This window comes from Diadema setosum, chromosome 5 (assembly GCF_964275005.1).
Source record: "Diadema setosum chromosome 5, eeDiaSeto1, whole genome shotgun sequence".
NCBI lineage: Eukaryota > Metazoa > Echinodermata > Echinoidea > Diadematoida > Diadematidae > Diadema > Diadema setosum.
The window spans coordinates 3701082-3773170 of record NC_092689.1 but is presented as its reverse complement, the minus strand read 5'-3'; the positions used below and the strand labels follow the sequence as shown (position 1 = coordinate 3773170).

The window sequence follows — 72089 nt, the reverse complement described above, 5'->3', positions numbered from 1 at the left end:
CTGAAATTCTGTGTAGAAGTTTCAAAGCTCCCATGTAGTGCTATCATATAAAGCAAACAGAATCAAAATTGGCTCATAAATGACAGAGAAGTAGCAAATTGAACATTTTGATCACACACGGACGCACACACATACACACACACGGACACACACACACACACACACACACGGACACACACACACGGACACACACATACGGAGCCCGTTTCATAGTCCCCTGCTCGAACTCGTTCGGCGGTGACAAAAATCAAAGCTTTCAAATTCAAATTCAAATTCAAATTCAAATTTATTTCACATGCTAAAAAGAAAACATCACGTTCACAATCAAACAGAAGAGAAAAATATACAATCAACATAGCACGTGAGGGATCAGTAAAGGCTGTATGAAGCCTATCGAGGCCGATTCCCTTACAAACAATAAATAGTACGCAATTTCCATCAAATATACATCAAGGAACAAAAACAACAAAGAAACATCACAGAAAAAAAAAAGTGGCAAAATTATTACAATAATTACTCAATTGCACTTTGTATTAATAACATTTTATATTTACGTTTAAAAGATGACAGTGTTGGACTCTCTTTAATAAAAGTTGGCAACTCATTCCAGCATTTTGCTCCAGTGTATCTAATTGTAGTCTTAGAGAACTTATATCTGTAAAAAGGTAAACATATCTCGTTGGCATATCTAGTGTTGTAGGCATGGATTGCACTATTTGGGGTAAACGAATTATGGAACGTGACAGGTAAGACACCTTTAAAGTATGAAAACATAAATGTAGCCACTTGTAATTGCACAATTTGATCAATTTTCAAAATTTTCAATTTCTTAAACAGTACTGCAGTGTGTGCAAACGGATCTACATTACAGAGTATTCTTATTGCACGCTTTTGTAACATCAAAACACGATTCAATAAATATAAAGAACTATGACCCCATATTATTGCACAATACGTTAAATGTGGGGAAATCATTGTATGATACATGGTTAATAAGATTTTTAAAGGAAATATATGTTTCAGATAATTTATGACACCAACAATTCTACTTATTTTGATACAAATATCATCAAAATGACCTTTCCATGTTAATCCATCATCAATTGTAACACCAAGAAATTTTACTCTGTTGACCTGCTTGATTTTGACATTACCTATAAATATTTTTAAAACATCTTCATCTATTACCTTATTTTTTGTCTTAAATACCATGTAACATGTTTTATCAAAATTTATAACCAAACGATTTGCAGTAAACCAAGAATACACTTTCTGCATTTCTGAATTTATCATATTATTAACCACATGCACATCCCGGCCTGAAAAAAATAGGTTTGTATCATCTGCAAATAATATGGAATATAAATTAGGGCTTACAAACTGCAAGTCATTAACAAAAAGCAAAAACAGAAGAGGACCCAGTACAGAACCTTGTGGAACGCCTGTATTCACATAACACAATTCTGATTTTGTATTATTCACAACTGTATATTGTATACGATTTGATAAATAACTTTTAAACCAGTTCAAAACATTTCCTCTTATTCCATAATATTCTAATTTCATAATAAGTATTCTATGATCTATACAATCAAATGCTTTTGTTAAATCTAAGAATATTCCGACCAAAAATTCATGATTTTCAAATGCATAAATGATATCAATCGAGCATAAACTAATTTTTCAAACAATTTAGTAAAAACTGACAACAATGATATTGGCCTATAATTTTGTAGCTGGTGTTTGTCCCCCTTCTTATAAACTGGAATTACTTTTGCTACTCTAAGTTGTCGTGGGAATATCCCACTTTCCAAAGATGAATTTAATATTGCACACAGGGGTTCCATTATAAAACATATTGATTTCTTGAATACATTGACGTGAATATCGTCATCACCAGGACTCTTATTTACTTTCAAATCATTGACAATAGTTAACATTTCAGATATAGTAATAGGCTTAAAAAACATAGATTGGCTATGAGAATTGCGCAGGTAAGTATAAACAGAAGCAGATGCATTGGACACTTCTGATACAATATTTCTACCTATTGCACAAAAATACTCATTAAAATGTGTTGCTACAGACTCTGCAGAATCGATACACTGATCATTGACTTGCAATGATTCAATATGGTTATTCTGCCTTTGTTTATTCATTACATCATTAATAAGAGACCATGTTTTCTTTAAATTCCCACGCACACAACTAAATTTCCTGTAATAATACTCACGCTTCCTTTTACGTATTTCCTTATTAACTAAATTCCTATACTGTTTAAATTTCTGTTCATTGGTGGCAGTACGATTCCTGAGATACTTACGATATAATAAATACTTCTTTTTACACATTTTTCTAAGCGTGCTATTAAACCATGGTTTGTCATTCCTTCTCACTCTGTGCACACATCTTTGTAGCTTGATTGGAACAACAACAAAAAAGAACGATGCTTTTCAGATGCGTGTATTTTGCATGCTCGCTTTCAACAAACTACCAGTATATGTTCAATATTCACATACTTTCATCATTTTCAAACTCGAAATTTGCAAACTCAATATCTAATTCATGCTTTTCTCTTTAAAGATAGTAACATAAATACAAAACTTCTGCCGTACCTCTCTTTGTCATAGAACGTATATATTGATGTGAGCTTATTGTCAGAAAGCAGTGAGTAGTGTTAATGCTATGTTTCGTATGCCGTCTTTGGTATGTAGTTTTGTTCAAACGTGACCCTTTGTATGTTTGTTTCAATTTGTTCCTTATTTTGTTTATCATACTCTCTTTTATCTTGAAAGCTAAATTACTCTTTTTGACTCAACGGTTTATGCTTATGACACTTCCAAGTTTAAGCGTGTTTCAGTTAGGTTGCTGCAACAATAATTTTGTGTTTTATGTGTTGCTCATTGTCAATGTTGCTGAAAAAACATTAGTGTGCAATGTGTTTTATGTCACAGGGTTCTGTTGTGAAGCAGGCTTTGAGATCACCCTATGTACAGTGGTGTATTTTTTAAAAGGGATGGCTAGTAACTGATCAGTGAGAATGCTGGGGGATGATTGTTCCAATCCTTGTGGGATTCATTTAAGAGTACATTATGTAACTATTGTTGTGTGAAAATTATTTGCTTCAGAATGGTCTCATATTCAAGTAATGTGCAGTTTAATGTTTCCAGGTCAGCATGCCTGTACAGTGACGGGGCATTAAACTGCACATTACTTGAATATGAGACCGTTCTGGAGCAAATATTTGTCACACAACAATATATATATATATATATATATATATATATATATATATATATATAATGTACTCTTAAATGAATCCCACAAGAATTGGAACAATCATCCCCCAGCATTCCTCCTGATTCCCACTGATCAGTTACTAGCCACCCCCTTTAAGGAAGACTGAATAAATATCAAATAAATAATTGCTTTTGCAACGCCACAAGGACCCAAAATGATGTGAATCTGACTACATGTATCAGTAAAAAAAAACAAAAAAAACAGACAGAAACAAAAAACAAACAAACTAACAAGTGAAGCTGTAACATCAGCGACAGCCTTTTATAGATGAGATATGCATATTTGTTTTTAAAGGTACCCAGGAGTTCAGAAGAAGTTGGAGGATTCTGGCAGTAAATACGTCTTTGTAAAGGATGAGAGCTGTGCATTTCGATACGACCATGCCAAAAGATACCTCCCGGCTGGATTCAAACACGCCTTCCTCCTTCGGCACCCATTCCTTGTCTTCAACTCCCTGCGAAAGGCTTCAAGAGATTGAGCGCATCCGGTCAGTTGAAGAGCCAGTCGCACAAAGATGAAAGTCTGTTTGACTATCGTTGGTACATTGGCGATTTTTACTTCAAGGACGTCTTCCAGCATCACTACAATCTGTGGAAGTACGTGAAGGAGAACATCGACCCGTCCGTGATGGTGATCGATGCCTCCGACCTACTCAACTATCCCGGTGAGGTCACGTCCAAGTACTGCCAGGCCATGGGTTTCCCCTACTCCGAGTCCATGCTGGAGTGGAAGGCTTCTCAGGAGGTAGTTAAGACATGGAAGTGGCCGTCACCTAACCTGTATCTTAATAAGATATATGTTGGCGCAGCCGTTGGGAGCTCAAGGTTCAACCCAGCCAAACCTGTTCCGCCTAAGGACAAGTTCAAACCTGACGTCATCGAACTTGGAGAAGAAGCAATGCCATACTATGAGGAAATGCATCGCAACAGACTCGAAGTTTCTAATGATTAGAAACCACCAGTCTCTAGCGATACATAAGTCAATCAACTTGGCGTGGCACTCGCACTTCACGTCGTAACAAGTATTTGTCATGGCGAAGGAGAAGTAATTTCATTTTGTGTTAAGGTTTACACGTTACAAATGAAGCAATTCTTGCTACGAGATGGTTTAAAGGGAACACAAGCCCTGTTCTTTAAGCTATTATGTGTTTTGTTTGTCCAATAGAACGTGTTATTTGTCGATAATAGTCTGCAAACGAGGAAGGCCCATATTCATTCATTAGCATTTACAACTAGTTATGTGTAATGTGCATTTTTACACAGTACATTTTATATGAAGCTACCTCGGCATAAATGATCGAGGTTTCTTCATGAGAGTAAAAATGGCATGAGACATCTAAAATCTTAATATTTGCATACTATTTGTATGTCCAAACAGGAGCAGGTCACAATGACTTGCATGCACACACTCTCACATTAAGTCAGTGATAGAGCTTTGTATCCGATTAACTACACACCTTAAAGCCTACCGGCACACTTACGTCAACAGGAATGTATCATCTAACATGTCGCCTTTATAATGTAAGTGCATGGCATATCAGTGTAAATGTAGGGTCTAATAACTGCACACTAATATAAGTTTGTATTTCTGTTAGGACATTATATGTACAGTTATGAAAATAACTGTGTCACGTCTATTTTTATCTCCATAGTTTCTTCGCAACCTGAAATATCGCAAAATAGTTAATATCCACCTAGACGATCAAATGCATTTCATATACCCTTGCTAAGAACCGTGCTAGCTCAGTAGACATTGATCTATACAGGTCCAAGAGTCTGGAACTCCCCTAGTATGGACAACCCATGTCCATTTTAATGCGTGCACTATGCGTGTCTTCACGGAGTAGGTAGTCAGTTCCGCTGCCAGCAGTTCCTTGTGCCACTTTCGTCGTTGCTTTACGCGTGACAGTGTCCTGCTATTGGCTAATCGTCTCTGTGGGCTTTGACCATTGATATATACATTCATCGAGGCTTCTTTGAACTATCTCATCTCTTTCCTCCCTATTTTGTGTCCTCCTTTTTCCAACTTCCTTTTACTTTCTTCCCTTTAATTCCCTCTTTTCTCATTTTCCCGCACTCTTCGTAGTATACTTTACTCCTCACCCTCTCTTTTCCCATTCCCTCTGAGGTACAAGCATAGTACAAGCATAGAAGTGAAAATAAAACCTTTGAATTGAATTGAATTGAATTGAATTGAATTGAATTGAATACTCTTTAACGTGGGTACCTCCATTTTTTTTTTGGGGGGCAAGATATACTATTGTATAGGTAGGTCTGTAAATACCTCTTCTTGTACTTAAAGACATAAGTATATTGTTCTCCTTTACGTCCTTTGTATAATTCGATAAAATACATATCCGATTTCACACATTAATTTGTATATTCTGTTTAAAAGAAAATGAAAATAAAGTGTGAATTTGAATTTTGAATTTGAATAAAAAAGTACCCAATGGAATCCCAGGTAAGTCCAGTTCTGTTCATTGTGATCTCCTGTCAATAACAATGCATACATTACATCCATTTATATCTGTACTTGGAGGAAACGAAATACAGAAAGAAAACCAGCTCAAACCAGTGACACGTTGCTGGTCAGTTAGAATAACTGAGCCTTATCACTGCATAACTCCTTTCGTTCGTTCATTCATTCATTCGTTTCTTTTCATATCAAAATAATGCAAAAAATATCGCAAATTGTACACGATTAGAACAAGAAGGTGAATGTCATGAAGTAAATACAAATACGAATTTATTTATCACTGCATGACTCCTTTCATTCATTCATTAATTAATTCATTCATTCATTGTTTATTTCCATATCCAAATAATGGCAAAATATAATGTCAAAGTATAGCATGAACGATTTGTACAAGAAGATAAATGTCATGAAGTAAAGAGAAATACAAACCAAAGTATAACAAAAGTGTAATACTGTAGATAAGATTATGCAGCTGCACTTACATTATACATATACATCTGCACTCCTGATACAATGTTCGTGAGTTACTAATAACTGTTAGTAGGTAGTCGAATCATAGATAATACATGACGCTCAAATAAAAGCAAATACAAATATAGAATTTCCTCTCCACAGATAGTCTTCATTTAGCAAAATTGCGTCAGTGGTGATTCATTCTTACATAGTTTGAATTCAAACATTACATACACTTCAGAACGGGGTAAGAACACATAAATTCTATTGTTCATAGAGGCCTACACTTTTAGCTTGCTTTATATAAACACATTGAACGATAAACTTTCCATGTATTTTATCGTATTGTATTGTAAACATACACATATTATTTTACTTTCATATACCTTTTGACTAAAATGCGTTCTATTGATGGAAATTGTAACACAGAGACGTCATTGAGATATATACATTATGTATATGTGTGTGTATATATATATATGTGTGTGTGTATATATATATATATATAATATATATATATATATATATAATGTATATATATTTTATATATATATATATATATACATATATATATATATATATATATATATATATATATATATATATATATATATATATATATATATAATGCATAATAGTATATGCATTAGCTTGCCCTATTTCGATGGTAACTGCTTTATCGCTAAATGGGGGTAATCTACAATATCGAAATCGAATTCCATCGCCCCCAAAGCTTTCTAACATGGGAGCAATAACTGGGTTAGGGATTACCTCGCATTCAACCCCCCGGGGTTTTGACAGTAAAATCTGGCTATGAACCTTATTCAGGGAGGCATCAGATCCTCTTCCAAGAGAGCAGGAGCAGATTTCGCATCCCTGAATATTGCAGAATTCAAATAAAGTCATGAACTTTGCAAAGTTCACGAATTTCGAGGGCATGAATCAATCTCTGAATTAACCGGACCACAAAATCATTTACACGCCGACTACTAGTATCATGAATGTAGAAAAACCAAGTAAATCAAGCGGTATCAAAATGGGATCAAGTCAGACTAAGAAAGGCAAGTTGTGGAACTTTGGAGTTCAACGTGTTTTCGCGAAAGCATCGATATTGCTCATTTCGTATGAGACAATGGCATACATACATGTACAAAATGATTCTGATACGAATAATTACATCTCGTTGCTATAACTTTTTCGTAATATTCAATCATCTCTACACACTTTGGCAATTTGGCTTTATACTGCACATAATATAGATAAAATAGAAAGTTCAAATTTCATTTTATGCGCGTGTGTGTCACTGGCACACACGCACACACAAACATACACATCACACACGCCACACACAAACAGAAAAAACAAAATCGTTCACCGAAGCTGCATATAAATTCTTTGTTCTGGAACATGGACTATAGGTTCTCCAGAATGCAGGATGAACATTTGCTGCGCCAGATTATAGGATGAAGTCGAGGGAATCTGTAGACTTTTCATCAAGAAAATGGAATGTATTAATCTCTTTTCGCTATTTCTTAATATCGTGTGGTAGGCCTACATGGCATCACACATGTTTTTACCTTTGTACCTATAACGTAGGAAGGGTGGCACGTGGAATTAACAAAAATCTAATTCAAAGAAAAGAAAATCTTTCAAGTTTTTTTGACCGATTTCCAATTTTCATTTTAAACTCTGGTCCAGCGTTGGGTTGTGTCCTCCCTGTATTCGCTGAATTCACATTAGATGTTTGGGTAACCCCCATTGGATCCAAACGTTGGAGCAATAAATATCTCACAATGGTCTGATAAGTTTTGAATTTTCAAGCACAGCGTGACTCACGACGGATGATCAGGAGGGGAAAAACAACGCAAACAATTTACATGCGTATCAGATTTTACAAATCGAAATCTCTCATGCTGACAATACATAAAAAGGCTTGGGTGATTATAGAGACGACGTTTCTTATCTTCTGTGGGATAAAGCAAAACCAGATATCGCAATTTTCACTCATCATGTCTCTCATAAATTGTTCTCTTTCCAATGTTTTATAATCATCTCTACTACCCCGTAATACACACGCCATCATTATTCTTCAAGGATATGCTGCACTTCAAAGGCTTCACGGCAGATACTGTATAAAGGATGAACATCATCAAGAGAGTATTGATAGTGAGGTTTAAATACGGCGACGATAGTTGAAAGTTTCACCGTATCCAAACGGGTGCTGTTCGTTATTCCGAATGTTCGATATTCCGAAGGTTCGTTATTCCGAAGGTTCGTTAATCCGAAACAAGCAAATTCCCTATACCTAGAGGTTCATTAATCCGAAAATAAAAAAGGGTTCGTTAATCCGAACATTTGTGGCGTTATTCCGAAGGTTCGTTATTCCGAAGATTTGTGACCGTGCACCTCAAAACGAACATAAAGTCGCACACACTGATTTTGCGTGAGGACTGAAAATAAGTGAAATGGGTCAACCTAGCCGAACTTGACTTTTTCATATTTTCTGAAAGAGCGGGTCTTCTTTTACATTATGCTAAAATTTGGTATCGTAAAACGGGTAGGAAAGTGTGTTTTTTAGCAGTTTATCTCGAACATTTTTGGTAGAACAGCGTGATTAGGTGTGTCTTTAGAATCCCTTTTTCATTTCTGAAAAACCTTTTCCACACTCTTCACTTTCAACTCTAATAACTTTTGAAAGGATAGTGCTACTGCTTTGAAAGTTGCCATTAATTATGGACAGAATGTGTTAATGAGGCATGCTTAATTTCAATTTAATCTGATAATTCCTTCATTGTTGTTACTCTGGTGGTTTACATCTGTTTTTGTCCCATTCATCGCACAGCCAGCACGGTTTGGTAAAGATTAAGCGCTTGAATAAACACTGTACTTCCGAGCCTCTTTTCTCAGTTCACACTTTTCCTGAGTTTGTGCTTTCTTTCCAATATTTAGATAGGTTAGGAGGGTCCATTTGATTTGAGTTATACATTATTTTAAAGCTTAAAGTATGCTCTTTCAGAATATTGTCTTAACTAAAAATTCATGTCTGGCGACTTTTTGTTTGTTTTGAGGTGCAGGGTCACATTTGTTCATCCAAAAATGAAATTCGGAAAAACGAACCTACGGAATAACGAATCTTCGGACTGAAGAGCCTTCGGAATAACGAACCTTCGGAATATAACGAGCTGTAACCATCCAAGTAAACTACCAACAATTCTTTGATAGCTCTGCTGATATTGAATCGATTAGCCCTATGTGTTATAACATAGTACAGTCGAATTTAATCGCTCCCAAGGCCTTCTGACAGAGAGAGCAGAACGTGTATGGATCACCTTGAATTCATGAAAATAGTTTTTGACTGCAACTGACCGACCAATTGCCCTAAATTGCCCTGAATTGATCAGTATTTTAGCAGTAGCCATGATAAAAGAAATCATGGGCTTACGTACTCGAGCAGGATTCGAACCTACAACCTCCTGATCTCTGGACAGGCGTCATCTCCATGCACTATAGACCACCGAACTTCCGCCCGACAGCAAGTGTTGGTTCCAATTCTTATAGCATGCAGCGGGTACTGCGTATAATTCATGACATTCTTCCGTCGAGGTTTCATTGCAACTGATAATCGACGTAAATAAGCATTGAATTGATCAGTGTAGTAACCATGATGATAAAAGAAATCATGGGCACACATACTCGGGCAGGATTCGAACCTATTTATGACATGTATATACATGTGTATACATATTATATCTATCTTTTCATTTTTGAAGCGCCATGAGCACTGAAATGTGACCTCCTGATCTCCGGACAGGCGTCAATCTCTAATAGACCACCGCGCGAGCTTTCGCCCGACAGCAAATGTTGGTTCTAATTCTTTTAGTACGCAGTGGGTACCGCGTAGTTATTCAAATTCATCATTTCAGATTTACATCGATGTAGGTCAATTTGTCAATCAGTTGCAATAAAAATATCTCGACGGAATAATTTCGTGAATTTGAATCATTGCGTGTTACCCGCTGCATGCTATCAGGATTAAAACCAACACGTCTAGTGGAGATGACGCCAGTCCGGAGATCAGGAGGTCGTAGGTTCAAATCCTGCTCGAGTACGTACGCCCATGATTTCTTTCTTTCATGGCTACTACTTAAACACTGATCAATTGAGTGTCTATTTACGTCAAAGTAGGACGATTTGTCAATCAGTTGCAAGAATAACATCTCGACGGAAAAATGTTAAGATTTTGACTGTTGTAACGGGTACTATTGTTATGGACTATAGACACAAACGAATCATACAGCCCATGAGCTATAGACACTAAGCCTTATTTGCCTATAAATTAAAAAATATATATATGATATATTATAATAATCGAGCTAGTGGATAATTATATAATATTGGATGGCCTTGAGATTAATACAAGGAAATATTGGACGAGCTATGCACAAATATTGGACGAGTCGAAGACGAGTCCAATATTTTGCTTAGCGAGTCCAATATTTCCTTGTATTAATCGAAAATAGGACATTCAATATCATCATTATTATCCTACAGAGGATTTTAGCAAAGAATGTTTTCACTTTGGCCTACCCTTTCTGTCTCCGACTCCGAGTGCTGTTACTACTGTGTAGTGATCCTGACATGGGGTATGGTACATGTACACTCTTCAGTGCAAGTTAATCCACTTCAGTATCTGATAAAACAGTGATCTATGTATCCAAGGTAGCCGTCATGTTACTGTTAGACCGAGATCTAGCTAATTTAGACCAGAATTAGAAGTATTTGTATCCGAGATCTGAGAAACAATTCACGTCACATCTACCGTAGATCGTGAAAGATCGAATTAGGCTACTAACGCTACTACCACAACTAGTCCTACTGTGCTGTATATAACGTACTTGTACACACGTACGTATGTACAGTGGAGATATGCATATCGCGCATGCAAAATGCAAGCGCAGCGGCGGCGGCCGGCTACATTATATCGCGCGCGGGCTATCTAGCAGTAGCGCTGAGCACGCAGAGCTGCAGATCAATCGTCGCCTTGCGCCTGTATGCACACACACACACACACACACGCACACACAATGCAACTTGTTTTCATCAAACCTAAATTTAACTTCCTGTTATGAAAGTGATATTTTGAAAAATTGTGTGAAAAACAATTTCAACTAATTGATATATGAAATTTGTTTGTATAAACACAGAATTTTAGAAGAAACGATATTCTAGTAATTCGTGATTGACAAATCACAGACGTTTTTACTTCTTATTTCAGGTCATCTCGTATATATCTCAACCAATCACGGTGCAGTTTATAAAAATTTTGGGGAATCCCCCTCTTGCCGTCCAATATTTTAAATATTGGTCACCTCGGCAAAAAATATTGGTCGAGTTCAACAAACTTTTTAAGTGGGTTGGAGGTTATGAGGTGCGTCGACAAAATAACACTTGTATTTGGGCTCTAAAAATCCTCTGTATGGATAATAATATGTTATATTTGGTGTCTAGCTCGTGGGCTGTATGACTCGTGGGTGTGTATGACTCATGTATTTTTCCCCGATGTCTAGCTCGTGGGTCGTATGCTCATGGGTGTCTAGCTCGTGGGATGACCCCATTATGATGAGGGCATTAGCCCGTCTCATCTCGGCAGTAAGTCTTTTTTCCCCAGAGAGAAGTAGTCTGGCATGAGCCTCGTATTTTCAGCCAAAATTATTTCATTCTTTATCGTGGCCCGTCAATAGATGGCGCGATTCTGAGGCTCTGGTATGAGTCGAGAGAAGGGACGGATTCGGCATTCTTAGTACTGCTGGCGGGTGCAAAGCTCACGAATTTCGTGAACACGAGTCTTAACTGGGCCATCAAGGTACATTTCATGGAGAGAGTATTAATTTTGAAATGCTAGTAGGATTATTGTCTTACAGAGGGGTTCAAGTGTGAATTAGGAATTGCCTCGTTACGTCAAGAAACATGACGAGAACATCAGAGTAAATATATACAATACAAATACAATACAATCGGATCATTAAATATAGCGCTCTTACACAGTCAATGACTGGTTTCACAGCACCTTACAACAAAATATGTACATAATTCCTGTCAATGAAGCTTCCAACATTCTGTTTACTAGCTGTTACTCTTGTTATGACTACGCATGGGTGATGACAATCGATTTACTTATGGCAGAGCTTCGCACTACACATCAATCTAGACACTTCATGAAACAGATTTTACACATTAACGTTACATGTCAACTTGGGAAACGGAACATGGTTTTACAAACGTCAAGGGCAGACTGTTGCAAGAAAGGCTGTCATCATCGAGGTGCTCTTCAGAATGATAACCTCACATTGAATTTAAAAGTCATCTTGATGTCATCCTTTTCACATAAAGTAAATTCATACTTCTTGGATTTTGGGTAATTCTCCGGGTAACGTATTTTATGAAACCGACTTTTGTTCTGTTATTTTCGAAGTTATTAATCTGTGATTTCAGTACTTTAATTCTAATTGCAATGAAATACAAAAATCACATTATTATTCTGTCATGGACCCCATGGAAGAACAATTATGTTTTATACAACGAAAGTATACCTTCATTCTCTTCATATCATTTTGTTTATGTCTTTGGTTTATCGGTTTTTTTTTTTTTCAATCACTGTATGTTTTTGCTATTGATATTTTCATGCATGCATAAACATGGCAAATGAAATGAATACTAATGTAAAACAGTCTCAGGTCTGTTGACGTCACCAAATCAGCATGCCTTATGTTTCTTCCCCTGTCCCTCTTCTCTTTTTACATCCTCCTTATCCTTTCTGCGTCCGTCTGTGACTCTCTCTTTTCTTCTTCTTCTTGTTCTTCATCTTCTTCTCCTGCTTAAGATGGCTCTTTATTCAATTGGACCATGAAGATCTCAGCCTGATTGCTTTTCTGAATCTAAGCGGGACTCCTCCTCCTCCGGCTATTGTTGGTAGCATTTGTGTGTGTGTGTGTGTGTGTGTGTGTGTGTGTGTGTGTGTGTGTGTCTGTGTGTCTGTGTGTGTGTGTGTGTGTGCGTGTGTGTGTGTGTGTCCTTTTTTATCATTCTTTATCTAGCAGTCTTTGGGCTTGATTCATTTCGTTCAGATCTTTTTGATTGTTTATCAGATCTATTTTCGGGACTGGTGGTTCCCGGGGCGTTGTCCTCTTTTTGAGCCGTTGATAACGCAATGCAACAATGAGATCATATTTCTGTTTCTTCTTCCTTGTTAATTTCGTATTTGGCACCCAACCCCACCCCCCCCCCCCCCCCCCCTTACTGATTTTGCGGTTCTAGCTGATCCTCAGCCTGGAACACCTCGGGATAATGAGATAAATGGTGGAACGGAGTTGTAGCTAGCCTGGGGCCAGCAGCGCTTGTCTCTTTATAGTGACACCATAGATCTTTGCCCTGAATTTGTTATTCATCACAACGTTAGCGCTTTCTGGGCCAAGACTCCTCCGCTCCTCAGTGAACCTTTGTTACTGTTTTAATTTTGCATTCAACATTTTTGTGTGCATGTAGGCCCTACATTGCGTCTGTGAACCCGAGCGCAAAGATAACTCTAAAATAACTCTATTTCAATGTCTTCTCATTTCACACCATGCAGTCCCAGGACTTCACAATGCAAATTCCATAAGGAACTGATCGGTAAAGGATGAATCAGAAATAATTTTCCGAGCATTTGCTGTGGTAATCACTACAACATTTTCAGTATCATTCATTCATTCATTCATTCAGTTCGTTTATTCATTTCTATATAAGATAAAAACAAATTAACATGCCATGCATACGTACATAAATACAAAACATACAATAATCAATAAGAATGTATACATAATGGACATAACAAATTAACAGAATAACGCACTTAGATATTAAACTGAGAAATAAAACCTTTGGTAAAATTAAATGTGAAATGAAAAAGAGAACTTGGGGAAAAGCTTTAGAAGCCTTGTGAGGAGGAAAGTTCTCTTGAACCTTCAAAAGAGGTGTTTTACTGGCATATGTTATAACAAATCAGATTAATGAGGAAACACATTAAAAACACACACACACACACGAAATACAAAGATATTTGAATACAAATAAGGGAGATCAACTTTTCATGAATAATTAAATAATTCTGTAACAACGACTTTTTTAGGAATTTTTTGAACAATATTAAGGTTTGACATGACCTATAATGTTAATTGGTAATGAGTTCCAGACGACAGGAAAGCTGAATCTGACATATATCTTTGAGTAAAAGTGGAGTTGACTTTAAACAAAATTAATGAAAGTCATGACTTCTGCGGGTCTCATAATGGTGAATATTGCTACTGATATCAAACCCAATAATATTGATATTGATTCCCAGTTTAGACCACCGATGAGAGATCCAACTTACACAACTAGCGGGGAGTGGAACACACGGACTGTTCCATCCAAGTATGAACAGAGGCCATGGAAAGGGCTGTTCCTGTATGCCATAAGCTATTGATCAATGCACGTACTTTGAGACCACACATGGTTATCTTCAATTTGAATTTTAAATGGTAGCGCTGTTAAAGCTTTTACCTCTTCATAATATGACAAGTCTTTCATGCAGTTGATAGTGATGATGATAATAATAATGATTTTATAGAGTGGGCTATTGACAGCGGCGACAGATAACTATAAAACTGAATTTCAATGATAATATTATTATGATAATAAAGCTAATGATAATACAAGAAAGAATAAAATGATTATGAGAACCAATTACCACGCTGTCAATAATAATAATAATAATAATAATAATAATAATAATAATAATAATAATAATAATAATAATAATAATAATAATAATAATAATAATAATAATAATAATAATAATAATAATAATAATAATAAAATAATAGTAATAATAACACAGTGCTTATATAGCGCATATCACTACCGTTAGTGTCTCTATGCGCTTTAAGGGAGAGGGATGAAAATAGAAAGAGGATAGCGTACAATGTATGTACCATAGATGCAAAACCAAACTCATTCATAATACTTTTTAAACAGAAATGTCTTGAGAGCAGTTTTAAACTCTGTAATTTGTACTCAGCCCGCTAAACTGCAAAGGTTGTGTTACTGTTATGCAAAGCAAAACCAGGTGAATGGCATTGGCTTACTTCACGCTGTGCATGAAAGCAGGTTAATCGGCATCCCAGATAAAAACAGAGCAGCGCCACCACGTGGAGACCCGACGAGCTGATAGTCTGCACCTGTTTTTTAGGACTTTGTTCAACCAGCCAATCGTAGTAAAAGTCACATTTTGAGGCAATCTCCTTTCTTTTGTTTCTATTGTAGGATATCCTAGAATAAGCCAAAATATACTTATTATCATTAACCAGACCGCACAAGTTATAGCTTAAAAATGCTAAGGCCTATGTGCTCCCTGACCTTGTTATCTCACGCCTCACCATCTGGGTGACTATTCAAACTTGTAAAACGTGGTAACCAAGTCGTAGACTAAGAAAACAATCCCAGTGCCCCATCATCAAGGTTATCAAATCGATGAATACTAAACGAGTCACAAAACTTCCCGTAACAGGGCAGGTGTATCACCAACCCAGCCCCCTCCAGCATCAACTTGTGGTCCTTAGGTACAGGGAGATGGGAAGAGACCCTCCCTGATCGGTAGCTTCATCTCGCATTACGCCATCTAGATCTCAGGGCAGCTGAACTTATCCTGTTGCGCCCATTGTATACCAAGCGATTTATTGGTGTGGGGCCGAGCGGGGGTGTGTGATCGCCCTCTCCGTACGCTACACGTTTGCAATGTACACAGCTCGCTCGGAGATTGCTGTCCAACGCTGCGCGCCACGAGTGTTTGTTAACAACTGGTTGTGGCCGACATCCGCTACGATTTCTTGTTCGAAAGGATCTATCTGAATCAATCTGAAATACAGAGAGTGTAATGGAGCTCATGTTGGGAAACAAAGTGGATAGTGAACGAGTGGAAGAGGCATACCATTGAGGATATACCGAGATTTTTGCCGTCCTGGACTGGGATACCAGTTTGTTTCTAAGCACACCTCGCGATCGCACCAGGACCAAATCCTGCCGGCGGAGATGCCGGGTTTGATAGCACTGGGTCGCCGCTGGTCGGTTGGCAGCGATGATTTAGTCATTCCGTCAACGATTTTCCTCGTTATTCACGTTGTATGGTATGTCATCTCTTAAAGTTCCTTTCAATGCTTTCGGGAGGTGTAAATTCTATTCAGGAGGTTTAGGTCAGGCTCAGTTGTACTGACATTAATGGAATAAGGTACTTAAATGCATGGGGCCTAGCTAGATAAGATAGGTGAGCTTCTTCCTCTCCAGTGCAGTAGCACAGTAATAATAAGTCATATTAGTGAGTAAATTTATTGTTGGTAGTTTGGTTTACAGGATTAGGAACATTACATCATCAACAGTACATGCCGGTATAAGATATTGCCTATAGCATATAGTCTAGACAGTTTACATGGCATAGCCATAGGAACATAATCCATTATAAACACCAGACCTACCTACTGTTTTCTGTTTGGGGGGGGGGGGGGGTACAAGAGGATATCTCTTCCCCCACTGCTGTTTTACATTAGAAATTTACATTTTCTATTTTTAAATTTTAACATTTCTGTTTCCCAGCTTTTACTCAAAACTATCTTACATTGTGAAAATCTCTAAGGGTATGGTACAAGGGTTGTTGCATTTGATTTTTGTGTCAGTTACTGTCCTCCAGAGATAAATTTGATCTTGTCACAGCTACAGGTTGTTGTTAGCCCGACTAGATGCCGCGCAAAGCACTTCTGCACAGCGACAGGGCTGTGAATAGTTATACGTGTATGCTTATTACAGACAGTGTATGTCTTTGCAGATTTGAATACAATTTAATACCATAGCATTCAGTGTCAAAGTGATCCCTGTTCATTTACAGAATTTGGAAAGTCAAGATTTGACTGAACTGTGTTTCATGCTTTGACAGGATAAATCACAAATCTTCACTGACTTTTTAAAGAGGTACCTGGATGTTGCGGGATATGCTTTGATATTATCACCATCTTCGAATGGCACAGTGGTAGTAGAAATCAATGCGTTCACATGACATTTTCCCTGCTGGATAGAGCTAGAGAGGCAGAGTGTTGGTGTAGCAATTGAGCTAGCCATGCACTTCAATGGATGGTATTTACTCTTGCCACAGAAGCAAACACAAGGCGCACTGCATACAAGTCCACCCACCCTCTAGTCTCAAGGTGCCTTATCAGTGGTGCATGTCCACTGCTCTGTGTGTTTGTGTGTATGTGTGTGTGTGTGTGTGTCCAAGCCCTGTCACAATAGACATTTGCATCACAGTTACTGCCCGCCAACGCACTGTATGTATTTGATTCTGTGAGTGGTGTACCCATCCGAGTCAAAGGAGAATTTGAAAATATACATGCATAGTAGGCCTATTCATTTGTTCATTACCGGTACTAAATTTTGTATTGTATTTAATGGGAAAAATTTGATGTTTTCTCTTCTTGTATGAATGGGTAGATTTCTACTTTTGTATGTTTGATAGCCTTGTAACTGCAAGGAAAAATTGTACAACATCAATGCTGTCTTGTGCATTATTTCTCTTGTATCATGATTTTGTAACAGTTTCTTGGTCTAATTACCTGGAAAATAGGTTCTTGCATAAAATGGAATAGGTGATTGACTAAATAATTGTAGAAGTGATTATGTTGTAATAGCAGAATTGTATGCAGTCAAATATGGGGGTAGCCATTTCATTACTTCCCTAGTGAAATAATAAGTATCATGTCCCTTTCATTACGCTAGAATGTCAATAAAAGACAATTGAAGTTTTGATGCTACGTTTCCCCTTTACCTTACTTGTACAAACTGTATCTCAGTGTCATAAAATAGCAACGTTAAGACGTAAAAATATCACACCGGTTGACCCCCTCATGGTACTACCCTTTCTTTGTGCCATGGAAATGAATTGCTCTGTGAGTCCATTGTCAAACTGATCTTTTACAGTATTGGACACTTTGGAGCACTGTAACCTTTTATGACTATTTGCACTTTTTGTGGTTTTCTTGACATAATAAAAATTTGACAGGTAAATCTGTTGCGGTTTATAAAATCTTTTGATATGACCTGAGTGAAAAATGCTCATGCAGCATATATAAAATACAAACTCTTATTTCTGTTTTCAAAATACACTTCTTGCTATGTGATATGAAGCACAAACAAGTGTTTTACTGGTTGCTGCGCTCCCACCTGTATGATTCTAAGTTGTATACCTGAATGTGCGTCTAAAGGAAAAACTTTTCTTCATTCACTTCTATGATTTGCCACTTGTGATCAGCTTACCATTTGCCATGAAACTCCCTTATCATCAAAGCTAATTATTACAAATTTCTGCAAAGTGCACTGCCAACCTCTCCACCAAAAGTGACAGAATAATCATCTTGTTGATTGTGGTCGCTAACCTGGAAGAAGAAGAAAAAGGAGAAGAAGGTGCTTGGATTCCCTGACTGTGCAGGCTTCTAGGCTTAAACGTGGCATTTACACTTGCAGAGAACTGTCTTTATGGCTTTGTCTGGAGGCTAGGGGTCAAATATTTTTTCTGAGGGGGACATACTGCCTGGGAGCCGGTCATTTACTGTGACCAGATGAAAGGACAGAAACCAGTCAGTGATTATTTTCAAGGGAAAAACTTGTGAGCTAGAAAACCTCTGGCAGTTCAGACAGTGGATTAGTACAGCATCAACACCTACTTACAGTCCTTCTATTCAAGTCCGTAGTTTGAATACCATGCTTCTAGAAGAAAATGTTAAAATGTACTGTACTTTCATTTTGAATCTTTATAAAAATGAAGTTTCATGTTGTGTGCAAAACTTTCATGTAATCCTTTGCAGTATGAAAAAGTTGATGTTGAAGGCAGGCATGAGAGGCCTCTACCCCCCCCCCCCCCCCCCCCCACACACACACACATAAAGTAGAGCTCACAAAGCTTCAGGAAAAACACAAGCTTTCGTAGGATCATACCAACTATGAATATGACCCTCTGGAGGGATGTGGGGAATGCTGGAGTAGGTCCAAGGAGTCAGTGAGGGCACCCTAGAGGCACTTTTTTTTTCTTTAGGCAGTTTGCTCCAAAGAAAAGGGGCCATTGTCAAATGTGTGTCATATGAGTCATCATCTAAAGATTGGGGCATAGGAGGAGGGATGGTAAGGAACTACTGTAGGAGCATCACTTGTAGTCCAGATTCTGGTTGCTGTTTGCAACTCCCACTGCACGTGGGGCTCACTGATTGCGCTATCCCATGTAACACGATATCCCCACAAATCATACCCTCAGCAACGATGATACTTCCGTGTGTGATGTAAATTATAAAAGTACACACCAAGGAGGTACCTCGTTGGTACACACAGGGAGGTGTACTCACCTCCCTGGTATACACTATGAAGGCAGCCCAGGCAGTGGACTACATCACTTTCAGCAGAGAAAGAGGAAAGGGTCTCTCTCTCCTTTCTTCCTCTCTGATTGCTGATACCACCTGTTCGGCTTCACCTCCATTATCCCACCATGATATAGGCCCTATATGTCACAGTATAATACAAATTGGAGGACCAGTTCATATGATTTGGGAATGTGTGCAAGAAAAGAAAAAAAAAAGTGCTCATACAAATTGTGAATTCAAACTTTATGTTGTACATAAAGGTCTGCTGAGTGGGCCTACTTGCCAAGGCATGATACTGGTAGTGGAAGGACAAGTTGAAATTCTGTCTGGTCGAGTTGTTTTGCTGACACCAGACAATGCTGGGCAAAAGCATAATATCAGCTCACTGTCATACTTTCAATTTTGAATTTGTATTTCTTCCCATATATACTTGTGCCACATATAGTAAAAAAAAAAAAAAAAAAAAAAAAAAAAAAAAAAAAAAAAAAAATGTCGTTATCATATGCAGGTATGAAACTTTACATGTTACCCAGGCCTATGTACCACCCCGAAGTACCTACAAATTGTTTTATTTAGTGCGTAATCTTCTAGCATATATATTGAATATTACATGCCATTCCATTTTCAAGTTGACTTTGATATAAAATGTAGGGTGCAGTCAAGTAAGAATTTCAGGGGTTCCATAAATAGTTTGGTTTGGTTTCATTTCTGCATTTTCTAATATTTCAGTACAAAATTAATTCATTGCTGATTATTTTTCAATTTCTTATTAACAAAGACTAAAGTTTTGTGTGCAGTTAAATAGAATAGACCCATTTATTGTCTGGTATTGATATTGATAATTTCGTTTACTGTAAAGCAGCATCATTGTTTCCTAAGAAGACAAAAATCCCTCATTCCATAAATTCCTGTATTCCTTTGATATATCATGGCTTATTTTATTGAAACTTATGCCTGTCATTCTGATTTCAAGGTTGATATTGCTGTTTTAAAGGTACAGTTTACCTTTGGGAGCAGTGATTTTAAAAATTTTCCAGTTAGCAAATTTAATGCATGTATATGTAGGTCAGTTGTATCGCAAAACATCCTATCATATAAAAATTTTGCAATAAAATGTAAAATATAGGGAGATATCACTGAGTTTCTCACTAAACCATTGTAACTGTAGACTGGTTAGTCTAGAATTAGAAACAATTTTATTATAACTATTGTTCACATTTTGAATAATACTTAACATTGGTTATCCTGATTATTTTTTTTTACAATGGTTGTTTCTATGCCTCACTCACATTTTAGAACTATTTTGAAGCACTAAAGCTAGATCTTTGTTTCATCTGCAAATGGTAAATAATGCCTTTAAATTTTTTATTTCAGTCCAATTGATATTGAAATAGCATTTCACTTTAAAGCTTGTAGAGTGTGCTCTGCTTCAATATCCACTTGCCAGAGTAAGCAGGTACTTGTACTTTTTAACAATTTTAATCAGAACTGAAACTGCATAATGTGCACAGAGTAATAAATTTTGACCGGACAATACAAGGCCATTTCTTAGAAGAGTGCAGTTCATGGAATATTCTGTATTGAAAAACTCTTTGTACTCAGGAGTGCCTGATCCATTTTTTTTTTTCTGGTGCTCTCCCGCCTTTTCTTTTCTTTTCATTTTTTAGTGTTTGTCCTGCTTTAGTTGGGTGAATTTTTAAAAGTTACATTGCATAGTATATATACATCACACTCACAGTGATTTATTTACAGTGAATGTACTGTGGGTTTAATAGAGGACATGCTTCATAACTGTCAAAGTGGGAATATTCACAGTGATTGCAAATATCTGTGAATAGTAAAAATCATGAGCAAGCAACTTTTACATCTGCAGACAAAGTGAAATGATTAATCATATTTTGTGATACATTTCCCGTATAAGATTACCGATTACTACCTTAAAGACTGTCAGTACTCAGAAGAGAATGTTAAAAGCATGGCCATATCGTCGCCGGTCACACGAACCGACGAATCCCTCAGGTTTGCGTAAGAATGACAATTCGAGAAAATCACGTTTGAAGTTAACCCTTTTTTGACTTATGGTTACTACACTTTCATGTCTATAATTTCCAATTATTTTTTTAATTACACGCAAGTCAATGCGCACTGATTCGTCGGTTCGGTGACCGCGCGTACTAGTACGCGCGGTCACCGAACTGTCGAATCGCCTGATTGTTTAACACACGCGTCTATGGGGAAAACAAACAATTTTCACAAATGGAATTACATACTTCTACAAAAGTGATAACTACGTAAAAATTACACCGAATTACACACTGAGAATTTCAGAATATGTAGTATGGAATATCTACTATCAAAATGATTGAAAATCTCAAAATCGAAAATTTGATCCAAAATCGAGTGATTCGTCGGTTCGTGTGACCGGCGACGATATGATTCATTCTAAAGCTTGTTCATACTTTGGATTCCATAGGGAATAATGAATGATTTACTGCAATTTTTGACTGCCCAAATTTGGTCCGAAGTTTGCTCAGCTGGATCCCAAACATTGAATGCTTTATAAGCTATTATTTTCACGTACAGATATTTTCGCGAATGAGGTCACAGACATTTGCGCGACGTGTTGTTTTTGCGATTTGCCACCAAGGCTGTCATTTACACGTAAGTGCATCATTTTCCTCACGTATGGCAACATTTTTGCATGTTTTAAATTCGCAGTCCAACAGTGATTCGCAAAATTTGCGAAAATTCAACCCTCATGAAAATAACAGCTTATACAGTATGTAGACCCAACATCTTGATCATGTTTGTGCTTTGCTCATAATAATCATAGCGATAAACAGGAACATGCAGCCAAAGAAGGAGCAGAGGTGACTATTAAACCATTCGATGATGAATGAAGTGTTACTGATTGTATCATAGTGACTCAGGCCTGCCCCAGTTGTGGTTTTCAAATGTACCGCAGTTGGCAGTGAAACAAGACTGATTCAATCGAAGAACCATGCAATGTAATATCTGATGACCGACTTCCTTTAATTGCCCTGGAGCAGTCTTTAAAGGGACTGTACAGTACTGGTTGTGGTGGGGATTCATGTTTTTAACATTCCTAAGTGAGATAATGAGAGACCTCTTATGAAATATGAAAAAGCATACATGTAATTGGATTCAACGTTTATTTGATGAAAATTGGCTTTCAAATGGCTGAGATATCCAAAAAAGTGATAATAATAAAAGGCGACAGGCCACGTCTTTTATTAGGATCTCTTTGTTTCACCTTGTTTTTGGATATCTCAGCCATTTAAAAACAGATTTTCATAAAAGGAACTTTTGATACCCCCTAGAATTGCATGCTCTTTGACGTCTCATAGAGTGGTTTTGTGAATATCTCGCAAAACGTTAAAAGCTATTAAATCCTCACCTCAACCAGAACTGTACACACCCTTAAGCCAGATGAACAATGTACAATGTACCATCAGAATTCTTTATTACATGATTGCTAAAAAGGTACCTGCACACAAGTGTTATTTGAGCCCAATCTGTCAGCATTATTAATTCATCTATAGACTTGCAACCCAGCAATCGGGGTTTTAAAGTGAAGGCCACTTCCGGGTTCTGCTAGATGGTCCACATTTTTATAAAAATGTGCTGCTCATTTCCAACTTACAAACTGTTCCAGTCCCTCTGATCGTGTGTATATAAAGGCCTATGTGGGGAATCTTTAGAGAAAAATTGCCACTTTCTGTTCAAGTTGACCTTAATAAGTTAAGTTCATTCACATAGTTTCTCATGTTTTCATAGAAAATCAGTATAAATGATCACAATCACATAAATGGGCAATGATGACATTTTTTCCCAAGTCTGTATAGGGCCTATATCGTACTACTCTACAATGTATCGTCAGCTGAGAACAAGAAGAGCGCTATCATGTTCTAAGATTTGAGCTTAAATAAAAACGAAACAGTCTGATTGAGTCAATTATCATGAAATAAAAAGTTTATTTCAAAATCAAAAGTGGATAGACTAACTTAATATTAAGCATTGTTCCAAATATTGCATAAGATAGTGCCCTTGTTGTGATTTCTAACATTTTACTGAAAATGAATATAATCTAAGGTTGACGTCATCATGTAGAGGAGATTGAGCTCTGCAATGTAATACCAAAGAGCTACTAAGCTCTTTGGTAATTTAATACCAATTACTCAATACCTCCCAAAATTGCACTAACAGCCTTTTGGCTCTCAGCTGACAGTATCATGTGAGTGTGTTTTTCTTTTTTGTTGCTTTTTTATGGGTATATGCAGCTATGGATCACAAGACTAGACAATATTCTTTGCTTCATGAAAGCTATTACTAATATCTTAAATTCAATTCAAGAAGATCAGTCACACAGTATCTATACCGTTAGCAGCTCGTGTGTTTATAATAAGTCAAGGTGTACATTTTGTGTACATACAGTTAAATATTATCAAGATAGCTGTAAGAAATATTTTCTTTGTATCTGTTGGTCAGTCGTAGAAAATCAAAGCATTACCTTATTTTGTCTTGTATTGACAAAGCAAGTAGTTTTTAGATATCAGTGAACTCTAATTCTGCAATTATGTAGGGGTACGGCCTGTACAATGTACATGTAGGCCTACATGAATAGAGAAAGTGTCTTCTTGTACAGTTTTGGGACAAAATATTGTATTTCTAGATTCTGATTTTTGTCAGTTCTTGATTTTATGCGTTTTGTAGGAGCCTGTTGCTTTCTTGAAAGGGGATATTTTAAAACCAGAAATATTTGCAGCATAACATTTTTGTGAATTGGAGCCGACAGCTTTTTTTACCTTTTGAAATTTTCATGAATTGCCACTGGCATTCAATGCATACTATGGTGTAGGCCTATAGATCAGAAATTTTGTGTGCATTTTAATTTTACGATCTTGACTCCTTGCAAAATTTGCAAAAATTTCATGCTCGCTAGAATTTCTGGTTTTACAGTAAATAGCATTGTTTGATTTGGTGGTCAGTGTGTTAGTGCATGGCAACTGTATTCTATCAGAGTTTCTTTCACCAGTGGTCACCATGCATAATTGACCACTGATTATACATTGTAGCACATTCTACACAACTACATGTACGGTACAGCTTCATGTCTGGACTCATGTGGCATTTGTATAGTGCTGCCACATTACATACAGCTTGGAAGACACTGTCTTCTGTAGTGGGTGACCCCTCCCTGAGGAAAGTGACCATGGACACACAGACAGGGACCCAGACTCCTCCTCGCCAACACCAACTCGGTGGAATGCAGCTGGAGACACGCAAATGTCAGAGGTGCAGAGGCAAATACACAGTGCCTGTCAACCCCCTACTCCCCCCCCCCCCCACCCCCTCCACCACATCCCTCACCCCTCTAAACATCTTACCAAGCAGTAAGGAAGTTTGTTAACCTTTGTGAGGGGTCAATGTTGTAATCTGATTTCTAACTGCTGCAGGAGAAGCTCTTACATGTACCCATTCAAGTGAGAGAGGCGAAGCCATTATCGTGCACCCCAACTTGTATGATGTTCAGCTACCGGTGGTATAATATGTAGGAATCCATGAGACACATCGTGTAGTTGTAGCCCTTTGGCGATGAACTTTGTATTTCATGTGCAGATATTAAGATTTAGTTTAAATATCAGTTGGCAGTTTGTATTCACCAGAGCGGCAATTGTCAAGCACAATAGATTTTATAGAGGTCTTCACAGTTTGACAGTACATGATGATGTTTGATACAAAATTCCACATTTTTTTTTTAAGTTCTTTATCGTTCAGTGATATCTATTAAGATGGCTTCAAATGAAATTCATCAAAGCTATATAAATGAATTTAATCTATTCTGTGTGTGTACACACACTCAAAAGGTTTTGTTGAATGCTTCTCAAAGTTCTTTCTTTCATAAGTGATTTCCTTTTGACAGTCTGTAGTGAGATCTTCGTATGCCCACGTTTTCAGCAGTGGGACAGCAGTGGAAACTAAATGCCAACTAACAAAGTTCTACTTAGTATGTATGGTATGTTGCAGCCCTCTGCAATCACTTGTCTACACATCTCTGAAAAAGTGCCAAGTACATGTATGCATGAGGAAAGTGGCAGGACTAATCAGTAAAGTTAAGTTTTCAGCCATGCTTCTCAATTTCATATGAGACTATAAGGCTGCATTTATCAACTTTCCCATGTTTGAAACATGATTCAGTAGGCCCTACCCGCCACTATCAAAATGCATTTTTGCAAACGCAATTCGGATCACATTTCTCGAGTTGTTGCATTAATCAACTCTGTTGTGATCGATTGGGAGGCCTCATCACTGCATAGCTCTATTGCACAGTTTGACCCGAGGAGCGGAGATGTGTAGTGGGCAGTGGTTAGTGTGGGCAGGTCCACTTTTAATGTGTTTCAGTACGACTTTGTATCTATCAACTCCACAGAAACCCATTTCTGGCTCAAACGAATTTTGAATCACACTTTTCCCATACACATTTCTAACCCCATAATCAAAACAACTTTGCATTCATCAACTGCCAAAAATTCCCTGAAAGTTGTTTGCAAACCGTAATTTTGGCCAGAAGTGAGTTTATAAATGCAACCCTACAACTGCAACTTTTTACGTAGAACGTGTATGTTATCGCATAATTCAGTACTGTGCTGTAGTGTATGTATCTGTCTTCTTTGATATTATTTTGTTTATCAACCCGTTGAGGTCAGACTGATTTTGCTATCACATTTCCCATAAGGGCTTTTTACACTTGCAAATTTTTGCTTAGTCCCGTACCAACGGTGGGGCTGAGGGGGGGCCTTAGCCCCACCGTTGGTACCGGACTTTCCTTAGTCCACTTTCTGTTTACACTTGTTTTTGCGAAAGTGGGCTAGCCCCACCGATAATCCCGTACTATCTGACCTTGCAAATTAGCAGGGTTAGCACCGCCAATTGCGGTGCTAACCCCGGAATTGCGGTGCCAAGCAAGCGAGTGTAAACAGAACGAAAAAATAATCTGAGGCTAAGCGACGGAGACGAAGTCCGACCCCCACTGACCAATCAGAAACGAGGTAATCAAGTGCTGCCGGGACATGCGTGTACTTGTACAGTGCACAGCGTAATCATGAATATTCATGTGGTTTGGAAAGTACGGGGCTGAGAAATATGAGTGTAAAAAGGTCAGTTTTCTCCTTAGCCCAGGACAAGAGCTTAGTACAGGATTTATTGGCGAGTGTAAAAAGCTGAAAAAATTGGTACGGGACTAACGATAGTCCTGGGTCAGAGAAAGTACGGGGTTAAGAAACACAAGTGTAAAAAGGGCTATAGACACCTGCCTGAGTATACTCGGGACTCGTCCTCAATGGATTAACATAACAGTTATCAAGCCCCAAGTAGTACAGAATAAATGTTAATCAAATAAATTACTCTATCCAGGAAGAATAATCATGGTACAGTGTACAATGCAAGTGACAAAGAAATTGATGAGATGTAGTGTGTAGGTTCACTGTCAAAGATAGTGACATATACTCGTTACCAGTCATAGTGGAATGGCAAAGCTGTTTTCAGTGTGTGTAATTCATCAAGGAGTACATGGTGTATGTTAGCTCATCTCAAGCTGTGTAATCATTGGAAGATTAAAATGCCTGTTGTCAAGTACCGTTGTGTGTGCGCAAGCACCCTCCCCCCTCATTTTGAAACAGTAGGCCTAATGGTTTTGTGGTGCTCTGTTGCCATGGCAATGAAAGAGCGATCCTCTCGTCTTCCCCTCATATATGTCTCATGGGATTTGCAGATTTTACAGCACAATGTGAACTTCTCTGCTTTGAGTTTCTACATGTTCATCTACTGGTGGGGGAAACATTGTGTAAACATATCATGGAATTGTCCACTTAGGAACTGTGAGGATGCTCATATTCATTAAAAAAAAAAAAAATGCACTCCATTAAACATGAAAGAAAGTGGTCGAATTCTTCATTTTCAGTGAACAATGACAAGGGTAGAATTTCAAACTAGAAAAGCACTCTTGAGAGCGCAGACCTCTGCCAAGCAGCGACTTTCTACCGATGATCTTGCTCTTCCATAGAGATCAGTGATTTCCACCCATGTGTATGCATGCTGAAAAATCGCCTTATTTCCCAATATACTAGTAGAAGCCTTTACAAGTTACGTCATAAACCCTCAGTTGCATGGCACGCTTCGCCCTAGCAGAAACTAGAGCACACACTTTAGTGTGCGTATGAAAACCTCAAATACGAGCAGCTGAACTCCCAAGTTCATTGACCCTACCTGCCAAAATATCGAAAATCCTTCCTAAAATCCATAAAAATTGCAGAATTACTACCAAAATTTAATCATCTGTTCCTTGTGTCATTCTCTACCTTTCCTGTAAGTTTCATCCTAATCCGTGCTCAACTTTTTGATAAACAAACAAGTCAGAGGTAATGAAAACATAACCTCCTTCCTTGGCTGAAATAATAATGTGCTTCTGCAGTGACTCAGATGTATGCATGTACATGTATTGTATGCGTGAGGACAATGTCATTAACTGGGTGACACATTTGCAGAACTAGTGTAACTGGTGGACTAACAGACAAGAAGAGATAGACACAATGATGACACTGGGATAGCGGCTCTCTAGGGAGTATCACCTTCACACACACACACACACATCTGGCGGCATTTGCAGTAATTACCAGCTCAGCAATTAACAAGTTCTGGAATGGTATCCTACTTGCTCAGATCATGGCTACAGTGTGAAGTGTACAGTACAAGGCTTATTGCAGGGCAATGTGAACTGCAGTGCCAGTGGCAGATTTCGTTCCATACAATGTAGGTAATGAATTGGGGGAGGGGGAGGAGAGGAGGTGTGCTCTTCTGCTTTCAAAATTTGGGTCATAATCATGGCCTAGTCTTTTTGGTTCATCATTCTCACTGTGAAAAAAAAAAAACAAATTGAAACTTGGGTTGCTGTTATTTGCAAAGAGCTGACCTGCGCACATCCACATCCATGATTAAATGTACGCTTACTACGTCACAATGCCAATTCAATTAAACTGCGGCATGCCACAGCTGGTAGAAATAGCAAGGAGTAGCATGTGGTGCCATGTGGGATATAACATTTTGACATTTTTTTGCAGTCGCCATTCTCACCCAGCAATTTTGCGTCTATTTGCAAAAAATCACACGAAGTAGTACCATTTCGATTGCGACCCAAATTCATTAAATAACACATTACTACTGTTAACGCTGTAAACATTTGGAAATTTTGGTTGCAATCCTGATTGCAACATGATAGGCCCTATAATATGTTATTTCAAAAGCAATGCGAATGGCACTATTCATAACAAAGTTTGCCTCTGACAACTAAAATGCTTGCCCACCCTAAAGCTCGCTTCATCTACCAGCAATTCTTGATGCAAGCACCGAAACTTATTTGAAATATATATGAGGTCATGCAAAGAGCCTGCGGAAACACAAATTAAATGTACAGAGAGATGATTGTGTTTAGAAATAAAAAAGTATCAAACACAATGGATGACCTTTACATTATTACCTACTCTCCTGTCTAATGTATGCGGCCATAAATGGATCAAATTCAATATTGCATTTCCATGAAAGAGCCTGCAGTGCAAAGACTGATGTAAAAGATGATTTTAGGAAATGTAGAAATTACCTTTGATGTGGCAACGACCATAAAAAATGAACTTTACCAGTAATCAGCTGTGTTATGATAGTGCTGAGTAAAGAGATGCTTTATAGTATCTGTCAAAAATGATGGGCTGTAATAGAATCCTCTTTTTGATAAAGTAATGAAGAGTGTTTGCAGTAGAACATAGTGTAGAGAGATCAGAAAAGATGTAAAATTTGGTTCTTTATGCCATTTTTGCTTGGGTTTCTCCAACTCGAAGAATCTTTATGTCTTTATTATGTATCATTCCCTGTCCCCGAGGAAAACGCTCAACATTGATAGTGGTGGCTGAGGATCGTCTTTTAATAATTCCGACCGCTCTCTAGTCATCAATCATTCTGTCAATATGTGAGATGAATTACCTCATGATGGCCCAGATTTGGAATGTACGGGTATCCCAGGAAAGCTGGTAATCAGAAGCTGAAATCACTTATTTAGTGGATATTCAAGCTCTGACTTTCTCTATCTCCCTTTTTTTTTTCGTCTTCTTATCTGTCCAGTTTTGGTTTCGAGCCCTTCTATCCTGACATTCAGACAAAGTCCAAGCTTAATCCAATATAAAAGTCATTGCATTTAATTAAAGGCTTTATTTACCATTTATAGATGAAACAAAATCCCAGCATTCATGCTTCAAAATAATTTTAAAATGTGAGTTAGGGATGAAAACAGCCAATGCAAAAATTTTTTATGAGTGTAATCAATTTTAAGTATTGTTAAATATACAAAATGTAAGCAATAGTTATAATAAAATTGCTTCTCTAATAAACTGTCTTGTCTACAGTTTTGATTTAGTGAGAAAACTTGATATCTCCCTACATTTTAGGCTACTGTACACTATATATTGCAAAATCTTTATATACAATTGTATAGTAGATGTTTTGTGATACAACATACTGACCTATACACATATGCATCAAATGAGATAACTTGAACATTTTTAAAATCACTGCTCCCAAAGGTAAACAATACCTTTAAAGTAAGCCTCCCTGGGGCCCGTTGCATAAAAGTTACAATTATGGTAACTTTGCCATCCAATGGTAACTTCCATGGAATTCTTGATTTTGATTGGCTGTTGAGTATTGTTGCCATGGTAGTTACCACTGGATGGCAAAGTTACCATAATTGTAACTTTTATGGTAACTTCCATGGAATTCTTGATTTTGATTGGCTGTTGAGTATTGTTGCCATGGTAGTTACCACTGGATGGCAAAGTTACCATAATTGTAACTTTTATGCAACGGGCCCCTGGAGTTCAATTCAGTCATGGTGCCATATGATGTAATAATATGACATAGGTAAACATATCGATGTCAAGATAATATCCTGTAATGATTGCTTGTTCAGGTACAGGTCATGATCATCCATACATTGAGGGAGTGAATCATACTTTCAGTCGCTTTATGAGCCATTCACTAATCCTTTGAGTGTTCTTTGTACAACTAAATGCTTTCAAAAAAATGTATGTTTTTTGTTGTTGTTGTTGTTGTAATGTTCACAAAATATCACATGCAAGTCATGTGACTGTTATTATTGTAATTCATTTACTGTCATACCTGTACATGTAGACACCAATATAATATGCCATGCATTCACTTTCATTGTAAGCCATGCAAAATTATTCTACAGCTCATTTTTCAATGTATGAGTGTAAGGAAGGCAATTTTGTTCACCATTCTCATCATCGGGGTCAAGAAAGTCTGAACTCAAGACTAGATACAGATGCCTGAAGGGATTTCCTCAAATTAAAAGAGAATAAAGGGGAGAAACAAGTGGAAAACGAGGAACATCGAAGGCGCACTTTATGCATGTAAGGCATCGATAGGCTCTACTAATGGGGGGGGGGGGGAATGACACACAACATACAATTAATATTCAACTCACAACATTTTCCTTTTGAAAGCTATTAATATAGGTTAGTGTATCCTGAAATACTGGAACATTTCATGTAGGCCTAAATCTTCCTGTTTGAATTGAAAATTTTTACTGTTGCATGTACAACGTGTATACAGTATCAACCTGTTGCTTCTTTTGGCTTTTTCCATCTGTTGGCAAATTGATTTGCCAAATAAAAGAGACTACAAAATCTTGTGGAATATACCACCCCAAGTGATACAGATGAGTGTGCTGTATAAACTGTCTCTATACTATCATGTCTAGTCATGTCAGATATACAGTCCAACCTCTCCTACCTGGTCTCCCTTTATCCGGATCTCTCCGTTATCCGGATGTGATTTTGCCTTGATTTTTTTTTTTGTTTTTTTGGTTAAAATCTAATAGTCACAGATAAAAGGGGGATTCCAAACTCAGAGAAAATTCCTTCACAAACTCTGTACATATTATTCCAACATAATTAACATAGATTCACATCAAATTTTCATCTGAATAACATAATGTACATTCAGACATTCACTACCCCCAAATCACAGCAAGAACATGAACAGAAAACTTTTCATTAAATCAGGGCACAGTTCCGTATGTCCCCCCCAAAAATTACAAAGGTACCCTCCACAATGATAGCTTTAAGAATAGTGAATCAATCCAAATACAATTTCAGGGTATGAAACTATAACTCATTGCCAACATCTTACAGAAAACCCCATTCGATTTGCTTCAGTGGTCATAGAGAAATGAGGAAATTTGTAGAGGATGTCAGGAATCTCTTACACACAAGATCATCGAAGTGGTAAACTTGCAAGAATCAGACTCATGACATGCGTTACAACAATCCACGTTTCTCTGTGGCTGCTTAAAGGGACTGTACAGTACTGGTTGAGGTAGGGATTCATGTTTTCAACATTCCTAAGTGAGATAATGAAAAGCCTCTTATAAAATATGAAAGAGCATGTAATTTTAAGAAGGATTCAACGCTTATTTGATGAAAATTGGTTTTCAAATGGCTGAGATATCTAAAAAAGTACTAATAATAAAAGGCGACATGCCACAACTTTATTAGGATCTCTTTGTTTCACCTTGTTTTTGAATATCTCAGCCATTTCAAAACCGATTTTCATCGAATAAACTTTTGATACCCCTTAGAACTGCATGCTCTTTGACATCTCATAGAGTGGTTTCTGAATATCTCGCAAAATGTTAAAAGCTAAATCTACACCTCGACCAGAACTGTACACACCCTTTAACCAAATCGGATGGGTTTTCTGCCAAATAGAGCTAAGATGGTATATTTGAAGACCCTGAAGTAGCATTTAGAGAGTTGAATCATATTGGGTGTTATCAATTCCAAAATCTGATTGCAATTTTTTTTTTTTTTTTTTTTTTTGGGGGGGGACATACTGTACAGGTGATCGTACATTGAGCAAATTATCAGAGAATTCTGAATGAGGCCAGGTGACGAGGATGTGACATGTTCACGCAAAGTTGATCCATGTAGCAACGTAGAGCTCTACTATTGGGTAGGCAGCTACATTGAATCTCTTAAATTTGGCCAAATCCAATATTCAGATGAGCGCCAGTCCCGACATGTCCGGATAGGAGAGGTCGGACTGTTATGTGTCCCTGCAAACGAAGGTATTAGCGCTGCTAGAGCATTGCTCTCAATGGAAACATGACTATGTGGGTGGTGTATCCTGTGTTTATATCACAACAGTAGATTGATTTCAATGGATTGGAGTGGTGGAAATGGGAAGAAGGGACTGCTACTGGCCTCTGCATTGGTGGGCAGATGTTGGATGTGCACTCTGCGTACACATATAAAATTTATATACCAGGGCTTAATGAGAGTGTTGGAAGTGAATAGAGGAAACAAATTGGCTTTTGAATATCAATATTTTATGGTTTGTAGCCTGTACCGCTCTATTCATTACATTATACTTCATACTGAGTATTATAATGTTCAGTTTCTTGATTCAGGCCTTATCGCTCCCCTGTGATCTAGGTCATAGCATTTGTTTACATAGTGTTGAGGCCCTATTCCTTAAGTGGTTTTTATACTAAATTTTACTGCTAAGAATCATTGTGTATACTGGCATGGAACAGGAAAAAATGGAGTTATTCCCACACATATCTAGTGATATTTCTTCAAACAAATACAAATTTTGATGTTTCCCATTGTCATCAAGTAGATCATTTTACTCACTATTGAATACTCTCTCCCCTGTACATGAATCTTTGAAACTGCTATCATAATGAGAAAGCAAATTCAAGCAGCATTTGAAGCACCGGTAAGTGAGGCTGCTGGTCTGACATAAAGCAATTCAAATCTAGCATTCTGTGAGTGTTGTCAGGCCTTTTTGCAGATGAAATAGACCCCGCATTCACATTGGTCCCCGCAACGCGGGGACAGCCACAAGAGATCTTATCTTTTTTACGACTGACCGTTCACATTAGTTACGTTCAGACGGGAGCCCTTAACCTCGAAGTTAGGAAACTTCGAGGTTAGAGCTTGTAGTTAGGGACCATGAAGACGCACTCGTAGTTAGCAAACCTCGAGGTTTGCTCGATGTTTCGAGCCACGAGAAATCTTATGGTTAGCGCTCTAACCACGAGCCGCGGGGGTTCCCCACTCGTAGTTAAGCACTGTGTGGACACAAAAAACAACGAACTCGAAGTTAACCCGTTGAGGACGAGTCCCGAGTATACTCGGGCAAGCATCTATGGGAAATGCGTGTTGTAGCAAAATCAAACCGTCCTCAACGGGTTAAGAGTGACCTCGCCGTAAACTCCAGCCCCCACAATTTCCCTCTGCTTCCGGGTCAACCTCCCAAACGTACACCACAAATACACTACACGTGAAAAACCTATGATGCACGACACAACAACATCATCTTTTCTTCCCATGCGCTTGATCTCTGAAACTGAACACGTCGAACTCGCTACTGTATTCTATATTCTTCTCCGACGCTAAAAAAAAAAAATGTTTTCGACGAATATCTTCATAAAGGCATAAAGTCATCAGTGCAGTGCTATCTCTGCATACCATTACAGAGAAAAAGAGTACCTTGTACCTGTAAGCGAGTCCGACAGGGTTGGACTAAAGAATAAATAGACGCCTTGTTAGCAGTGTGGGCTGAAACTTCCGGTTTTGTGGTTTAAACATCGAGTGGACCCACTCGTACTACGGGGGGGGGGGGGGGGGGGGGGCAGAAGCTTAACCTCGAGGTTTCGTAACCTCGAGGTTAAGATTCGTTGTGTGGACACACGTCGTAGTTAGGGGGCAAGAGCTAAACCTCGAGGTTTCCTAACCTCGAGGTTAGGGCCTGCCGTCTGAACGTAACTATTGGTATCTCATCTGTCCCCGAGCTGTGGGGGCAATTGCGGCTTGGGACAAGCTCTGCCAGGCATGGCGCATGCGCACATTTGATGACCACAGCTGGACGCTATCAATTTCGCCCCAAGGTCACTCTCCCCTCCAAATCTTGTCCCCGTACCCGACTTGCTTGGCGGGGACGGGGGCACAAGTCCCAGTGAGCGTTCACATTATGGTTTTGGAGGAGAAAGTCCCACAGCTCGGGACTTTCCCCGCGTCGCGGGGACCAATGTGAACGCGGGGAGAATGTGCATAAAATGGTGATTGTCGAGTTTGGAAAATGTGGCCCCACAGATGTTATCTCAGTGCCCCAAATAGTTTGCCCTTTTTTTTTCCCCCACAGCCTACTGATATCTACTGGTGGGCAAGTAAAATGAAGTGGGCACACAGCAAGCAAAAAAGATATCTCTTGTAATTGCCTATGAACATAACAATCAGTGTTGGTGCATTCTCTGCATACCAATGCAAATAGGCTACATGTTTACATCAATTGATTGCACAGTATACACAAATGACCCTGACCACTCCACCTTACTATTACTGCTGTACTTTTAATGTGGTTCAAATGTGTCATGATAATCGAAACTTGATCGGAGATCGGTTCCTGTATGACATTTTGACTCAGATGTACCCGGTACCTAATTAGCTGAGGTCATTTTGCCTGGCCTTAGCCGCAATGAATCATATCCTATGCAGGAAGAATTAGAGTATCCCAGAAATTTGTATGTATATCAGTAGGAATAATTTGATACTTTGGCATGATCAGATCAAAAAGGAAGTGTTATTCATAGTCTTGATAAAACCTCGACATTGCCACTCATGTACCCACTTCCAAGTACAGCAATGAGGGAGAGGTTTAATGTTTTGATATGTGCAATCTCTGTAGAATTGATTTCAATTAATATTGAAGTCTGTTCATTGCCACATGCGTGCAAAAATAGGGATGAGCTCCGATCACCTAAACAATTTTGATCATGACACAAACAGATGCAGAAGACAGGATCTGCATAAATTCCCTACCAGTTCATCCAGTAGTCACTGTAAAGCAAGAGATATTTGTGGCACGAAATTTTCGCAAAATGGAGCCGAAGTTGTTGTTGTTATTTTAAAGATCGAAAGAAGAGAGAGAGAGAGAGAAATGGGGCCCTATACAAATAATTTGCCCCAAAGGCCTTTTTTGCGGTATGAAAGTTTAGGGAATTGCCACTGGCATTCATGCAATGCGTAGTGCAGACAAGAACTTTGGCGTGCATTCTATCTTTGCTAATCTTGGCTCTGGCAAAATTCACAAAATTAAAATGCACACATATCCTTCTGGTTTTACAGTACTTATCTTGAAGATTCTTATCTGCAGCTGAATTACACAGTGTAGAAAGTCAATTTAAAAATATCACAAGGATTGGCTATTTTGGCAATGATAACATTAAATGTTATCTGTGTTGATAGAGTACAATCATACTCATCTTGACTGATAGCGTTGTTGTTATCTGCCTGTGTACAGTACCGGTGGCTATATGAGCTATATCTTATCTAGGAAACATGTCACTGGCAGTTTGTATATAGTCAGAATTTGGACTGGGAATGAAATTTTGTTTACAGTTACAGATGAAATGTGGAGTTCATCTGAGCTGTAGCTCCATGCACTCAGTGTGCAATATAGGGCTTAGATACACGTAGGTGCTTTCCCACTCTTTGCATTTGTGTGCATGTGTGTGTGTGCGTATGGTGGTGCAACTTTGAAATGCTGATTTCTTAGACCTACAATTTCAAAGATGTTGCATGTTTGTTGTACATTTTTGAAAAATGTCGCCTGATGAGAAATGACAAATTTATATGATTATTTTGGAGTACAAGGCTTAATCTAATTATGTAGTGGATGAATCATGAACTCTGAAGGTGATATCAACTTCTTTAATGTTCACATTAAATCATACTTCTTAAAACATGACATCCCTGAATTGTATTACCTGGTACAGTAGTTGTATGTAGTTCTTCCACCTCCCTGGTTTAAGACACCAAGTTTGATGTGACACTTATTAGATTCCCCCCCCCCCCCCAAAAAAAAAAACAAAAAACAAAAAACAAAACAAAAAAAAAACCAACCAAATGGAAAATATTTCCCTTCAATGGAAAAAAAAGAAGATATTGGGGGGGGGGGTGGAGAATTGAACATGATGTCTGTAATTTTAGGATGTTTCAAATTTAAAAATAATGTTAACTAATGCAATGTGTACTGTTCGTGTACACTGTCATTCTGCCACAGAGATGTGAACATAGAATGATGGTTAACCAGTACAAGGGCTTATGACATTCTACGCAAGCTCTTCAAGCCTATTAGCAAGAGTTTCATATCACAGATGTATGTCACAAAACCTTGAAAAACTACTTAAGTGCTCATCAAAACTGTCACTACTTTTGACCACTTTCCACTTGATACATTAAGGGATGCAGATGTGAACGTTCCCATGTGGTATCATCATCTTGTAAGATATGACATTCTGAAGTGCTCAGTACGCGTAGCTGCAGTTGTCCCGTGTTTCAGTTGAAGCACCACTGTATGCCAGTCAAAAACATAGCAAGTCATTATGTACAATGCTGATGTTGGCAAACGTTAATGTTTCCCAATAACGAAGCTGATTAGCCTTTGCAATGGATTTAACAAAGTTTCCGAAAGGGCACAGCCTCACTACGATAGCTCCCATTAGTGTACAGCCTGGATTTGTTTCCAGTACATCTGGTAGAACTGTTGTTAAGGGCATAGAAAATCATGACATCATGGAAGAAGGATATAAACTCAAATATTGAAAATTTGCAATATTGGAGCAAAGTCTTAGTAGAATGTGACAGCAGATGTATAGTAGAGCAATTTGTCTCGACTAGTTTCTTGCTTGTCTTGTTTGATGATTATGGAAAACAAGACTTTCTGTCCTTTGTCATGTCAGAGTTGAGTCAGTGGATATATTTCTGGATTTCCTTTTTTTCAGCGGTTTAGGCATCTTCTGTCTTCTGTTTACCCATAATCTCTTTTTAATGTATACTGGTATGGTGCTTTATAGTTTTTCTTTGTTTTTTTCAAATCATTTGTAGTAGTTGTCAGCATGTGCAATGTACATGTTTTTTTCAGTTGTTCATGTTCTGTCACTGAGAGTAGCAGCTTCATTCTGAATCAGAATCATGAAAAGCTACAGTGCCATAAGGTGTGTTTCATTAGCCCTAAGTTCAAACTAGTGGGATATTTTGCGGTCTGGGAAAATAGCCCGATATTGCGAATGTGCATCTTCATCAGCTCTAAACAGCCCGCTTGGGGAAATTAGCCCGAAATTTGACGAAAGTGCGTTGCATACTCTTTAGTTCAACAGTGAATTTCCCTGTGCAAATCGCCCGAATCACCGTATGGTATGATCCACAACAGACTGGTACGGACACATGTTTCGGTACAGTTAGTAACAAGCTCGATTATCACGTTCGTCGCGTCGATCTCCATTGTATAAACAATACATGTAATGAGCTTTCAGGTCTATTTTCTATTATATTTTGGATCAAAAATTTGTCTTTCATTGATTGGTTAAAAGAGCTTCACGTGATTATAGGTATTTTGAACTATTTTAGAATGTTGGTGTGTTTGACACTCCATGAAATACTATTTGCAAAATGACGTCACTTTTATGACGACATTTTGCAAATAGTATACTATTTGCAAAATGATGTCACAATCACCCTTGGCCTTCTTTACAATCAAGCATACCCGTCCGGTCCCGAATTCTAGTGTTCAGGTTTGCAGTGGCCATACGATCGCCTGGATACATGCGACGGGCAACTCTAGCGGTGTCACGGCTACTACGTTTTTCAATTTCCGATCTCTCGCACTGTTGCGTATTGAAGGCGCTGCACTGCCGCCGCAGTGCGGCTAAGCCTATATAATACATGTAATTTTCACTTTTTATTCAAATTTTTGATCCAAAATATAAAACAAATATACTTTGCCTTGTTTCGAGTTTCTTGTTAAAACTATAGGCCTTGGTGACTCCAAAATAGTACTATTCACATTGGAGCTGCGCTCCTCAGTGAATAGTACTATTTTGGAGTCACCTCTGCCCATAGTTTTAACAAGAAACTCTCAAGGCCAAGTATATTTGTATACCATTCTGTTGGCACATTATTAGTGTGCAAATCATATCAACATTGACAGTTTACGGGACACCGTATAAGTATAAGTAAACGGGGCCTTGGCCGGGAAGCAAAATGAAGGGAACAGTTCGTAACATCTGTTGCTTACGCCAGCCAGTGCTTCCTAGGAATGTATAGTGGGGTCAAGAAATTTTCGGGCTGATGGAGAAGCAAACGAATTAGCGCGCTAATTCACGAACTAGCCCAAGATTTTGGGGAAAATTTTCCCGTTCAATTTGCGCGCTATTTGCGTCTTCACCACACAAATAGCGCACTATTTTGAAACTTCAGGCTGATGAAGACATGCCTATTGAGCTTTTGGACTGTCTTGGGAAAAAAAAAATAGAGCCGGTATCAGTTGGAGTTTGTTGTACAGTGTACGCCCTTCTTAACAAAGTCATTGGGACCTGCAATCTTCTTTCGTTATATCAAAATTGATATTAGGATCTATGTGTAGTGAGTTGCAGGATGGGATGAATTACCAAAAAAAAGAGAAACATTGATGCTTTCTTTGTGGACTGTTCACATGATTAGGGCAAATCATTGCGAGGGTTAAAACAAAATCAAGCAGGACTATTTTCACATCGCGATGTGCATCGTGAGTGTGAAGAATTTTTGTGTGTGTGTGTGTGTCCACAGAAGAATGATTGGTTTTCGCATCATGCAGCAGCAATCGATTCTCAAAAATAAATGTTTATTTCGGATATGTGGTTGGAGTGGAGATGGGATTGAGACGTCAGTGTCAAAGTGAGGTTGCATCTCTTGGATGGATGTGGTTTAGGCACCCTGCTCCCTAACCATAAGGTCATCTCTTGCTGCATAAATTTCGTCTCAGTGTATGTATCTTCAAAACCTGTACATGTAGAACACATAGATAGTGAATTGTACTCTGCAGTGCAAACTCTATTTGTGTAGATTACACACAGTGGATTTAGAACCATCATCAATCAGTATTGCAATGGACAAAATGATATGCATTAAAGGACAAGTTCACCTTCATATACATGTGGATTGAGTGAAGGCAACAATATTAGTAGAACACATCAGTGAAAGTTTGGGGAAAATCCGACAATCCGTTCAAAAGTTATGAATTTTTAAAGTATCTGTGCAATCACTGCTGGAGGAGAAGACTACTACAGTGTATGATGTCACATGCGTACAACAATATAAGGAAAATTGAAAGAGAATTTCACAAAACTTGACTTTTTTAATAAAGTGCACATTTCTTCGACGTGTTACTGACTTATGTTAGGGGTAATATTATTTCCCCTGATATCTGAAAGAAAGAAGTCGAGTGTTCTTTTATTATGTGAGAAAAGTGAGAATATCTTGAATTTTCTTTAAACTTTCTTTATATTGTTGTACTCATATGACATCACAAGCTATAGTAGTCTTCTCATCCAGCCGTGACTGAGCAGAAACTTAAAAAATTCATAACTTTTGAACGGATTGTCCGATTTTCCTCAAACTCTCATTGATGTGTTCTACTGTATTGCTGCATTCACTCAACCCACATGTCTATGAAGGTGAACTTGTCCTTTAACGTTGACACCCATACAGCTAAGCTCATAGATTCCTGTAGCCTAATTAATAATAATGATAATAAATAATAATAATACATACAATTTCTATAGCGCCGTTCTCCACTTTGATTAAATGCTCAAGGCGCTTTACAATAGGTACATCAAAGCAAACAGATTGAAAATACAAGTACATCACAGTAATAGAAGAAGATGAAGAAGCAGAAAAAAAAGACATGAAAGTCTGTCTTCAAAAGACACTGGTCTTCAAAATGCACTGCTAAACAGATAGGATTTTAACCCTATCCCTGTCACGGGCCGATTAAATCGGCCCGGCCGATATTATCGGCCCTATTTTGATTGACAGATTACTTCAAAGGCTATGACACTACCACTCTATAAACTCATTTGTGATTGGCTGACAGTGTAAGGAAACGATTTCCAGCGTGAAAAAAGCTTCCCCACCTTTAACCAATCAGGACAGCTTTCTCAAAGTCCAAGAAATTGTGGTGGCCCCGCCCATGTTCATTTGCATTCAGACTGCAATGTTTTGTGTACAGTTGTGCCATGTGTGGAGAACTTACACGAATCTGTATATGTGGGACTGTAATAGAGATCGCCGCGAGCGATGAAAAGATCGTACACGTGGATCAATTTTCATCTATTTTATCTAAGTCAAAATAGTAAAACATGAAGTGAAAACATTCAGATTAGGGATTTCAACATCTCTGAATTCTGTGAAGGGGTATAGTTTCAGTAATATCGGCCTCATAAATGATCTGAAGAATAGATGAACACTGCACATTCGGTGCAGCAGTTGCAACTGTTTACTCAGCACTAACAGCAGTGCAATGGGTCTCTAGTTAGCCGGGGCCAGCGGGGCAGGTGTAGGGAGCAAAAGGGTTACAGTAGCTTCCTGCTGGCAGCCTGAAGCTGTACAGTCTTGATGTTGGGGTATGTTTGACTGTTTATTATTATTACATGATGAAACCGTCACTATGCGAAACTTCAGTTCAATGCAGGTTTATCATAAAGAAAATGACTGCTGTGATAGTTGATTCTGTTTCAATAAGGAAAGTGCAGAAAGTCATAGACTAGCATATTATGATCAACTGGAAGGCATGGACACTCCAACGTCTGAATATTTTCAATAACATTTTTATCCTTAGGTTATCTCATCATTATGGCATTATTATAGGACAAGATTAATATAAATTTGAAAGAAAAAAGCACAATTCAATTTATATTTTCAGCTTGACAAGATACAAACACGAATTGTCTACTTTCAGGCCAACATCAGTCACAAAATCAGAAATTACACAAAATGTGTGAAATCTAGGTTGTAATTGCCACAGACTTTTGTTCATAAAATGAAAAGTACTGATGCTACTGATGAAAAAATCATACCATCTGAAAGCTGAATAAATTCTCTACATCTATGAGACCTTTTTGTGATGCAAGCTCATGTTGTATGGAAAAATGAGGTGGTAACATGTAGAAATAAGTCTGCATTGATAATTATGTGACATAAGAGGGCGTCCTACTTAAAATTGAAGTGCGCCCTCACTCAGATTATTATGGAAAATGAAAGTTTAGACCATAAGCTTTCAAATGATGTATAACATGACACATTTATGTCAATAATAATAATCAGAAATGGCCATCAACAATCTTGTGTCTGTGCACTGCAAAATGTCTGAGCAGTCTGGCTACGGCGTATGTGACAGATATAGGGTTAAATTACTCCTGAAAGATGTTATAGAGCTTGAGTCTTTCAGCTCACGAGGAAGTGAATTCCAACAGTGTTGGTCCAGCGTGAGCGAAAGCACGTTCCCCCCAAGATTTCCTAGAAAACGGAATATGTAAGAGACCTGAAGTTGAGGATCGAAGAGTTCGTGAAGGTTGGTATTGACGAAACAAACAAACATTGTAATCAGGAGCTGTTCCCTCAATAACATGATAAACCAAAAGAAGTATCTTAAACCGAATTCGCTCCTGTACAGGCAACCAATGAAGACTCTTCAGGATAGGTGTGATCAATATACAATACAATCAATGTACAATACAGTGTGTATCCACAGTGAAAGAACTGACTGTAATCTAGAGGAAACAATATATTTTGTGCCTGTCATGATATCACTGGTGAGCATCCACTACCCTTATGCCCCAGTCACATAGACATCCCGGATCACCCTGGACCATCCCGGATCTGATCCGGGGAGAGATCTGTGTTGACGCCGGGAGGCCAACACGGCAACTTTTGGAGGTCAAAAACATCCGGCGTCATCCGGGGATTGCCGTGTTGGCAGAGCAATCCGGGGTGGTCCGCGTGGCTGCCGTGTAGATGCCGTGTTGATCCGTGTAGATGCCGTGTTTGTCCGTGTAGACGCTGTGCTCTTCCGGCCTTATCCGTGTAGCTGCCGTGTTGATACCGTGTGTACAGTCATACCAGAATCCCGGATCTTCCCGGATCTCCCCGGACGTCCCCGGATTTCCCCGGATCACCGTGTAGATCCTTGAGCATCCGTGTTTATATGTGACTGGGGCATTACAACTCTGTAGCTGTGAAACCATTAAAAAAAAAAAATCAAATACAATAGATGCTATCTACTAAAGTTAATAGCAACAATTTTGTCCTTATAAGCTATTCTTTAAACCAGAAACTGAAAGTTTATCTCTCTCGTTTTGCATAGGGCTTAATTTTCTGTGGCACTATTGCGCCATGATTTAGAATATCAAATGTCTGGTGCGGCAATGCAGACTAAAGCAAAAATAAATAAAAACAAAAAAGGAAAAAGAGATGATGTAACACATTATATTGCAAAAATTATCCAGACCAGCTTGTAAAATTTGCACAGACAGGCACTTCTTGTCTGACAGGACAACTAGCTATAGTGATGCATTTTATGTGACTTTGGGATTTAGAAAAATAGATATTGTAATAAAGTGGAAATTTCTGCACAACCAGACGCTAGCCCAAAAATAAAAGAACACAAATATTTTTGCATGCCATATGTTCCAATACATAATGACCTGATTCTGCAGAACTGTAGATTTTACAAGGTGTAAAGCATTGAGACTCTCCAACATTTGTACATGTTTGTAATGCTAAGAAAATAATGTATCAGTATAATTTCATTTGCCAAACCACAATGAGTCTGGCAATTTGATGATAGTCCCACCCTATTCATAGTTCACAGGATGTAGCCTCAGGAAATGCCCTTTATCAGGGATATGACTTGACAAATTTTTCATCACAGGCATACAGTTTCTCAAATTATGAAACGAGATTGAAAAATGTGGTTTCCAATCTACTCCTGAACTTTTTTTTTTAAACTCATCAGAAACCTTGCCTTATCTCACTTGTATCAAGTCAAATTGGTGTTGATATAAGATATTTAAAGCTTGTACTTTCACAGCACTTGCAATATACAAGTACTTGTGCTTTCATTTTGCTGGAACTGCTACAATAAACGTACGAGTAACAGCTGCTTTTTATTTGTACACTACTGTAAACATTAAAACTGCTCACAGTGCTATGCATAATGTTTGGGAGACAAAATAAAGTGCTGAGTGGACATGTACACTGTATTCCTACACTCAGCAGAGGTGTAGTTCAATATGAATGGCCCTGTAAGTATATCTGCCATATTTATTACAAGTTGTTATACAATGTAGTTCATCATTGGATGTATGGAACATGACAACTTAGTAAATTACACCAGACTTCCTTTTCGTCATCATGGATCCTGACTTCTGGGAAAAGCCTGAATTCAAGCCTTGTTATGTTTTTGTTTTTGTTTTTTGTTTTTTCAGATCCTGTTATATACAAATTGTAACTCTTTGGGTATGTTTATGCTTAACTTTTTTTTTTAGCCCTTGATCAGCATTTTGAAATGTAGTCAGTGCAAAATATGATTGCATCCCGACTCACTTTGATATGAATGTTGTTTTAAAATGGTGATTAAAAATGCCCTTTCATGCCAATGAACCAAACGTGCACAGATTTCCCACACAAACCTATGGACCGATGATCAATATGGCACACAAAGGGTTAAAAGTGCATTTATATGCACAAAAAATTAAACTCGCTATTACATGTTATACAGTAGGTTAAAAAATCCTCATTCTCCCAAATCCAAGCAGTACTGGTTAGACATTGACTCTAAACACTCATGATGTGCTGCCTTTAAGCAAGTACAGTGGCAGGCCAGCCCGAGGCCCGCCTACATGTATGTTGTGGTACTTGGCCCAGCATTTTCGTGTATTTGCACTGCCTTGTCAAACTGCACCTGGAGAGTGAAGTTTCCTTTCGCATGTTTGTTTGTTTTTTTCAGCGTTATGGGGCTCTACATAAATTGTACATGTAGGCCTAAACATTTTATATTTTCCAGTGATCTCTACAGCACATCCAAGTGGGTTCGCCCACACATTTGGGTCCATTTGCATAATTTATATCAACAAAAGGTGGACTTCGAGCCAGACTCGCTTTTATGGTACCGCATTTCAATTTTCGTGCATTTACATCAAAATAAAGGCCAGCCTTTTGCCCACTGTACACTTCTTTTCATGAATAAAACTATATTAGGGTATCATTTTTATTCATAGCAATTGTCTGATACATGATTTGTATAATATATGTGAATTCATTATAACATTCATGCTTATACAACCCCTATCTGCATGTTTACGTTATATTACAATGTACCTCTACATGTATGTGCACTATGCTTCATCTTAATATACACAGAATGTACTGATATATTGTATGCATACAGTACATGTAAGTAATCATTTTGAGACAATCATGTTGAAATCAGTAGGAAAGATGTTTCTTGTAGTTATGATGATCCAGCAAAATTAAATGAATGATTATATAGATAAATTAATAAAAAATACATAGTGTTGGTTGATATTCCTTGAATGCTTGTATAGGTAAGCCCTACTCGTTTACAATTGTACTTGCTTTATAAGGGTCACAAGTGCCATGTGAAGTGGACACTTCAGGTGAAGTATTATCCATCCTAGGTGGCCCTTCACTTTACTGTAATCACCTTTTAAAACAAGTATCATACCTCTGACACTACATTTCTGTAGTACTGCAGTTTGAATTAAAAGAGTGGAATAAGCGTCAAAACAACTGAATCACATGCACACACAAACAAAAATGGTTGTCTCCATTAAAAAACAAAAACAAAAACAAAAAACAACAAAAAAAAAACAGTCTGTATCTATTGTCTGCCAAGGTTATGTGAGTCATTTAAACAATGCTGATTTCATCCCACACAAATAACCCTGAATTGTCGGCTGCATTCATTTTTCTATTCCTCTGCATTCAGTTTTCTTTTCCTCACGCATACATGCAGTACGTACATATCCTCCTTAGTCAGGTGACCTAGAACACATTCATGTAGGTGAGAAAAGAATTCTTGCAAGCTGTTTCGTGCTATGCTGAAAGGGGTTGCAAACTCAGTTATGACGAACATGAGTGGCAAGTCGCTCTTGCAGCCTACATAAGAGAATCACTACCAAAACGTGAAGGATGTATTGTGAGTGAGCAATACTGAGCTGATATTACAAATTATTCAAATCATACCAATAACTGTTGCCATTCATCATTGCAGCATGCAGTGGGACTCTATCTCTGTGGTATCTATTTGAAAGGGGAAGTCAACAGTGCTATTAGAAAAGGAATACTGTATCATTTTTTAAAACATTTTGTAGGGATGATTGACAAATGATGTGTTGTATCCATAGTTATAAGTCTTATCATATTAATAGTACAGCAGCCTCTGTTTACCACTTACATTTGTATGGAGGTAGTGGGGACTGAAACCAAAACTACAACTGTGTAGCTCATTATGATTTTAGATGAGTGTATACAAGGCTTTATTTCATTACAGATATGACAGTCATACGGTAATAGCCCTATGTAAGCATACTACACCTTGGTTAGCCTATTACACCTTGGTAGACCTACTACACCTAGGCAAACCTACTATACCTAGGCAAGCCTACTACACTTAGACAGGCCTACTACACCTTGGCAGGCCTACTACACCTAGACAAGCCCATACTACACCTAGACAAGCCCATACTGCACCTTTGCAAGCCTATTATACCGTGAAAAGCATGTTATACACTGTCTGTACCTTGGCAAGCCTACTACACTTAATAGACAGGTCTACTAGTACTACACTTTGACAGGTCTACTACTCCTTGGCAAGCCTACTACACCGATTATGCTAAAAGACTTAAAGGGGCACAGTCCCGGTAGTGTAGAGGGCGTTGTTGATGATACTGCCGATCACCGTTAGCATTGATACGAAGATTACCGAAGTTGAGCTGTCCTCAAGAGTAAAGTGCGTAGGTGTTGCTAAGTAACGTTGCCTTCGTTGTCTTCTCTGCGCATCACGCAGTCTGTAGTAATGCCAGGGTGCGTGCATATGTGCTTGTTATTATGACATCACAAAAGAAGTTTGCTAAAGCTGTCATCCCCTTCAGCCGAATCATGAGCCGAACTGTGATCCGACCACTGACTACAGTGAATCGGACTTCTTCGGACTCGGGGAAAGTGGGCCAAAGCGTAAGCGCTAAAGAGGAGTCAATAGCGTAGGTCTCTGTAGGAAACTTGTGCCATGCGCCCGCGTACGCATTTGACTAAAACACCGGGACCATGCACCTTAAAAAAATTGATTGAATATGTCATGTTTGCTTCAAATAATGAGTACAAAACACTCAACTAAATCTGCAATCAGTGGTTCACTCACAGCCGATTCAGAGAAAACAATCAGTTATAATCTGAAGACCTGTAGTTGTTGACATGTGATCAAGCCTTTTGTTTCTGTCTAATAACAGTTGCATTCCATACTTACGTGTAGCAGATGTTTCCTTAGAAACCACACAATAGAGTTCTAACTATAAAAGTTCATTGATTTTGTTGTTTTTTTTTGTTTGTTTGCATTTCCCCATTTTTTTCCCATGCAAGCGGCTCGGGCTTTGATGTCGCCTATGTGTCTGATATCGTATGCCTTCGTCAGGCTTAGGATTCGTTCATTATTAAAGGCGGTGCAGGTTGTGCTGCAAAATCAATATCCCAATCTGTGCACAATATTCTTGTACAGCTACGCATAATAGGTAGGGTGCCTATACTTGTTGTGTATGGCAAGTCCAATGTAATTTGCTGCATATTAGTGCGTGGAATCACTAATTACGTACATGATGATGTGGTGTCATACAAATTTGTAAATAATGATGAGGTACATTCATAATGTGTAGGATGGCCATTCAAGTTTGTGTGTCCCTGTTGCAACCCTGAAAAAATAGACTTGCTTTCATATAAAGCTGGCATATTGTAGAGGTAGGTAATTTAGACCTTTCCTCAGAATAATTCAGCTGAAAACTTTTCTCTGCTGGAGGGGGAAACAATACCACACATTTCCAGTGAATTCATTTGGACCCAGAAAAAATTTCAGACCAATATTCTCAGTACAAATGGGGAGCATATTAAGTGATATTGGGTTAGTTTTTAATTTCTTTGTTGTTGTTGTTTTTTTAACTCAGTGGTGTTTTACCGTGAGATATTATACATGCTGATGGGAGACACTACTCTTCCTTTTTCCTACATTGTTCATTTCATTTGGTTTCAGTTTTACTTTCATATTTCTCAACCAAAAATACATCAAATATAACATCAAATATAATACATCAAATATAACACAATAAAACGATACATGAAATCCAGCTGGGATATATTGCAAATATGAAAATTTGGATCTAAGTATGAATGCAAAAAAAAAATGACTATGAGGGAACCTACTTTAAAAGCAAGCTTGTTGAGCATAGGTCCCAGTATGGAAACCGAATGTAAGATCAAGATGAGGAATGCGGATGCAACATAGGATCAAAATTGAGAAAACAAACAGAAAAGACGAAAATACTTGGGGATGCATAATACCACTCTAACATTAGTAACGGCAGATTCTTCTCAAATGTACATGTAGATTGGGAAAACAATGTACAGGCACCTAGTATAACAAAATACCTGATGTAATTAACAACATTTCACAGTCCAAGATTCAGGATTTCAATATAAGTAGTTCACAGATATTCATATGCCCCTATACAATATGTAGGTACATCATTTCTCAGACTTGACACAAACTTTTTTGAATCTGCTGCTTGACTTTTTATTTGATTGATAGGACATTTCAAACGACCACCATTCCAGTGCATATCACCTCTCCAGACAAATGGGCTAAAATATGTGTGAAATGAATGTCATGTGTGAGAGAAGAAATTCCATGGCAAGATTGTTATGACCCATATATTCTTATTGGTTGTAGGAGGAAACTTACACTTGTGGTGTGGACTTTATAAACATAGAGGTTTTCTGTTACCAAGGTCACAGAACTGTGCTCTTTCAAGGTGCAACCGCAACCATGGTGGTGCTTTCCCATTTCCCCATTCTTTACTTTGAAAGGAGTGCTGGTGTGACCAGTCAAAATATGCTGAGTAGGGCCCACATGGCATTTTGTCATTTTGTGTGTGTGTGTGTGTGTGTGTTTGATGTATTTGTGACACTGAGTGCATTGGATTGATTGTCAGACATAAATTGTAAAACCAGACATTTTCATATTCATGAAACTTTCACGAATTTCGTGAGGAGCCAAGATTCTCTGAAGTAAAATGTGGCAGAAAGTTTTTGTCTGTACAGTGCACAAGTCGCAAAAGTTTCATGGTACAAAAAGGGGCATCAGCTCAAGTTATGAAAGCTTCTGCTTTTACAATTTTGTGATAATACCTAACATAAAATTGTAGTAGAAATATCATTATTTAAGGTCCTTGTTTGATGAATGAGTAATTAAAAGCCCATCAGTTGTCCACACACCTTGTACATTCATTTTAAATTGAAATTTGCCAATTTGTTTGTTAAAACATTTATGATTGATGTGCTGCTGTTCTGCAGTAATGTGTGATGCTTGGGAGATATATTCAAAGAGATAAAATATCTGATTTCCTCCCTTCAGATACTTCAAATTAAAGGATAATCCCAGTTAATTAAAACTATAGATATTTCATATTCATTATTAATTTATCTGTATGGCATGTCATGGTGTATATTATTTTGTTATTGTGTTTGAATGTGGAGATTTATAAATAAATCTGCTGATTAAAATATTTTCAAGAATGAACTCAGCCAAAGTATTGTTGATATTTCTTAATATCTTTCATAAAAGTAGCAACTGCTGCAAACAGTAAGCATCATATTGACATGAATTCATAAAGCCTTGAAAAAGCAAATTGAAATATTCTGTGTGTGAGGTTACTAACTTAATTATGTGAAGACTGTGATTCATGAGCTACATTTCATCAAGCTCATAGGCGAGGTGTTGCTCAAGGCGAGCACAGAGACACCGCTGAAGACAGCGCGGCAACACGACACCGGGCTAAATCAATAACGGTGAGCAACCAATGTGCATCCACTGTGTAATGGCAGTTGGCCAACACTCGCTGCACAGCGGCGAATGCGAGCTTCGGAGCAGGCGTGCTCGTGCAAGCGAAGCAAACCTGATGCCACCTCTCCTTCGGTGGCCTTGTTGAGTTGTCCAACCATCAGCTTTGTGACAGACCATCAATTATCTCTCCAAACTAAAGGGTATAGGGGAATCATCATTCAAAGCTATACCATTCTCATTTATAGCAAGCTGGAATAGCTTCTCATAGTATGATTGTGCTGGCATGTACCCTGTAGGGAATCTTTAGAAATCTGTGATTTTTGTTTTGTTTTTGTTTTTGTTTTTTGTTTTTGTTGAGACAATGTCTATCTCTGTTCCTTCATTGTGAAGAAATTTGTATGGGTAATGAAATGAGACAAGGTTTGAGATATGTGCATACACCCGTAGATTCAAGAGAGATCAAGAGCAATAAGATTAAAGGATCAGTTCATGCTGACTGTGTTAATCTTTTATACCATGATCATCACTTATGTTGCGAAAAGAATATCTAAATATGTCATTTGTATTTTATGATAATTTTGATGCTACTTTTCTTTAGGTTACATGGATATGCCTAAAAACAATCTTCTAAACCAAGATTCTGTTGGTGACACAATCTGTCAGTCACCACTTAAACATCAGTACTAATTTGTTAAAACAAAACACACTGGAATGCATGTTTCCCCTAAACTGAATGGTTATACACAGATCATGTTTCCATAGTCACTGTTATGGCCAACAAAAGACACATATGGAAACATGTAACTTACTATGCTGAGTTCACAGGAACATACATTCCAATGTCTTTTGTTAACCATTTGATTTTTTCAACCAATTGTATATATTTTGTTTGTGTGTGGGTGGGGGGGGGGGGGGAGGGACAGTTCTTGATTAAACAATAATGTAGTACATTCCCTGATTGTCAGTGGAATTCAGCTATAAATGGCAGTGGGCTTCAGAACTGTGCACTTCTATCTTTATTCAAGCTGCCATAACAAGTTGCCAGGTTTTTGAGATGGATGATGGAAGTGATACTCAAAATATCCCCTTTTCCCCTGATTGTCATGTCTTCAAAGTTTTCGGGTACCATTAAAAGATCACATTGAAAAAGGAACATGTAAATTTCGAACATGGACTCTACAATGCAAGAGTCCTGTAATTAACCTTGGGTAAAAGGAGCCATTACTGATACTGATGCACATTACATTCTGTGGCTAAACCCTCAAACAGCCGCCATCTCTGAATTATACCGACTTTGTATACTAGCAAGCTTCCAGTGGCATGACATGAGTTAAGCATGCAGATACCAGCAATGTAAACCTACAGAAACATCCACTCAACCATTTCAATTATCACAGTAATTCACATGGATTGATGTACATGTGCCGTCTCCCTTTGATAGAGTTCTTCCTATAATGTCTCTACAGTAAATTGATAAAAGCGGGACATTTTACACCACCCAGCTTCTGAACGGCATGCCCAAGAGAGGTCTGACTGATTTGACAAATTTCCCTCTAGTTGTCAAATATTGATTTCTGTATAATTTAATTGTAGGGGGGACTGACTATACAAGTCTTTTTCATGTGTATTTCTCTCTGCATTTCATGGTTAGGGTATGATTACTTTTTATTTGTAGCAGCGAGTAATTCCATCCATGAAGGTTCGTTGAAATGCTTGCGTAGCTTTTTTATCCCCCTCCTTATTGCCCCCCCCCCCTTTTTTTTGTGCCCAACAAGATTTACTGTTCTGTTCATCACTCTTCAGAAACATGTAAACTTTGCAAGACATGACAAGATGCATATTGATAGTGGAACTGAAATCATCCACTACATAAAAGCATTATTTGATAGCAAATCATTTTTCATTTTTTCATGCAGGTCATTGATGCAGTTATTAAATGTTATTCATGGCTCCATCAATCATGTTTAAGACCTCCAAGCGGCAAGGGGGGGGGGTAGGGAGCAGGATGGATGCAATCCAAGATGTTATAAAAACTGAAAGATGCATTCATTTTCAATTTTTTCTTCTTCTTCTTCTCCTACTTTTACTGTGATAGCCTTTCCATTTTTCAATCTTTAAACCATATGTTGGGGGCATAATGGGAACAAAATGGCCAAGATGTAAATACAATTGCACTGGCAGTTCCATGATGGATAGGAGCTTGGCAATGATGGCATAATGCACAATGGAGAAATATTCATTATCAGCAGAGCTATTTGTATGGCCTTGTGTAAAAAACTTGTGTGTGTATATGTGCGGGCATATGTGATACACAGGATGAAGATATAATGTCAGTGCAACCAACAGGAAACAAAAGGTAGATATAGAATATTGAATGAATGGAAAATGGTCTGACAAAATTATAGACTAATAGTATAGTAATAGTATTGTATGACTGTGTGCATGTGTATAATTTTGCATATGTGTGTGTGTGTGTGTATGGGAGTGTGTTTGCATGATACTGGAGGAGGTAGGATCTGTAGATAATGAGTGAAAGGGAAAGTAATGAATGAATGAATGAATGAATGAATGAATGAATGAATGAATGAATGAATGAATGAATGAATGAATGAATGAATGAATGAATGAATGAATGAATGAATGAATGAATGAATGAATGAATGAATGAATGAATGAATGAATGAATGAATGAATGAATGAATGAATGAAAATGTGGTTTGTGAAACAGTAGACTTGCAAAACTCCTTGTTGGGTGTTTGTGTTAAATAAACAATCTTATGTAGACCCACTTTCTAGTTAATCTGTTGTATATTGTTTGTTTTATATAAAATATGTCCGGTTTTGTTTGTTTACACATACTTGTGCTTATCTTGCCTTGCCTGCTTTTTGTGTACTTACATTGTATACAGTTTTCTCTCCCCCAGTTTTTCATATGTGCTTTATTTTATTTCTTTTATCAATATTCTTTTCATTACTGTTATTTCATTGTCATTATTATTACTGTGTGTGTATATGTATACACTTTGATATGTTTGATTTCTTCCCCTTGTTGCCTCCTTCTGGTACACCTTTCAGGGCTCACTGTTTGCTCAGCTCCCCCCCCCCCCTCCCTTCCTCTTGCTGTTGCTTTTTTCACTCTTTCCCTTTCTTTATCCCTCTGGTGTTCCCTATCTTCTTTGATGTTGCCTCCCTATTCATCCTTTTCCTTCATTGGTTGCCTCCTTGATCCTCATGATCATCACTGACCCCCTCTGCCTTTTGTCTGTCCCCTCTCCTCTGCCTATTGTCTGTCCACCCTCCTGCTTTAATCCCCCTCCTTTTACCTGTTGGGCTCCTTGCCCATGACCTCCCTCTCCTTTGTTTCTTTGTTCTGTGTACCCAGCTTGTCCCTGTCTGTTCTTGTTGTGTAAAGTCCTTATATGTGATTGCTTTCCCTGCATGTTTGTCATTTTGCCTCTGACGAAGATTCTGCTAGGATCGAAAGCTCAGGCCCCTTTTGACTCCATTTTACTCCATTGGCTCGCCCTTATTGGATAAGCAGTTTTCAGCAGCTTTTTTTGCTACATTATAAAATATGTAAACTGAAATATGCAAATGACATGCTGGTACTGTCCACCAAGTCTCAATTGCATGACTGGTGCAGTTTGAGTAATCAAATCAATCAATCAAATCGATACGCAAATTTATTCCAACCCACCTTGCACTAGAATGGAGCACACTCAAGACCAGGATGGTTATGATTGTCATATACATGAAGATAGAGTTATAAGAAGATTTGTTAGATAGCATGGTTATCCTCTTGTTAATGCAGCAAAGTTAGGAGGAAAAAGTTTGTGGAAGTTCATTTTCTACTTTGCACAATTAGGATGATGCAGTAGTTGATATAATGCATTTCAGCATGGCAGCTGGTTTTGAGATCATGTCATTCGTCCTGACTGGGCGATAGTGAGCAAGTTTGTGTCCGGATGTCTTAAGTGCGCACCCAGGGCTGATCAGGCACTGAGTAGTTCGTTTAGTCGTACCTGCCCAGAGCTATTTAGGTTTGGGTTCAATGAAAAATAAAACACAACAAGGAACTCCCGAGTAAAGAGTTTGTGAAGTGGAGAATGACAGACTTGCAGCCACGTCCATAGAGCATTGATTGGTAGCATTGTGGGCTGGCTCCTGAGTATTTTGACTGTCAACACTGAGAGACATTCATCTACTGCCTCCCTCTCTCTCCCTTTCTCCCTTCCCCCATCCTCCCCTTCCTTCCTACATCTATTACTCTAGATCTACTGTATACGCCATATATTTCGCGAGTCTAAATTTTCGCGAATCGGGAATTCCCGACGATTTCGCAAGTGGTTAGATTCGCGATTGTGGAGTCCTGTACTGAACGGAGTTTCGTACACGCGTACGTCACATTCACATCGAAATCAGAGTCAATATTTTCGCGTGTCTTCAATTTCGCGAATAGTATCTGACTCGCGAAATTCGCGAAAATAAAAACCTCACGAAATATTCAGCGTATACAGTATCTTTCTATCTATCTATCTATCTATCTATCTATTCATCTATCAGTCTATCTATCTGTCTAACTCTCTGTCTCTCTGTCTGACTGTCTAATTATCTGTCTATCTATCTGTCTATCAGTCTGTCTGGCTATCTATCTGCTTGTCTATCTATCTCTCTGTCTATCTATCTCTCTATCTCTCTTGCTGTCTGTCTGTCTATCTATCTGTCTATGTGTCTGTGTATCTATCTGTCTATCTTTCTCGCTGTCTGTCTGTCTGTCTGTCTGACTATCTATTTTCAGTCTATCTAGCTGTCTATCCTTTTCTCTCCCTCTCATTCCATCTCTCCCCTCCCTCCTTTTTGACCTCTGGGTCCCCTTCTCCCTACATGTGTGTATATTTATCTATCCCCTCTTCCTCTCCTTTCTTTCTCCTTTTCTTCCCTCATCCTTCCTATATCTATATTTTCCTATATTTCTATTATATATATCTATATATTCCTATATTTTGAATTGAATTGCATTGAATTGAATATCCATTATCTATCTATCTACCTGTCTATGTATTTATCTATCTTATCTCTCTCTCTCCCCTTTCCTCATCTCCATTTGCCCTCCTTTTTACTCTCTCTTCCACTATCTTTCTACTTAATTTGTATAACGTCCCACTCTGATAGAGATGTGAGTGATTCAAGAGTAAAGATGATATGTCTGCTGCCCACTGTGTGAAGTGAAGTGGGCTGCATTTAAATTTAATCAAGTGATTTTCTATCAGGTGTGAAGGCATGCAAAACAGAGTATTGATTTCTGGCTGGGGAGCTGGGGCAGGCCAGTGTGGTGAGGGTGGTGACTGGACAGTATTCTGTCCATTCGGGGGAAGAGTCGCCATGGCGGCTACTCTCATCAGCTGCCGCCTCAGGGCGAAAGCTGTTCCAGCATCGTGTTCACACTTTTCTACCTATGATTTCAAACTGTCATGATTCGACTTCTGCTTGCAAAATGAACCTCTACTTGCTCAGGATGCAAAGAGCTGGTCTATATTTTATGACAAAAATGTAGAAGTTGTTTTGCCATGATATCACTTTTGAGAAAATGAACAAACTATGAAAATATGAATCATGTATTATGTACAGAAAAAAGCAAACCTCTAAAAAATCAAATCAGGGCACAGCTGAACGTTTGATATTAGATACCAAATTCTCATGTTGATGTTGTAAAAATAAAGTGTATCTATGCATATCAGTGCATTTGAGTTAGGAAATTATGTACTCAAGTGTAGACCTATAGATATTTTGAAATTTCTCATTGTTAAGAAATGACATTCAGTATGGAGATGGAATTGAAAGTATTCTTATTTAAAGTGCCAGTGATAAATACTGCATGGGTAGATGGTGAAAATTGGAAAGACAAAATAGTTTGAAAAACAGTTTCATTAATGTGCACTGAGACAGGTGACTTTGAAATGTGCATTGATCACCCCAAAACTACATGACCTGTTTTCTTTGACAGGAGAAACTCTGTACACTTTATTCCTGTACACAGGTCTGCAGTAGTGCATTGGATAAACACACATTTTCAACTCCATTACAAGGCGTGACATTTCAGGTTCGATAGATATTCCTCACTTTCTCCATTGTGCCTTGCTTTAAGATGTCGCAGCGTAGATCTTACCTGCTATCAAATTTTGAGTATGAACGCACCGCCAACTATGCAGTGCCAGGAACGACAGGCCTGCGAGAAAGTCTGCTCGCCACGTGTTAGCAAAGGCGCCTCGCGTCTTCCTGATTACGAGCAAATAAGTGTCACCACTTAGAGAGAAATCAGCCATGATACATTCCAATCAGTTTGTTGAGCAAGCAGACTTTCTTGCCATATCGCATGCATCGGCACACCTAAGCTAGGGATATGTTGAAGCGGAGCCAGAAGAAGGCTTCCCCTATATATTTGATATCCATCTGACTGAAGAAGAATTTGTGCGTGATTTGCTGAGTATTGGAAAGGGTGTGAGGTTGCTCTGGCATCCAGGCAGTGATATGTGCTCTGCTTCATTTCAAATTGTCTTGAATGTTGATGTCTCTGGGGAACATCAAAATTATGTCCCATTTTTCTGCCGTGAAGTCTCCCCTATCGGTTTCTGTGTCCTGTCATCACGATGCACTCTTTCCTATTGATTTGTGCCATTTTTCCCCTGCTTACAGCTGGTCATCGAGCCGGCAGACTGTCTGTCAGAGTGGTTGATGGTAATGGTAGACATGTCACCACGCTGTAATTTCCACCTGTGGGAATCTTACAGAAAACTGCTTGTATAGTACACAGATGGTTCATTGCATGTAGACTGTGCTGTTTCTTGCACAGACAGTGCTTCTGTGTCAATCTGAATTCTGTTTTCAGTGCTATCATAATCAATATTATATCATTGTTATTGATATATCATCAGTAGATGTACTACATGTGAATCATCAGTAGAAGTAGAAGTAGTAGCAGTAGCAAAAACTTTGATCATAATAGCAGTATCGATCTAACCATTCATTATTATTATTATCATTATCATTATTATCATTGTTATCATTATCATTATTACTATCAGAATCAGCAGCAAGAGTTTTACAAGACAGATAGTACAGTCAAAGCAGTATGTGTTCATGTAACAACTTAGTCAAAGTCAATTTCTATAGGGTCTACGTGTCAGCTGTGGCTGCCAAGAAAAATATAAAGGTAGCAGAACTGTGGCCCATAGATATCTTCCTCAACCCAGGCCAATGTGTGTGTGATTTACCTTTAAATGATATAATACAATTAGTTACTAGATTAAAACAATTAAGTCATTGAAGATGGGTTGATTTTGCTTTAACTCACATTTTTACACATTCGTTCTCGTTCACATTACTTGGGACCAGTCTTCAACGGGTTGAAATTGTATCAATAGTACATTCACAGCTACTCTGTCAGGAATATATTTGACCAGGGCCCCAGTTTTCTCAAAAGATAAAATGGATTGTAAATTCCCTTACCACACAGGCTGCAATAGACTTATGATAGAAATCAACTATGCAATCGATTATAACTCTTCATAGAACAGGGCCCAAATGTATTTTGTGCATGTGTCTGTACAAGTGACAGCACTGCCTACTATAACTTTATGATTCCCAGAGTTCTGCTTTTTCTTTTTTTTTCCTACCCCTCCCCCTCCGAAATTTATCAAATTGATTGATGTGGCAAGGCAGGGAATGCATCTATTTGAGCCTTTCCACATCTGCATTTTTCATATTACTCTCCTTCTGCAGTCTGTGCAAGCAGGTGGGAATTTGAGCAATACGACTTTCCGTACGATGCTGCACAGCCAAGAATATTGATGTCATCGTAATCAAATTATTTCATTATTAAACCATCTTCTCTATTCTTTCCCCTGTCTACATGTATCTACCCCTCTCTTTCTCTTTCTGACCCCGTGTTCACATTGGTCCCCGCGTCGCATGGAAAGTCCCGAGCTGTGGGACTTTCTCCTCGAAAACCATAATGTGAACGCTCGCTGGGACTTGTCCCCTCGTCCCTGCGAAGCAAGTCGGGTACGGGGACAAGATTTGGAGGGGAGAGTGACCTTGAGGCGAAATTGATAACGTCCAGCTGTGGTCATCAAATGTGCGCATGCGCTATGCCTGGTTTCAAGTGGCAGAGCTCGCTCCAAGCCCCAAAATGCCCCCGCAGCTCGGGGACAGATGAGATACCAGTGTGAACGGTCAGTCGTAAAATAGATAAGATCTCTTGTGGCTGTCCCCGCGTTGCGGGGACCAATGTGAACGCGGGGTCTGTTTCTCACTGTCCCTTCTCCATGGATATTGATGAAAGCTAATCACACGATAATTGTACTTGTTCAGAATTGCCCATCTAGGGCAATTTGATTGTTATTCATTCATCTGTTTATGCTCTTATCTAGTTCTGTTGAATGCTTTCCCATGTGTCAGGAATTTGAGGTCATTCAAAGAATATGCCAGTGCAGTCCCATGAATATATGTGAAGTAACAATTCAGACCTGTCAGTTGTATTTTGCCAACAGTAAATTTCAAACTAAACATATGAGCAGCAGTTGGAGTTGTCAATAAATTTTTACATTGTCACTCACTTATTCAATGCACTTAATATGTGTGTGGTGGATCATAAGCAAATACTTGAAGAAAGTGTCATGATATTGCTGTTACAATATTGTTGTAAAAATGCAAAAACATAGAGCATTGTCAAGGAGTGACTGAGGGGGTGTGTAGACAAAATGCCCTGACTGTGGCTGGACCAAAGCAGCCATTTTGTTCTAGTGCCAGTTAGGTATCATGCAGGAATTACTTTAAAGGGAAGATAAACCCCAAGAGCAATGTGGATTGAGTGAAAGCAGCAACATTAGTAGAACACATCAGTGAAAGTTTGAGGAAAATCGGACAATCGATGCAAAAGTTATGAATTTTTAAAGTTGTGGTGTTGGAACCGCTGGATGAGGAGACAACTAGAGGTTATGACGTATGAGTGGACAACAATACCAAGAAAATATAAAGAAAATTCTACAAAAATCCATTTTTCATGAAAATTACAAATTCCATCAACTTGATATTGACATATGTTAAGGGTAGCAATTATTCCCCCTGCTTTTTGAAAGAGGTTGGTCCATTGCTCTTTCAGAATTCTAGAAAAGTGAATTTTTGTTGAATTTCCTTTATATTTGCTTTGTATTGTTGTCCACTCATACGTCATATCCTGTAGTAGTCTCGTCATCCAGTGGTTCCAACACCAAAACTTTAAAAATTCATAACTTTTGCATCGATTGTCCGATTTTCCTCAAACTTTCACTGATGTGTTCTACTAATGTTGCTGCTTTCACTCAATCCACATTGCTCTTTGGGTTTACCTTCCCTTTAATACAGAAGAATGGTTATAATCTTTAAATGATTAGTTGTCACACCATTTGTTTGATTTTTTGCCATTCTGCCATCTGCATGTGTAATTTTTACAACTCCATCAGAGCAAACCATATTTTCTGTAGAATTTCTCTCATGCTGTTCCTTTCTCTGTACTGCAGGTTCTTTTTACATGCCACAACTTAGTGGCACATGGATGGGGCATCTTTTCTTTCTTTCCTTCTTTTTTGTGAATTTTATATGTATTTGCACAATGTTCCCCTAGCATGTTCCAAATAATTGCATTGTTACCTCCGCCAACGGAGGAGGTTATGTTTTCGTTACCGTTGGTTTGTTTGTTTGTTAGTTAGTTAGTTTGTCCATGTGCAAAATATCTCAAAAAGTAGTGAATGGATTTGCAGGAAAGGTTTAGAATGATACAAGTAACAGATGATTAAATTTTGGTAGTGATCTGAGAATTTGGGGGGAATTTATGAAGGATTTTTTATATTTTGGCAGGTAGGGTCAATGAACTTGGGATTTCAGGCTGCGCGTATTTGAAGTTTGCATGCGCGCACTAAAGTGCGTGCTCTAGTTTCTGCTATGGCGAGGCGCGCCATGCAGCTGAGGGTTTATGACATAACAAAGGCTTCTATATTGGGAAATCGGGTGACTTTCAGCACATAGTGCTTTAAGTAGGTGTGGGTGGAAATCACTGCTATGGAAGAACAAGATCAGTGGTGGAAATGAGCTGCATGCTTGGCGGAGGTCTGCGCTCTCAGAGTGTTTTTCTAGTTATTCATGCAATTGTTTGCTGGGAATTAACATCATTGAATTCTAAACTTGAACATGAAAAGGATATTTGTATGATCCTGTTTATTTTTAACCCTGAAAACCTACATCATATACATATACTGCTCTTTTTGCACTCTTTGTACCTAATCATGATAAGATTTAGTTTGCGTGTACAAGATTGTCCATTATAGGTATCGAGTGAGGTATGAAGTGAAATGAGATAATTATTCAATTATTCAGTTTGATTAATTATCCATAATCTGTCTGTTATATCCCTCACAGGACCATCGTATTGATATGTTTCATGTATATCCCACACAGGACCATCATATTGATATACATATGTACCTCACAGGACCATCGTATTGATATGTTTCATGTATATCCCTTACAGGACCATCATATTGATATGTTTCATGTATATCCCTTATAGGACCATCATATCGATATGTTTCATGTATATCCCTTACAGGATTATCATATTGATATGTTTCATGTATTTCCCTCACAGGACCATCATATTGATATATGTACATCACAGGACCATCATATTAATATGTTTCATGTATATCCTTCACAGGACCATCATATTGATATGTTTCATTTATCTCCCTCACAGGACCATCATATTGATATGTGTGGTGTCCCAGCCCCACGAGCCCAAGACGTGCTCCTCACAGCTCTTCCTCAGCATCGTCGGCTACCTTGTTCTCCAGCTCCTCACCACCGTTGCCGAGGTGATGGTGACTGTCATCAGCCTGCGAGGCACCATCCTCTACGTCCGGCCTCGCCAGCACATGAAATATGTACTATATGTCACGGGTGGTAAGTACATGTATTTCGGTCAGGCGTGCCACGACGGTTTTCTCTCTGTTTTTCTTTCATGTGTGGCTGCCTAACCAATGAAGAAAGATGTATCTTTATTTTTGAAGTGTTCTGAATTTGAAGGAATAATTGATGTCCTAAGGGAAGAGTCCTGCATCGCTGGTGAAGTGCTGTCTGCATTTTAATTCATAAGATGCTTTATTTAGAAGAATACAGAATTTTAAAATTGTTTTTATTTTACTTTTTGGGGTGTGTGTTGTTGTCTACATTAAAATGTTGCATATATTGGATAAATCCATAACCCCTGTATTATGCAGAGAGTGTCATGTGTTCCACAGAAATTCTTCCTGGGAACTAATTAAAATTGAGGCAAAATGTTATGGCAACAGCAACTATAGCAACAGCCAAAGCTGAGGATAAGAAATACCATAGCTTCTATACTCTGACTTGTGCAGTAGCATTAGCGCTTGACAAAGTTAATAGGAGAAGTCAACATGACAAGTGTATGGGCATTACTTTTGATTGATATAGGAATCATAACTATTAAATGTACCCTACATTTTGTTTACAGTGTGAAAGCAGGGCCAACACTAGCTGCAGTCACACTGGCAAAAGATCAAGAAGTTTAAGATCGCAAAGTTTTGCCAATGTGACCACAAACTTCCTGTGAAACTTATCACAAGACTTCCCACTTAAACTAGGGTTATTTCCTTCTCCCGCCACACTTCTCAATTTTTTGCAAGTGTGAACGCTAGAAACGTAAACTTCATGAAGTTTGTCATGTGACCAGTCCACCACCTGTTTATGGGCGGTGCCTCCAAAGTGCACAGTCATTGTTTTGTACGGGTGTGCATTGTTACATCACAATCACCAGCTGTCAGATGGCACAGTCTTTTTTTTCTTTCTTACACACGTGCACTTGTGACCCAAACTTGTCGATCCAAAGACCGAGAAGTTTGGCTGCCAGTGTCGACGGGCGCCCGAAGATCGTGAAGACTTTGCGATCTTAAACTTCTTGATCTTTTGCCTGTGTGACTGCGATTCCTGTCATATAGAAAAACAAAGTTTTAACCTCCTTGTCTGTAAAGATTGCCAAGCTTGTTGACCTTCACCTTGATTTCGTGGGAGCTTTGCGTCTCTGGTGAAGTAAAAAAAAAAAAATAATGAAAAATGAGGGGCACTGCAGAGGCAATTTATTCGTGAGCATGCACATGTTCCAATCAGCAGGCAGTCACCCAAGGGTGGTGAAATAATATGTTGGCACTATTGACATTTGGTCATATAAACAGTAAACAAAACTGCTTCAAGCTGACTTTGGAAAAAAAAATGATAGGATTGTGGCAGCGGAGGGGAAGGAGTTCTACCTTAAAGTAAGGAGTAAAGTTTGAAGATGACATCAAATTAGGTAGCTTAAATTATGGTTGTGTGTCTGTGTGTATGCAGGTAAGGGACTGCATAGATCCCATCCCCTCCCACAGAATGAGGCTGCTGTAAAATATCATTGGGCATATAAAAGCATACTGCTTGTGGCGGCTGCTGCTGTTTGGATCATGGTCTGCAGAAAGCCCTGCATGAAAAGAAGCCACATTATGGGAGGAGGTGCTCAAAATGCTAACATGTTGTGAGCTTACAGGCTTCTTGCTGTGGTGGTGAAGCTAAAGAGTGCATGTTAAATGATGCAGGAGTGATCGAGGCCATCCGTACAACACATGCATCAGCTGTCTCATTTAGAACATGGGTGTACTCAGTGGCGATCGGTTTCCATTTGGTCGACTCGATGCCGACGCCATGCTTACATTGTCTCTTTGGCGAGGCCAGTCGAACCACCTCTGATGCACTTTCAGCCTTGCTCTAGATAGCTTAGGTTCATACATGAACTTTCACTACTTAGTGAAACAGAGTCACTTTGATAGTAAAAGGACTTAAAACTGTCATTACAATGTGCAATGCTAAAACATCTTAACTCCATACAGCAAAGTTACGAAAAAGGGAGATATATTTTGAATTCGGTTCTGGTCTTTACGGTTGCCAGGCTGTCTAGGATTTTATACAGTGTGTCATTTTTACTGCACACTAATAGTAGTTTAGGATGGGAGACAAAAAACTACATTGTAATAGTGTGTTCTGTGCAATTAAAGCTAAGTCATTTCACTCTTGTTTACAAATAAAAGCTATAAGGTAGTATTGGTGAAATCAGAGTCTTCTGTGGTTTCTTGAAAATGACACTGTCATTTCAATTCCACTGAAATGATGAATAGTAATTTCTTTATTTGAATCATACCTTTGGCTTTGGAGCTCAACTCTTATGTGTATAGGATGTATGTGACATGTGTATGTATGTATCAGAGTTGTCCACAACAATTTGAGCATGTTGCAAGCTCAATGTGAGAATATTGCAGAAATCTTTTGTGTGCAGAGCGCAGATCATGAGAACGTAGCGTGAGATATTTCGCAACTTATTCCTCGTGGTGGTGCTTACGTTCAATCTTCTGTCTCATGTTTTGAGCATAAATTTCTATTGAGTAGTTTGATATTTTCCAAGTTTTGCCCGTGTTCTTCACATGTTTGAATGCATTTTTATTTTGAGCATTTTGCTTATTCTCAAGAATGTTGCATAGCATGTTGCTGGCTTTTGAGGATATTGCACAAGATTTTGACCATGTTGCAGTGACATGGTCAAACCCCTTGTGAACCCCTTGTGGACCACACTTTCTGTGTGTATATGTGTAAATGTGAGTCTATGTGTAAATGTGTGGGTGCTTATCTCCAGCTGATATGAACCCACTGTAGGAACAGATAGCACTGCAGAGCTATTATAGTATAAAGGCTTCTGTGCATCACCTACCATGCATACTGTGAGAGTGCTGTGACTTCTCTCAGGGGATGCTAAATCAATAATCATCATCCCCTCACTTCAGTTAGGGGGGTTCATCATCATCATCATCATCATCATCATCATCATCATCATCATCATCATCATCATCATCATCATCATCATCATCATCATCATCCTGTGGTACGGTATGACGACAGCTTGCACCCTCAAGATTGATAATGGGGCTTGATGAGGTTGTGATTGTTTGTGTCAGTTTTGATTTAGATGTATACACCATGTAGTCTATAAATATTCACATTGCATAGCCACTCTCATCTTCACACATTCAGCAAGCTAATTGTCACTCATCTTAGATTTATGAAAGTTATTTTCATTCAAAACTTTTTCCTGCATAGACTGAGCAGTCACCGTTTTAATTGTCTTTTCTTTGTGTGTGATTTTTTTTTTTTGTGTTGTCATCTATTGTGTTCTCTTTAGATATGTCATAACTCTGCTAGTTGATTTCAGGAAACAGTAGGGGATTGGGATGTGAAGTTAAATTGGCTTTTTAAGGCACAAAAGGATTTTAAAAATACTATACAAGTGTCTTCATGGCAACAGAGCATCATGTAATGATTTTTTTTTTTATAATTAATGCTATTATTAAACAATAAGAATGTATACTCAATTGTGTGTTTATAGGGCAGCATGTCTGTCACTTTTATACTGCTTGTGTGTGAGAGTCACAATCTTAACAATTAATATGCCATACCAAATGCAAAATACATCCAAGAAGTTCCTCACTATGTTACCATCTAGTTACAATGTAAAAAGAGATCATATTATTTTAAAGAAACCTTCGTTAAATCACAGACATTCCAATGGTCAGAACAACCTTGGTTTTAGTCTAATTTTGCTTTCATTTCCATATTTCATTCCACCATCTTCATTCAGAATAACTTCATCTCTGTGCACTAGATTCTCCAGTAAAGATATTCCCCCCATTTATGGTGGTGATCAGTACCAAGCACACATAGGGTTTGAATCAGTCAATGTTTGACAGACCTGTGCATGTTACTTATTCATCAGAGAGTTAAACTACAAAGCTGCCCAATTGATCAGTGGGACAGTACAGTCAACACCAATCTGTAAATCTTCTTGGATGATGCCAAAAGCAAAGAGCCGGAAATCATGTCACTTCTTTGTGACTTTTGCAACATTCTCTGATCAACGTTTTGAAAAGAAACTTATTTGTAGGTTTTTATTTACCCCCAGGTTCTATCATAGTCTGAGCATTGTTGGCAAATGAGTCCTGGCCAAACCTTCAGTTTCACTCGCTGCTCATTGCAAATACTGAGATTGGTTGATTTTGAAAGGGCATTTTTCAGCAAATACCATTACTAGAAAGTGATTTTAAAAATTTTGACACAATTTTTTTTTGTGTGTGTGTGTGTGCATAAGCTTCTCCAAAATTGCAGCTGTCAGTGTTAGGCTTCGTGAATTCATAAAGATGAATAAATATGATGGCTTTGCTCTTGTAAACTTGTTCTATGGGTTGACATATTCTTTGATAATTTTTCATGTAGTTTTGTTTATTAAAAAAAAAGACAGAAATTGTTATTTTACATTCATGTGATTGAAGTGAGTTTCAAGAAATGCGTGTATAAAAAGGAGTTTCTTTTTTCTTCAGCTGACACTAGTTTTTATATTTAGTGAGACTACATCAGGACTTTGTATTAAAGTAGAGAACTCCTCTTTTACCGGAGGCAGATGACTGCTGAATCCCCAGGATTGGTTTGATTACATGGCTAATCCAGTGAGCTTATTGAACACTGCAAGCATGGGATCTAGGGAACGGGAAGGAGTGGTACAGCTGTTCTCAAAGATTCTTGCTAAATCTCTGGAGAGAAAGAGTGAGAGCGAGGAGGATGGAGGCTGCATCCTTCTTGAGAGGAATCCCTAGATGAGAGGCGGTTTCCATGGAGATGAGCTGAGGTCGGTTGGGAGGTGATGTCGACATGCTGTGTAATATCGTATGTGAGGATGCAAGTCATGTCATGATGCCGGAAGGGACGTGTGTTCATGTTTGCTCATGTGTACAGCCTCCACGGGGGACTGGGCCCATCTGTAATGAGCACCAAGAATGACACACAGTGGCATGGTGATCTAAGAAGGCGGATGAAGTTGGCCAAGCATGATAAACAGTGCTGTGGTGCATGCACAAAAAGGGGAAGTGATGCAGCTGTGTGGAAGATTCTGTGGAGGGGAGGAGGATGGGTAAAGGTTACGTCCTCCCAGAGGGGGAAGCCCCTGGATGAGAGGCAGTTGCCATGACGAGCTGGAGACAAACAGGAGGTGATGTTGACTCAGACTTCTTGCGCTCACAGCATGCGGCATGCAACGGGCTGTTGGAGATGTCAGGATGCTGCTGTGAGGGAGTGCATCTTTGGTACTCTCTCGTGCATCCAACACCTCATTTTGCCGTGCAGATGACAACTTTAGGATGAAGGCTATATAAAGGAAAGCAGATGCTCATGTGCAGAAACCAAACGAGCTGCTCTTATAGCACAGTGCCTGCTGCAAGTCATTCGGTCAATTTGGTGTGACAAGGTTTACAACAGGAGCAAGTCACAGACAGTGATATCATTTATCACCCGGCATTGAGGCAATTTCAGTAGCAATGCATTACTGCTGTATCACATCAATTTATACAAATTCAGCACCAGAAAGTGATTCAATGCCATAAATTGACATTTCTTTGTGCCGAAGAATATTGCTCTCCTGCGTATTGATTTGCCCCTCAAAAAAACAAACAAAACAAAACAACCAATCAAACAAACAAACAAATAAACAAACTTCACATACTCATTTTCAGGAAAAATCAAAATGTCTGTAATATCATTGCAGGTCGGAGGGCGTCTTATGATTATGGTGTGGTTAAAGTGAAAACATAGTTTTCGTAAGGGTTTGGGAACCCGTCTGGCACCATTTCATATTTGCTTGCAATATATTGAAAGACTCTACCAAGAAACTTACCTGGCTGACGCGATTTGCTGGGATGAGGAGTTGTTTTGGAGTATTTCGAGGTCAAAAATAAGAGTCAGTATACCGACTATTATTCCAGAAGGATCCAGACTAACTCGGTCTCTGGGAAACTCGGCCCTATTTCAGACAATTCACACGCAGTTCGTGATTGCCATACTGAAAAGACAATCAAAGACGCTTGATAAACAACAAAACAACTTCAAAGACAGCGCATCTCAGGTGATGTGCGTAATACACTTGAGGACCGCGCGCTGTCCATTTGTTTTGTACAGGATTGGAGTGCACTTTCCTGTCTTTTCAGTTAAGCGTCTTTGATATCAACTCGGACCATAACTGTGACCAGCCAGAATGCGAAGCGCTACAGGCCGTTCCCATAGTGCAACGCTGTACAATCCAGAGGGATAACTTGTCCCGCCGTCAAAGCGAGGCTGAGTTGTCCCCAAGTCTGAGTTTAGCCTGACCCTGATCGGGTAAGTTCTGAGACTGCGACTCCAGTGAACCTTTTTGGTTATTATTTCGCATTTTCGTCATTAACCATTGAATATCTTGTTATTACAGCGTTATTCCACACATTTCTTAGGCATACGTGCACATTTGGGAGTGAAATTTGACAACTTTTGTAGGCGTACCAGAACTATGTTTTGGCTTTAACTTTATGTATGGCACCTGGGGCTAATCATTCACAGTTGAGTTTATATAGAACTTATACACATGTGACCTTTAGTGTGTTATCTGTACTGTTACTGTGATATTTATCTAATTCTTAGAAGCAATGAATTTAAAGAGTCAGTGCAGTCCAAAGAAATATCTGTGTGTTTTATGTGTTTTAGATTTCTGGACCCAGTAAAAAGCAGCTTCACTTAGTGAATGACAGTCATTATATATGTTGCAGATGAAATTTCACTCTACGTGAAGTGATCATCCATGAGTACGGAAGCTAGAATGGGTGATGGCGTCATTGTCATTCATCTAACTTCCCTCGGTAGTAATCGATGTTGAGATGTCCGGGACGACGTGCATGACGGGAGAGATGGTCGAGTGTAAAACAAATAGTCATTAAGGGAGTAATCGGTGACTCGCAAGGAAGTGCACGTACGTGAGCTCAACTATGGGGGAGTCGTGTTCTTTTTGAGAGCGGTGGTTTGCGAACAAGAAATCTGTTCGTCCCGCTTGGCCGTACACATATCTGTCAATTTCAACAATTCCCCTGGGTCATCAGGAGTGGAGAATGCTGGGAAATAATGGAATATTAATGGAGTCGATTTGTCCGCAATTCTCTGTGGCTAGATTGACGTGAGTAATTGCAATCCTGACCCCGCAAATAGAATTGATTTAAAGAGAAAATTAAAGTTTATAATTTGCAGCCGGTTAGAAGTATTAAAGAAATTGTATGCCAGGCATGGCAAATTAAGAGTTCATCACGGGATTAACTGCATGCATTCGTATAATTCTCCTAAAGTTGAATTTGCATGTGTGATTGCATTTCATAAGCATTAGATGAACATTGTGTATTCAATGTTTTTATCTTATGATTATATTTGCAGTACAAGTATTAGACAGTTATATATGTATGCATCATGTCTTTTATGTGCAATTGTGAGCAATTCTGCAATGGCACTGTGAGTCACGATTTCTATAAACCATGAAAAATAATGGCCTTTTCTTTTAGCTTGCTTATTACAAAGGTATAAATATATGTCATGATGGAACTGCAAAGGAAAAAAAAAAAACTTCCTTATCAAATCATAACAATATGAATCAGACAATGGATGGATCCATTCATTTTAAGACACTAGCAATCTCTTGTCAATGCATAACTAGGCATTTTTAACACCTCCATTTGAATAGATTCCTCCCTCCCCCCCCCCCCCAAAAAAAAAAGGGGGGCGGAAATTGTCAGAGATAGAGAGATGTCATTTATCAAAGCATTTTGGGGATATGTTGATCAGTAGAGTGTAGAGATGAAATAGCATATTTTACCTCATTTGTGCATTTTCTGCCAAAACCAGAACACAAACATGGTGGTGAAATGACTGACAAATTGCTGTGAATAAATCTTTGTAAAGCAATGATTATCTGAAGGTGCCATTTGTAATTTTATGGGTCTAGTTCTAAGCTGCATCTTGACAAGTTTATGTTGATATTTGAGGTAGTAAGCAGTATGTCTGTCTAATACACACAACTGTTTGATATTTGCACAATATTCTCTGTTATACAATTTTACATAATTGCTGTAATGAACTGCATTTTTAAAGGGGTAGCATGCCCAAACAGATGCATGATTCTTGCATTCATCTGGAGATTGAATTAAACCAAAGCAGAACCATTGATATCATATTTTTCTCACTTTAAGACGTAGAACTTTCATATATATTTCATCTGCATGGTGCAGCTACTGCAGAAGCAGCATACTTAATGACTCGGGCTTTAACTATGATTTTTTTTTTTTTTTTTTTTTTTTTTTAATAGACGCAAATATCTTTCATTGAGATGAAATGTCAAATTCATGACAGCCATAATGGGTAATGGAGCTTTGGTACAGACTTACTTTTGCTCGCCAACCACTTCTGCGGTGCAAATAGTGCGCCTGTGAACACCTATCTCTGCGGATCTCTACGCTTCTGACAGGAAACGGATGTTGGGAAGTGGCGGGAGATTGGGATATGTGAAGCCAGATCCGCATCACAGGAATCGCTGGGGGGGGGGGGGGGGGGGGAGCGAGTCGAATGGAATTAATGGCCGACATTGCCATGATGTTTGGCAAGTAGTAGAGAGCATTTTGATTAGATCAGACGACAGCAACTGTAGGCTAACATCTAGACTGTTCGTACATTGTATACATAGCTGTATGCTAGCACATGAAGCAATTACTAGTATGGAGAGGGGTAGGGGTACCTGTACATTCAAAGTACAGTATGTTATGAGTATTTGTAACAGGGAACAGTTTAGAATACATCAATAATTTGAAGAAGAAAAGTGTTACAATCTCTTTTAATTCCCATTGCCATAGATCGTCTTTTTGCTTTTTAGAACTTAATAAATCTCAAAACAGGTACTGACACAAAATGAAAAACTGTGACGTGATAGTCTTCTCAATTGCCTCTAACTGTAGCTGTTAATCTTACTCATCAGTTCAGAAATTTGTGCTTTGAATTATCTGAAATTGTTTTATTGATCTTCTCCTCCTGCATGCAAGGTCTGGCAACTATCGCTGCAGATCTCACATGTATTCCAGCCATGAAACGACTTATTTCCGGTATTATTATCTAATGGTCTGTTATTCATAGCCGTGGTGCCTTACAAAGTGATGGATGGGTTTGATTAATGCCTATGTTAGGGTGCAAGAAAGGGAATCACTGAGATCCAATCCACAGACAGTGGCAGTGCTACCAGCTCAAGTTGACCCTGATTAAAGGATGAGAGTCAAGACAGGCATTGCCTTCTAAAGATGGAAATCTTTAATTCTCTTACTCATTTTTCATTTAACTAATTTTGTGCTCAGGCACTTGAAGCTGTAACTTGTCAAGCCTCTTTCATCAGGATTCAGATAATCCGGACAAAGTTGTTGAAAATTAAAAGTTCACTCAATGTGGTTTACTCCATGAGGAGGCCATGGTTACAAAAACAACAACAACAAAAAGAGAAGAAAAAAAAATTAGGTGGATTAGGTAATCTCTATTCATTGGCAATTAGTTTCCACACATTTGTGCCAATTGGTGAAGAAAGCACCCCAGTGGACATGCCAATTGGTAAACAAAGTACTATAAGGATTAACGGTAATATCAGTTTCAATTACTGTAATAAATTGAGATGAGGTGATTATATCGTTATCAGTAATCACTGTGCAAATCTCCCTAGGGCTTTACACATTGGAATAAAGGCAAATTACTCTGTTTAAGTAATTGAGTAACTGTAACTCCACCTCATCGTTGCTAGTTCATTACAGCAGAAAATATGATTTCTTGTGAAGGATATAGTAATGTAAATTGTAATTAGCATAAGGCGAATATAGCGAAGATTTATGCACAAGCCAGATGAAGACATGTACAGTACGTATGACACAGTGACATCATTCCATTATACTTATAGGGCATATGTGATAGTGATTGCTGTGACTTTTTTTGTAACAAGTGATTTTCAACAATTTCATATCCAGGTCTGATTACTCTTGCACTCTGAGAGGGCCAGTTACCCTGCCAGCGAATAGCAGGGAAGGGAACATCAGCACATTTTGGTGAAAGTTGCTTGAAGCGACTTCGCTGAAAAGCCAGCCATGGCGCTGCCGAAAATTTGCAGATTACATTGTGATTTCTGTTTTTCCAGCTGTGATTAAATTTGCTTTGACAGCATTTAACGATGAGAGTACTGTCAGTAGAAATTTTACAGTATTTGTCAAAATTGGAGGTGCCTCACATCTGCAGTGTTATGAAATATTTCCCGTGTAATGGCAACGTTGTAATGATCATTTAATTTTTTTTTTTTTTTCAGCAACAGGTATTGTGTACTATAATTTTCAGTTTGCGTGTCCTGGTAGCCCAAGCATTGTGAAATGTAACTTGAATAAAGTACATCTCATAGCCTGCAATGGAGACTAAGTCCCTGGGGCATGCTCAACCTGAGTGAAGTTAGACATTAATTTGCTTTGCTGATGATCCCAATAGAGTATCCCTAGTAATTGAGATGTGCTCTACAGATTGGTCTGGGCAGCGGCGAGATGGATTAGTCTTGTCTCCTAGCCCCCTTTTCATCATCCACTGGGCTTTCCCCTGGAACAGGTATAATGCACTCAATTCATAACTTGCTGGCCTGCTGCTGGCATTATAGTCCGATGTATCCCGAAAAAAAAAAAGAGATATGAAAATAAGGCAACAGAGGATGAGAAGTACCTCTTGTAGGGAATTTATTTTGCAGGACTCATTTGATGCTATCTACTGTAGATAGCATGACATGAAAATTTTTCATCTGTGAATAAATATGTGAGACCAAATTTCACAGTTTGTTCATAGATTTAAGTTCTTTGTCATTAATATCCTTAACACTATTGACAAGACTGATTTATTTGATGAATTTTTATTTTTTAATCAAAGCAAAACCATGGATACTCATCTAAGGGTGTTCTTGTACAGGATGTAGTGTATCCTTAGCTTTTTGTGGTGAACAGATGACTTGAAAACCAAAAAGATCAATCCTCTAAGTAAAAGTGATTAGAAGTGCATTTTTGTGCTCAAATTCCCCAAGGGTGAAAAGATGACAGTTGGAATCAATTTGTGATATCGGTATGTTTGCATAATTGATTTGTCAATTTCAGCAAACAAACAAACAAACAAACAAACAAACAAACACAAAACATCACAAAACAGAACAGAGTAACAAAAGAAAACCAGAAACCCATAATCCAACTATAAGTGTTCATTCACTAGATTTTTGTCTAATTAGTGAGAGAT

At 38.4% G+C, this 72089-nt stretch overlaps 1 protein-coding gene and 1 pseudogene across 1 annotated transcript; both read left to right on the top strand.

The window, feature by feature from the left end:
• The window catches only part of LOC140228434 (uncharacterized), a 6647-nt pseudogene extending 2396 nt beyond the window's left edge, over positions 1–4251 (top strand).
• A 12032-nt stretch (positions 4252–16283) lies between these two features.
• Positions 16284–65563, top strand: LOC140228433 (diacylglycerol lipase-alpha-like). Its single transcript, XM_072308652.1, has 3 exons — positions 16284–16427; positions 60580–60785; positions 65418–65563. Exons 1-3 carry the CDS (start codon positions 16333–16335, stop codon positions 65561–65563), a joined length of 447 nt encoding a protein of 148 aa, XP_072164753.1. The 5' UTR covers positions 16284–16332.
• Positions 65564–72089: the final 6526 nt, after the last annotated feature.

Excerpts from the sequence above, each read along its gene's own strand:
- LOC140228433 (XM_072308652.1), top strand. The coding sequence starts at position 16,333 with ATGCCGGGTTTGATAGCACTGGGTCGCCGCTGGTCGGTTGGCAGCGAT. Across the intron at positions 16,428-60,579 it reads CTCGTTATTCACGTTGTATG|GACCATCATATTGATATGTG; the intron begins GTATGTCATCTC and ends TCTCCCTCACAG. Across the intron at positions 60,786-65,417 it reads TGTACTATATGTCACGGGTG|TGAGCTTATTGAACACTGCA; the intron begins GTAAGTACATGT and ends TGGCTAATCCAG.